This window comes from Aulonocara stuartgranti (assembly GCF_965226115.1).
Source record: "Aulonocara stuartgranti genome assembly, chromosome: 2".
Lineage (NCBI taxonomy): Eukaryota > Metazoa > Chordata > Actinopteri > Cichliformes > Cichlidae > Aulonocara > Aulonocara stuartgranti.
This window is the reverse complement of record NC_138940.1, coordinates 5,113,669-5,185,757: the sequence shown is the minus strand read 5'-3', so window position 1 is coordinate 5,185,757 and position 72,089 is coordinate 5,113,669. Positions and strand designations below refer to the sequence as shown.

General features: G+C 38.6%; 4 protein-coding genes across 4 annotated transcripts; 3 read left to right on the top strand and 1 right to left on the bottom strand.

Moving 5' to 3' along the window:
- Positions 1 to 36,243: 36,243 nt before the first annotated feature.
- On the bottom strand, positions 36,244 to 40,595 carry LOC309687225 (alcohol dehydrogenase class-3-like). Its single transcript, XM_082502033.1, has 10 exons — positions 40,506 to 40,595; positions 40,345 to 40,394; positions 40,031 to 40,132; positions 39,742 to 39,892; positions 39,563 to 39,650; positions 39,254 to 39,473; positions 38,263 to 38,523; positions 37,930 to 38,062; positions 37,056 to 37,194; positions 36,244 to 36,565 (listed from the first exon to the last, which is right to left on the bottom strand). The coding sequence occupies exons 2-10, from the start codon at positions 40,360 to 40,362 to the stop codon at positions 36,532 to 36,534; spliced, it is 1,146 nt and encodes a 381-aa protein (XP_082358159.1). The 5' UTR covers positions 40,363 to 40,394; positions 40,506 to 40,595; the 3' UTR covers positions 36,244 to 36,531.
- Positions 40,596 to 40,603: 8 nt separating this feature from the next.
- gar1 (GAR1 homolog, ribonucleoprotein) lies at positions 40,604 to 44,249 on the top strand. The gene is made up of 7 exons (XM_082502044.1): positions 40,604 to 40,694; positions 40,993 to 41,211; positions 42,888 to 43,042; positions 43,146 to 43,205; positions 43,284 to 43,398; positions 43,591 to 43,716; positions 43,819 to 44,249. Exons 2-7 carry the CDS (start codon positions 41,007 to 41,009, stop codon positions 43,827 to 43,829), a joined length of 672 nt encoding a protein of 223 aa, XP_082358170.1. The 5' UTR covers positions 40,604 to 40,694; positions 40,993 to 41,006; the 3' UTR covers positions 43,830 to 44,249.
- A 2,402-nt stretch (positions 44,250 to 46,651) lies between these two features.
- LOC309687261 (alcohol dehydrogenase class-3) lies at positions 46,652 to 50,706 on the top strand. Its single transcript, XM_082502096.1, has 9 exons — positions 46,652 to 46,749; positions 47,283 to 47,384; positions 48,103 to 48,244; positions 48,355 to 48,442; positions 48,624 to 48,843; positions 49,284 to 49,544; positions 49,725 to 49,860; positions 50,253 to 50,391; positions 50,522 to 50,706. The coding sequence occupies exons 1-9, from the start codon at positions 46,732 to 46,734 to the stop codon at positions 50,544 to 50,546; spliced, it is 1,131 nt and encodes a 376-aa protein (XP_082358222.1). The 5' UTR covers positions 46,652 to 46,731; the 3' UTR covers positions 50,547 to 50,706.
- Positions 50,707 to 51,418: 712 nt separating this feature from the next.
- On the top strand, positions 51,419 to 55,964 carry LOC309719783 (eukaryotic translation initiation factor 4E-1A-like). Its single transcript, XM_082556155.1, has 7 exons — positions 51,419 to 51,529; positions 52,303 to 52,406; positions 52,698 to 52,793; positions 53,470 to 53,533; positions 54,013 to 54,126; positions 54,420 to 54,559; positions 54,870 to 55,964. The coding sequence occupies exons 1-7, from the start codon at positions 51,434 to 51,436 to the stop codon at positions 54,982 to 54,984; spliced, it is 729 nt and encodes a 242-aa protein (XP_082412281.1). The 5' UTR covers positions 51,419 to 51,433; the 3' UTR covers positions 54,985 to 55,964.
- The last annotated feature ends 16,125 nt before the right edge of the window (positions 55,965 to 72,089 follow it).

The following is a 72,089-nucleotide window of genomic DNA, read 5'->3' as shown; positions in this document are numbered from 1 at the left end:
GTGTCCCGCTCATGTATTGACCCATGTGCCTGTTCATCTTAGCCGATATGATGCCTGACAGGAGCTTCCATGTAGTACTGAGGCAGGTTATTGGTCGGTAGTTGGAGGGGACCGGTCCCTTCTTGGGGTCCTTGGGGATCAGGACCGTCCGGCCTTCAGTTAGCCATTCCGGGTGTCTCTCGTTAACTAGCAGCTGGTTCATTTGTGCTGCCAGACGCTCGTGGAGTGCAGTCAGCTTCTTCAGCCAGTAGGCGTGAACCATGTCGGGCCCTGGTGCTGTCCAACTCTTCATACTGGAGACCCTTTCTTGGATATCTGCCACTGTGATGGTTACTGGACCCTGTTCAGGGAGGTCGCTGTGGTCTGCCCTCAGATCCACTAGCCACTGAGCATTGCCGTTATGGGTTGCATCCTTCTCCCATATGCTCTTCCAGTATTGCTCCGTCTCCAGCCTTGGTGGTGCTGTTCTCTTATTGTTCCCTTGCCACTGAGAGTACACCTTTGCTGGTTCTGTGGAGAACAGCTGGTTTATTCTCCTGCCTTCTATCTCTCTGGTGTACCTCCACAAGCGGCTGGCCAAGGTTGTGAGTCTTTGCTTGGCAGTTTCCAAGGCCTCAGGTATGGACAGCTTGCTGTATTTCTTAGGCACCTTATTTGTCGCACCTTTCTGCAACTCTGTTAGTTGGCTAACCTCCCTCCGTGCTACTTTGATCTTGCCCTCTAGCCTCCTTCTCCATGGAGGGTACTGCCCCTTGTGGCTGTTCAACTTGTAGCCAAGCATCTCACTGATCACTGCTGCCGTATTGTAGATCAGCTTGTTAGTGTCGGTAATCGTGGTTGTAGGTATTGCCCGTAGTGCTGCATTAACATCATCTAGCAGACCTTCTGAGGGTACTTCACGTAATCTTGGTAACCGGCTACGGGGGATCCAGGTTTCATATATATATATATATATATATATATATATATTCATATATATATATATATATATATATATTCATATATATATATATATATATATATATAACAATCAAGAGAATTTACAGTAATATATTATGTTGTATCATACAGAAATTGTTTGTTTTCAAAGTTAAACTCACCACCCACTGAACCTATTAGACACAGTCATTATGCAAACACAATTTCTCCAACATTTAACTATAAATGGACAGCCAGCAGCGCTACTTAAGCCCTCAGAATGTGGTTTTCATCCTGCAGAGTGATGTATCTGCAGCAGCTGTCCTCTATACTGTGCCGGCTTGGTACATGCAAACTCCTATCTTCTCAGTCATGTTCTCATGCACACACACACACACACACACAACACACACACACAACACACACACACACACACACACACACACATGAGGGAAATGTCCTCTGAGTAATGAGACATAGCTGGGCCTATGTTCAGTGTCCTGTCACTTAATGTGACATGAATCTCCTTTGCTATGTGTGATCGATCTATTTATTACCCTGTTTATGTAAAGCCAAGCAAAGTCTCCTGACACAGGATTTCATCAGGCTGAAATATCAATGGTCATCACTCACTTTTTATTGCCTTTTTCTTGTCCTTTCTGGTTTTGTGACATTTGTTCTGTGGTCTATTGAGACTAGCCTATAAGATATGGTATAACACTCAACAAATCTACAGGTATATGTGACTGCTTTCTTTTTCTTTTGAATCCTGAAGTATTTTCATAATTGGTTATTGGTATACACCAAATAAAAGATTTGGTAAAGAATAGCAAAAATATTGTGTTTACAATACAACAATTTTTATTTGTCACAGAAAAAAAAATAAGATACCTTGGTGGAACTGACCTTTGTGGAAATGCTTGGAGCAGACTAACCTGTGAGCTGGAGTGTTCTGGGACGTTATATTTTGTCTTTGAATGGCTGCAATCCAGGCCACCCGTCGCCTCTTTGTGACTTCGGAAACATGGCTCGAACAATTTCTCTTCAACGATGTAATCCGATAACAACCGATCTCTTTACCCGTCGGCTTCCCGTGGCTGTCATGCGACTGGCTATTGCAGTTAATAATACAACAGCTTCTTGCCATTTTTTGTGTTTCTTTTTATCGCTGTGTAACTGATTTCAATTGAAAGCCTGCGTGCGCTAGTACCTCTTGCCACGAGTTCCCAGAATTCATTGCGGTTTTACCCCTGAATGACGTCACATTTTCAATCTCTATTCCAAGGCAAAAATCTGTATTGGCTGCTGTGGACATGATGGGTCCATGCATGACAAATATGTCTTAACATTAAAATATGTTGTTTACCATTTTATGGTTATTGCTGCCAAATGTGCCATCACCATCCATGACACCCAGCCTCCACTATCTAATAGCAACCCTCATTAATCAAAATTAAGGTGAACGTAGAAGATGAATGTGGTTTGACCCATGAGTACTGAGTAGTCATTTAGAAACACATTAATGAGTAATAAGCCTGCTCATGGGTCACAACATCCACATGTCGATAGGCATCATTGCTTATGTAATGTCACTGCAAAGAGAAAGTTTCTGTACTAAGACACCAAGACCTCGTTGCTCCAACCTTTCCTACATGCTTTAAACTGTATGCTGGAAGAGTTTGGGGTAAACTGAAAGTCTTTTTATTTCGCTACAGGTATAGTGTACATGAATGTACCACCAAGGGCTGCTTACTGGACCTCATGTTAAATGTACTATGATTACCTTTTACATATACACACACAAGGGTGCCAGTTTCTAGGGTGTCACGCAAGAGATGAAGCTATTTTCTGGAAGTGTAGTGTGTGGAAGATATACCCACATGTGTGGACAAACAAGAAAAAGAAAGACAGTGTATATGCCTCTTGTCAACACAACACACAAACAATGTTGGCCTTCATGCATTATAATCACTGTGATCCATCTGTGTCATTTATTCTATCCATAAAACACTATGCATATTTTTTTCCAGTGTGTTCATGAAAACCATATTCTTTATCTTTACCGTGGAAGATACTGATTTTAACCCACACACATATTTCTGATTTTTCTTTCAACAAAAAAATCACATTTAAAATAAAAAAACAAATACCACTTAGACCAGGGATGGCCAACTACAGGCCTCGAGAGCTGGTGTCCTGCAGGTTTTCGATCTCACCCTGGGTCAGCACACCTGAATCAAATGATTAGTTCATTACCAGGCTTCTGGAGAACTTCAAGAAATGTTGAGAAGGTAATTTAGCCATTATATCAGCTGTGATGGATCAAGGGCACATCTAAAACCTCCAGGACACCGGCTCTCGAGGCCTGGAGTTGGCCACCCCTGACTTAGACTGATGTGGCTGAGCAGTATTTCATGTCAGTTAAACTATACAAGAAATCTATATATCTTGCAACTGAGATAATTTCAATATCTATTTGGCATTGTTAATTTTTATGGTTGCAATGTTTTAAAAACTCAGATAATGTTGTGAGACCATCACAGAGTTTAATATTGGATGATTGTCAAAAATGCAAACACCACAAACGGGTTAGGAAACAGGTTCCTTTGCTGAGTTCCTTGTAGAGATAGGAAACGAGAATCCGTCTTGTTCCCAGTATTCCTGTTCCTTGGAATTGTTAGTCAGCTTGTCTATCAGTCTCACTTATCAGTTCCAGTTGCACTTCAGCTAATTTCAGTTTGTGTATCAGAAGAGGAAAATATTAGAGCAGTCTACATCATGGATATGAACACTACTTTTATTTTTATTGCACAAAAGGACAAGACCACTGCATTCAGGACTTCAACTTCATTTTGCAGCTAACACAACTTTGGCTATTTAGAAGCATGTTACCAGTAAGCTTGCCAGACAACTGCTAACGATAAGTTAGCCACAGTTAACGCTAATACTAATGCTAAACTGGCGAAGAACCCAAAGTGATGTTAAAGCTGATTGAATGCTGGCCCCAGGCAACAGCCAGACACTGAACTTTAACAGGTAATACACTGATGAGGAGTCAGGCTGCTGCCTCCATTTTTACTTGTTCATGTTTCTACAGTAGAATCACTTTCATAGAGTCTTTGTGCTGGTTTTCATCTTTGCTTTGCGCTCTCGTCTTTGTGTTCATAGTGTGTTCATGCTAAGAGAAAGATAATATGTGTGTCCTCATTAGGATAAGGATTTCTTTTGGTATGTGGGCTCCAGCTATTTTACAGAGTAACATTAAGGCAATTTAACAAGCAGTATAAAGAATGACTTTTTCCTTGGAGCAATTGAATAATGTACTGCATTACTTTTAAGAAAAATGTTCTATGTAATATGTGTAATAATTACTTTTTTTTGCAACAACTCCAACACTGATCACAACAAACAGGGAAAATACCTCCGACATACAAAAACATTTGATCTACAGCATGCAATTAACTTGCACAAATATAATGTCTTTGATATGCTTTTTAGTGATAGTGGTCTCTCTCAAAGCGGAGCCAATGAGAATCGATAATGAACTGAATCATAATATCGATAATCAGAATCACTAGATTCCTTTTAATTCCCATCCCTAGTTCCTTATGACTAAATGGAGAACCAAGCATTTTGTTTTGTAGTGTTTACTTATTTGTGACGTTTTTTGTGAGGGTTTTTCTTTCTTAGTTAAAAGGCTTTTAAGTTTTCCTGCTTTGTCTAACACTTACAAGAACCAGTACACTATCTGTTCTTTTTACCAACAATCATCTTCAGAGGTGTGCTGGGGGGAACTTCTGTCCTAGCCACCTTCCAGACCTGTTGTGTGCTCAGTTGTGTGAGCGTCAGGGCTTTTGCTATCTTGCAGATGCCAGGCCTTCCTAAGAGGGCTTCTTGGGGCAATCCCAGTTACAAGCTCTGGTGTTAACCTGCTGGAGGACTCTTATCAGCTACATGTCATGTTCACATTTTCCCTGCAGGTCCACCAACCCTCTCACTGTCATCTCAACACTTCCCTAAGCTCCACCCTTGAAGGCCACTTTTATCTGGAGCTCTAAAGTGGCAAACATATTTGTCCAGAGCTTTCCCACAGTCTAGGCTTTTTGAAAGTGGACAAAGCAGCAGCACAGTAAAGCAGAACAAGAGTCAGTATGTCCACATGGAGCCCCCTGTTTTTACAGAGTCCATTTCAGATTAAATAATTATACTATGGTTGTAGTTACATCATCTAAATTGTCACTCCTTTCATTAATTTTATTATGGTAAAATGCAAACATTTTACACTTGCGTAAGATGGTTAATCTGTTATAGTGAACAAGCTGTTAGCTTGTTTTAAATGCAGTTATATTTTAGTAGCAATTATATCTTAAATGTATCATATATTTCAACAAATAACATCTTTTCGGGTGTGAAAATATTATTTTGATATGTGTACTGTAAAAAAATTTTCACAAAATTCCTTTTTTTGTGCCACACCAGAAACAAGTTCATGATTCAGCAACGCAGATTAGTGTCCAGGGACTTTACTGATTATACTTGATGGACATTGACAAAGTGGAATTCTAAATCCCCTGTTGACAGCCACAAACCATGATCCCCACCTACTGCAGCCTACTGAATTTGTTCATTATAGGGAACAATGAAAAAGAAGAACAGGTACAAGAAAACAAAACAAAGCATGAATGAAAAAACAGTTTAAAGCTTTATTGCTTGTGTGCACCTCAACTTTCTGAAACTTTCATTTTTGTTGATGGGGAGTTGGCTTAGTTTGACTTCATTTGGCTTTGACTTCTGTCAAGCCTTTTATGTTCTTACTGTGGATTTTGGGTCACTGTCAGGGAGACTGGAAGAGAATGTGAAGGAAATTCAAATGTGGCTCTGTAAAAGGGAGAGGAGAATACTGATTGGCCGGTTTACCATTTGGGGAAACGCAGCTGTGTCCTGAGCACTGGAGTTCAACCCAGCCTCTGGTGCCTAAGGAAACAATGTGAGTATATACTTTTATATCCATGTTAAGACCATAAATCATAAGTAACTGGTTGTTTTTCTTCCCACTTGCTAAATTTTAATTTTGTACTGTAATTTTGTATAGTACTACAGGGATACTTTGGTATTGCTATAAAAATATTTAGAGTCATTTTAGTGCAATAGCGTCCTTTCTCTATTTGTCAATATTTAAAGTAATTGGTGAAATCCTTTAGTTGGCCATTGATTGGGCACCCATCGCTGCCTTAAATTGGCACATTTCCCACCCCTTGGGGATTAAAATCTGTCAATGGACCCCACTGCTCCACATGCACACTCATACGCTTTCACATACACTGCAGTAGCATCTCAAATCTCTAGTTCTTAGAGTGCTCTGTATGATAGTGACTGGGCAAGCTTGGGGCTTGATTAGTGCAGTTAGCCCTTCTAAGGCTCTGGCTGTTTACAGTGGATTACAGGGAGGGAGGCAGGGGTTAAGTCTACCCAGGCACAATGCCCCCCCACCTGCCTCCACCCCACACCCCTACGGGAGCCACTGCAGCAGGGCTGGCAGCTCGTCTGGGCTCCACATCGCAAGGCCAGGCTGACAGGTAGTGGGATTTGGCATAGCACTTTGCATGAGAGCCAACAAGAAAAACTGAACATGGCGGATTAGCTCGGGATTATGTTGTCAGAGTTAGCCTTGATGGACAAACTGCAGAGGAATAAATTGCAATCTGTTTGAGGAGAGGGCTGCCACGCAAACAGGAGAGGCGTGGGCTTGTTTCACAGCCTGTCCAAAATGACAGGGAGGGAAGAAAATCATTAATAATTTATAAACAAAGTCCACTGCCATTACTGACATCTTCCAACTCTGGCTGGACAAGACGTCTGGTTGTCTAACCTCTAACATCAGGAGCTGGTTCATGTTAAATCTTAAAACCAAAAGTGACATGGGCACGTATGAAGATAACAAAAGGTCATACCGAGACAGGCTTCTAAGATGAACTGGCTACCACTGTGATTTGAATACTATCATTGTTTCTGATAAGGAAGTATGTGAGCAGCAGACAGGGAGATGCACATTTACCCAATGCAGTCTCCAAGTTTAATATTCATTAGCTTACAATGACAGGTTCTGCCACCTGCCGTCTTAGAACAAAGTTTTGTCCAAGTAGCTTTCACGAAACCAGAAAAAGCTACTTGAAGCAAGCCCATTATTTACTTTCTCATCAGTTAATTATAAATGCATTTAGATCAATTTGATGGGTGGGTTTGGCATGCAGTCAAATATGGTCAAAGGCAACTTTTAGAGTGTTGTTTCTGAACTGGACAGTTCTGCCAATTGTTGCTTTATTATTTTATTTATTAATTGCATTCAGCGTTCCTTGGAGAGAAGAAATTTTAAGCATTTGTGAGATTTTCATGTCATATAAGACTTACAATGACACTAAATAGCAGCGCCATCTGGAAATTAAATTGTGTCTTGTTTCACACAATACCGGTAAATGTAACAAAATTTAAAAAAAGAAGGAAAAGTGACTTTTTAATTGTTAATGTTTCATGAGAAGACAAGACCAAACTTTGCAGTTGAGGAGGTAATGAGATGATAAATGAGAAACTATCGAAATATGAATTTTTTAAAAGTCCAAAATTTCCACTAAAAACGATGGCTTTATTTAATTTCTTTTTGTTTTCATCTCACACTGGAGAAGCTCTTTGCTGGGGAATTGAATTAGCTCAATTTGACGCTGTGCAGCACCCTTTTTGTGATGAGGACTGACTGGCATGGTAAAATGTATTAATGAGCTTTATTGTATTCCACTCTTCCCTACATCATTAGGAATGCATGTCTGTATGTTAAACATATGAATATGCATCGGCATAGAGCATTTGCTCTCAGAGTTAGCAGTGAGCCAGTGTTGTGCCTTGAATAATAATCTAGCTGGGAAATGAAATTTCTTTGCCTTTGCTTCCTAATTGAAAAAAAGATAATATCAACAATTTTTTATTTTTTATTCTTAATGTCAAATTACATTTTGATTAAGCAAACTGATAACTGTGTTTGTACTAATGTTTGCTCATATGATAAAAGTACATTTTACGTTTCATTTCAAGATTTAGCTTCATTCGTTTAACCAAACTGTATATTTGTGATCACGCTGTATCATGCAATACATTAGCAAACAAGTAGAGTGAATTACAATCTTTCACTGTGTTAATGGGAAATATAGCAAGTAACAATGTAACAAGTTAAACAGCAATATGTATTAGAGATGTTTCATTCCTGTCTGTTTTACTAAAAACATCCAGTGCAGCTTTTCTACACACACAGTCAGCCTGAGGGTGAATCTAAGGTCAGCAGAGATCACTGGATAAAGGTTAACAAATTACCACTATGCCTCTCACCACGCTTGATTGATGTTGAGGGGGGGAGATGTGTGTATAGAAGTTAGGTCAAGATAAGGTAAGTTTAAAGCAATGCCATAAAATGTGCTTTACAGAATACTTGAGGCAAAAGTAAACAAAAACAAGTAAAACTGGAAAAAAGGCCAAACTTTTATTATATATATATACATACTTACATACATATATATATCTATCTATATATATATATATATATATAGATAGATAGATAGATAGATAGATAGATAGATAGATAGATAGATAGATAGATAGATAGATAGATAGATAGATAGATAGATAGATAGATAGATAGATAGATAGACACTATTGTGTATGCTCTTGCATTTAATTGCTTCATTATCTTTTTTTTTTTCAACAACAGGACACAAGAATTCAGCAGTGGTATGTGCTTACTCGACTAATCGATGGCAAATCATAACTCGCAGATGGAAAGAGGCAGATTTCTTTAGTCAAAGCTGTATTTAATTGATCCACTTGGAATGCTTTTATATCAACTCTGTGTTCCAATTTCTTTTCCAACTGTGCTCTCATCATTTTTGACCCAAATATGATGCGTGGACATCTGTACACATCAGGCAGCATGTCATAGGCATGGATGACATGAAGCAGTAAAGTGAGGGAGGAGCCAAAGTTACTAATTTACTGACAGGACAATTAGAAAGGACTAATCTCCTATCTGAGCAAACTATTCCAGATAGGATGGGCATGCAGCAGGGTGACGAACTCTCCAGGGATCCGAAGGTGGGGGTCTGTTACCCAGCGGGGCGCCACGGGAGTGTTTGTGTTGACTGATTTATCAGGGTAAAGGTGAAATTCGGATGCATCAGACTTCCTGCTGTCACAACTGAGCTGTTGTTTTGCTTATTGTGCTCATTATGACTCAAGCAATTAGACAAGATTTTGCTCCAAAAATAGCAACAGTCCTGAAAATCAGTCCAGATTTAAAATCCAGGAAGTTAAGACCCAGACATCGAAATAGTTTCCAAGATCGTCATAAACCATTCCAAAAGGAGACTAAAACAAAAGTAGCAAGTTAATCACACAGTATATGCTGCTCATCTTTTCCCAATCCCCATTGTAAATACATAGATTAGCTACATCTGTACATGCAGTTTCTGACCTGCGCTGACTTTATTCCTTGAACATTACAGATTTCATTTTCCTTTTCTTTCCTTTTTTTTCTTCCCTTTGATTTTCAAACATTATTATCTTTGCTCTCAAGTGCAAGAAGGGTAAACAGTAGCGGTGGAGAGTCATATGTCTCTTTAAATAAACCGTATTGTCTGATGATGTTTTAATGGGCAAACCTCGATCCCCTGGGCAGTGACCCTTCTGACTGCGTTTCTGCTATGTACTCTGCACAGGGTGCTGAGATGTAATTACTGTGTACATACCAGGCTTTTCTCTGGTTACTACACTGCAAAAAATATCCAACTCCTTTACTATTGCATTTTCACTTGTTTCAGGAAATTCCATTAAACCTTTAGACGCTTCATAACCACTTCTGGAATAAATCCAGAAAGATTCAAATTGGAGATAACATGAATAACCCCTACTCACTTGCAGGTCGGTTTCTTCATTTTCTCCCATAGATCATATTTTAGTTACTCACAACTGAAGTTTTGAAAATCACATCATTTATCATAACCATAACTGGATCCAAGAAAGCAGTGTTAGGATTCCTCCACTGTGTAATGCACTCAACAGATGTTAAAATAAATCAAAATTAACATGGTAGGAATAATAACAAACAAGATTATAGATAGATAGATATGTATAGATAGCCATGGAATATGAGCTTTGCAGTGTTGTGAAAGAACTTCCATCCAAATGGTACAAAAAGAGCTTGTGTAGTTTTGCAGTGTTTGTGTGATATATAGGACGTGTTCCAGTAGGCACACCACAATAGCAAAACATATGCACCAGATGCTGTTGTGGAAAACTTTTTAAGCATCTTCCAACCCATTAGCTTGGATTTGTTTTGTTTATTTATTGAATTATGTAATTATTATCTGGCTATCTGCATATAATGTGCGTCGCTTTTTAATACACACATGTAATTTGTGTCTTTTATTGTGAAGCACTATATGAAAGATGCTATTTAGTGTGAATAAACAAATATATTACCTAATTTTTACCTACTCCAAATGTCCAGGTTTGTTGTGCATCATGTCCTATCACTCTGGGACAATTCAGAATTTGACGTTAAATAGTTGAATCATATTTTTCAAGGAAATTCTTTTTTGTAGTGTCTGCCTGTACAAAATGTTCCTCCCACCTTTACCCCCCTGAAGTCCCTTTCCAGTCAAAACAGACAGGGTGTCCACAGAACAGGCAACACATAACTTTGGCTGCTATTTTAGTGATGTTTTCTTGGGAAGAAGCAGAAACATGTGCAAGACTGAGGGCATGACAAAGAGGATGGGAAACTTGAATGAAGGAATGAGCAAGAGAGCAAACAATGAGACAAAGTACCTCAACTCATATGTGAACTATTCCCACATTTTCCTTTTTCAACTAGAGCTAATGAATTTTTGCAGACACAGGAAATGCTTTGGGAATAGGTAAAATTTCATCAAACACCGGATGTGTGCTTTTGATTAGTCATTCAGACCAAAGCTAACTTTCATAAGACAATATTATAAGAGTGCTCGAGAAAATAGCTAATGAGCAGCTAAGCTAACTTTATCTTGTTCCAAAGCATACAGTCATCTAATTTTTTCAGCACTGAGACCTAATTGGATTGTGAAGAAGTGAATCAGACAAAGAACATTTGTCTTTCACAATTATCAGGAATTCATATCTTGCGCAAATTTGCTGGCTTGCATTAACATTCGATTAAATTAAGTATTGATGAGTAGCAGAAACCATTGTCACTCCAGTCTTCCAACCCTTAACACTCAAGAGATTATTCAAAATTTTCATATTACAGAAAACTTCAAAAATCCAATGAATTCAGGTCATCTTGTTACTTTTATCGGTAATTCACCAGCTTTTTGGCCTCTTGCCTCCTAGCGCCTGTCTTCTATTAGAGCTCAGTGACCACCTATTGACTCAGTGTACAGAGGAAGCAATACAGTGACGTGGTGGACAGTCTAGCGTAATTCACGAGCCGACACTGAGGAAGCAGCCTGATGAAGACGTAAAGTAATATCCCAGCCGCACATGAGGTCAGCGATCCCCCTTTTACAAGCAGCAGGGAAAGAGGTTCGAGCATCGGTCACGAGACAGGGCTGGGTCCTTTTGTTTCAACAAGAGTTCATCAGTTCAGATAATATAACAGGGTGAGGTGGCTGCTGCAGGCCATTTCTAATGTAATTAGATAATATCACATGCATGCACTAAAATTTGCAGACACAAACAATGTTCAAAAGAGAGTTACGTCATTCATTCCATGTGAACTATTTTCCTTTTTTTTAAATTATAACATAAAAAAAATTGTTCCACTTTGAAAGGAAAAGAGTTGCTAATCTGAGATTGGATGTTTCATTTATTTATTATTTTTTTACCTTTTTCTGATTTTTTTTTTTATTTCTGCAAATAGCACCATAAGAAAAATACCAGCACGTCTCTCTTTTTAAATTATTTAATGATTATATATCTGTTGTCACCGTGATATTTTGTCTAGGTGCAAAATAAAGAAAAAAACACAGTATAAATAACACTGTCTAGTCTGTACTGACATTGTCCATGCCAGGCCACCAGTTAACCTCAGATGGATGGAAATCGCCCACATATAAGGTGGTGTGAGGTGAATCACCATAACTTTGGTATTAGTCCCATAATGCAAGCTGACAGTGGGGATTTCAGAAGCAGAGGAGGCAAGGCCAGAGGGTGGGACTGGGGTCCAAAGGGTTTGTGATCATGGATCTTCTGTGAATCATGCAGCCTAGCGTGCGATCGGCACACTGCCCTCCTCTTGACTCCCTCATAAGCTCTGTTACAATAACACACTTGCCTTCACTCTGGTCCTACCCCCTCCTCTCACCACCACTAATACTCCACTTCCCTGAAAAACACGAGTGGAAGAAAAAAAAGAAACAGCCACGTACCTAAAGTTTCAAGATAAAAGCTTGATGGTATTTATTTCGGCCGCTGGCTGCCCTCTGAATTCCATACTGTTGTTAGCATAACTGTGATGACAAAGATAATCTTTGTTATTATTATTATTATTCCCCACTTTAATTAATTTCACCCTGGGGCTGAGAATGGTAATGAAGAGCAGACATTGACTGCTTCAGCACCACTTGACTTCCTTAACACTGAAAGCCCAACCAAGTATAAGTCAAGGTTAACAGTGCCACCTACAGTAGAGAGAAAAGTCCATCATGTGCTCTGATGACATGAAAGGAACAACCGTGGACAGATATGAAGTATCAGCTATCCTGTACTGAAAGGATTTTACCCATTTTAATTTAGGCTGGATTCAGGGAAAGTGGGCCTCTTTATTGCAAATAAATTGTTTAAACATGTTTAAAGGTTTTAGAGCCTTAAACTGTGAGAGGCCTCCCCTTTAGACATGAGTTGTAGGCTGAGAGGGACAAGTTGACAGCCTGTGGCTGTATATGTAGTAGTTTAAGTTAATTGTACTAAATTTCAGTCAATTATACTAATTTATACTAAAAGTAACTACTTGTCAGTAGTTTAAAACACTTTAATAAAAAAAAACCTCTAACAAAAAGTATATTTGATGTTGAACCCTGAAACCTGGGAACTAAATACACACACAAAAAGATGTTGTGATTTGAGGCTAAATAAATAAAACTAAACTGAACATACAGAGCTGTATGATGAGCTTTAATGTTGATTTAGAATTCAGAAATTATGGTGTAATATATACAATATGTAATTGTACCACTTATGTAAGTTCACAGAATAAATCATTCATAATCAACGAATAAGATTTGCATTCTGTCTGTCTCTCACAGCTTTACCCTAATCTTTTGTCCAATATTGAATAAAAAATGCTTAATGCCAAAAATGCTACAACTGACACAGAGACTAAAACATCTGAAACAAGTGCTGAAAACAACAAGAAAAGCATGGCATTGTGCATTCTTGTTTTTGATTATGGTCAGTGATGGCTTTGGTTTTTATTAGCTTTTTTGTGTTTACTGTAGTTGTTCAATTTGTAGTTTGTAAAAGAATTGTGTTTTTAATCATCTGAACTGACTGCACTTTAGTGTCATCAAGCAAATATAAATTTGCCTCTCTTTAAATTTCCCTACAGTCATGATAATGTTGCAAAGATCTAAAAAAGACTGTGGTCCAAGTGTCTCATAAGACAAATTCATCTTGATAGAGAAACCCACTCTAAGTCATTGCCTACTTTGTTACAATTTATTATTTCACAGCTGACTAATTTAGTTCATCAGTTTAAGGGACTACCCGCAGGAATCCAGAGATTGAACCATTTGCCTTGGCAAGAGAAAGACAAAAAAGAGGCAGAAGACGAACCATTGATGTTTATCCTCAGCCTTATCACTGCTGGCGATAGGCTTGTAAATATTATCCTATTCTCTTTAATCCACTGCACGACGTCGTGCTCACCCACTTACCGGAAGCTCCGACATTTACCTCGGGATTTGCCGGGGCTTGGGTTAGAGTGGCTGTGAGTGGGAAAGTGCTAATCTACAAGGCCGATTCCGGATTAGTCTGGTGAGCCAGGTGACCTGAGGCCCTGAGATCTTATTGGTCACAGGAGATGCAAGCCTGTGGTCCATGGTCGGGGGGTGAATGGCTAAAGGAAAACTAAGAAAATGAGAAAGGGATCTCACTGACTCTAAAGTCTCTTTTTTTCCCCTTTTCTCTCACTCTTCTTTTTTTTTCCTCCTTTTTTCTCTCCTTGTCTCTCTTCCGCACTCTTTCTTGCTTACTCTGTCTCTCTTCCGCACTTGATGAGAATTCCACTAATCAGCTGAGGATTAACAGGGACTCAGACAACACTACAACTAATTCCCCCTTCACCGCCACTGGGGCAGCATGAGGCCTCACAGAACACTGCTGTACATCAGCACACTAGTACAGAATAAATCATTATGCATGAATATGAATTTTTCTGCTAGGCTCAGATATAAGAGATATTCACCTGTTGATTTCAACATTGCTTTAAACACGAGCCTGGATTATGTTCAGCTACATCATTTTAGAAGAAAAAAACTGTTGAATTGTCAATGCGTTTAATAATACATTAATTAGCTGTTAAAATAACTAAACAATATGGAAAATTATGTTTTATTGCTTAATAAACAACTTTTTTTGTCATTTATTTTTGTTTCATTTTTGGGAAAATGCATTTCACATTTCTGGCCATTTTTTAATCCGCATAGCATTTTAAAAATTTGAAATGAGGATAATTAACTGCAGTTTTAGAAGCCTTTGAGCTACGAAGTAGTAGTTCCTTCCTTAAAACTGTGCAGCTGCGCTTTTGTTGAGCACAAATATGATGAAATATTCAATAAAAACATTTAACAAAGGAAAGTAAAAAAAAAAAAAATGTTACTACATATATGACTCATCTTGTCTAAAATACCAAAATTGGCAATAATGTGTTGTACAAACACAGCACAGCTCGATGTTTTAATCGTAATGTTTTCTTATATCGTTCATATTTTCTCTAAGACAAGTGTGTAAGCCTGCATGACTGCTTTGAGGGTAATCCTGTAGGCTTGGATAGGAACACGATGGTCAGCTTGGGTTTTTCAAAGTGACACTGGCATCAGGAGCTCATTCATTTTAATGTCAAGACTCATTCACTTGCTAGGTCATGCAGGCCCACCCACAAAGCAATTCTCATTACAAAAAAAGTGAAAATCAAAAGTGTAAAGTTTCACACCATAGATATGGTACATATTTTGTCACGATATTTTGAATTTGCTTAATTTTAGTAATGCAAACTGCAATTTGACCAGTCCAGAGTTCATGATAATAAATTAGAGGCACTGAAGGTAATTCGGTTGCATTTTCAGTCTGGTTAAGTACATTTTTGCAGCAGTTCCATGCTATCGCAGAGACAGGTTGGCTTCTCAGCCTCCCACAGTTTTGCAGTAATGAAGGAGCTGTCTTACCCAAACAAACAGGCTCTCTGGAGATGTACCTCAACTACCTCCTTAATCCAGGAAGTCTCCTTATCTCCCCACAAATGGCCCCGTAGTGAGCCACAGCACACTACAGTGTCATTCATCAGTTAAACCCCAGAGCGATGAGCAGGTACGATTGCTTGATGTTCGGAAAGTGAAAAGTGACCGTTCTGAATATGATAGCATAAATCAGGGCTTCACCATTAGTTTTGTCAATATCGCCTCAGCTTATTTGTCACTATATTGAATCCTTACCGAATGATGTGCTGTTACAGTTCACTGGCAGACTATTAACGATCATCTAACCAAAGTCTACCTGGTGTGATGGTGCTGTTGTGTTCTTTCTTTTCAAAACATCACATCTTGGGCAATGAAATTCATTTCAGGTTTTGCAGGTCTAATTCAGTTTAGTTAAAAAAAATTTAAAAATAAAATAAATTCATAATTATAATAAAGGTCAATCAAATGGACCAATATGAAAAAAAAATTATAAAAATAAAAAAAAATTAAATGAATAATAAATTAAATCAGTACATCCCTTTGTTCAGATCTTCTTAATGTTAAATGAAGAAAAATACAACAACTGTTGGACTGGATTGATTTGTTGAACATATCAAGAAAAGCAGTATTTTTTAATAAAGGGCCTGTAGATACTAGAACATCATGAGCCTTACTGAAACACACAATATAGCTTAGCCTCACTCACTCCCATGCAATTATTTTCTTTGCTGGTTTTGAAAATAAATTAAACAAATGAACAAAAAAGGAAAAGAAAGGAAAGAAAGATCAGATTTCTGTAAGACTGCACAGAATATAACTTCTATCTTGATATATATGAGCAGTTTTGTTTACGAGTTCCAGAATTATGTTGAGACTTAAAAATATATGGTTTACAGCCCTTAAAAAGTTAAATGTTCAAATTTAACTTTTATGACAAGTTTATGACATCTGATAGAAATACACTGAAAGGGCTTGTGAAAAGAAAAAGGAGGGCCTGGAGGTGTTGACACGGAGAAAAAGGGGGCACAAAAACAGAGGAGGGAGGACTGGAAGCAGAGTAAAGTAATTTGTGGAGGAGTGGTGATACTTGGCGCCACTCATTAGACAGCTTCATAAAGAGTTAAAAGCTTTGCTTCTTGGACTGAATACACTCCCACACAAAGCTTAATGGACCATGTCAGAAACAGAGCTGTCAAATAACAAAAAAAGGAACTTAAAAATTTATATCTATACATAAATATGCAGTATTTTAAGAAGCATTAAGAATTTAAGAAAACAATAACATACGGAACTAAACTGACAAATTACAATCGATTGCAAATAAATATGGATGAATATGGCATGATGGTTTGGTAAGATTATAATTTCATATATTTATTCAGAAATGACACAAAATAAAAAAAAAACCTTTTTTTAAGTTAAACTGCTTTTCTGTTACCAATAACAACACAGTTAAACAATTAAATGCTGAAAATAAGTAAAATATAAATAGACTAAAAATATAAAATTGGTTATGATTTAGCTAATTTGAATTCACTATAATGCCCCCAGGTTTGCTCTTTGTAATTTAGATGATTAAAAATGTCTGATTTTTGTTTTCTTTTAACAGCTGTCAAATTTACCTAGAAAGTTAAATCAATGTAATACGAGACTGACTGTTTTTATTTCAACTGACCTACATAAAAAGTAAGTATTAGGTTTAAGTCTAATCAGTCTTTTTGCTTTTGGTTTGCTAACAAGACTTTAAGGTTGCTTTGTTATTTTGTCATGTATTTACTGTATCTGCTGTATAATTTGTAAATCTTCTAATTTAATAAATTGTGCAGTTCTCTCTTATGATTGAATTGTTGTCTGTGTTAATATGTGTATGTGCTAAATAGCCGAGCAGTTTCCCATTAATATCAATTACTCTGAGGCAGGTTTTGAGCTAGTTGCCACTTGCCAGTTGCCAGAGCTTTCATCCAGCAGTGTTGATCGTTAATACTGATGTGTACATTTTTCCAACTAAAGCTCTTATAAAGAGCTAAGACCATAAGACGGTGTTTGCGAGTTTAGTGACTACGCCAACAAGGCAACAAGGAGCTGGAGAGAATTGGAAACCGAGTACGCAGCCGCTTCAGAAAGCTGAAAACAGCTGTGTTTTTACAACCGCTGAAATACAACGCTGGAAAGGATTTTTTTTTTTCCTCAGCTACCCATACTGCACCTGCCATTTCCATCACAGCCATGTGGTCACAAAGGGAGCAGTATATCTGTCAACAGGATCAAGTCCTCAATAGACCCCGCAAGCCACTCAATCCTTCAAGACACCCCCTCCACAGGCCTCAACAAAGCCTCAAAACCCCTCAACCTGGCCATGTTGGCCAAATTCATTCAGGATATCCTCCAGTTTTCTACAAGGAAGATACCTCCATCACCTGTCGAACTTGTCCAAACTACCTGGGGAGCTGTTTATTACCATTCCAGAGACCAGGTCAGAAGTTAGTAACCTGTTTCTGAGCTTACTTTGCGCAATTTTGCACACCAAAAATGTCTGTATTAGCAACATTATTTAGTGTAGGAAGAACAAGGACATGGAAAAATAAAAACTCACTAACCCTCATAAAGACACCTGTCATCGTGGCTCAGCTCTGAACTCTCCATAAGCATTAAATAGTATGGGTCCTGAGTTATCCCCACATCTGACCCAAGCGGTAGTGTGGGGTAGGCACCCTCTAGGTAAAGCCCAAAAGACGAAGAAAACGGGGATACTGGTTCAACCTGCCGGGGATTAGGAAGGGGTCACAGTGGATTGGCTGGGTTTTCCTCTCCCACCGAGGAGGGAAAACAAATATTAATCACCTCTAGCACTTCACACACAAAGGGCCCCAAGGCACAAGGGCAGGAGGGCTAGCTGAGAAGAAGACACAGGCCCCGACAACTAATGAAACTCCCTCCTTAGTGGCTTTGCCATGGTGGGTCTTGATCTCAAGACACCGTGGAGTGTAGAGTATGTGTGTTTGCAATGTTTGGAGGCAAATGTAGTTGTCCTTCTACATGCATGTGATTACTGTTATTACTGAGTTATTAACATAAAGGTAATAACTCAGTATTAAGTGCATGTTTACATCTATGACCTGTATATGTTTTACATATTCCGTGTACTTAGAAAAGTAACAGAGTGATCAAGACAGAGAAGGAAAATGAGCATGTGTGATAACATAGATAGCAGAAAATGTGTGTTTGTTTACTCTGTTCCTACTTGGCAACACGTTCCTCTTCCTCCCACACCTCCCAAAACTCCCCCGTCCTTCGTCCACAAGGCATCTCACAAGTGGTAACGACGAACCCCACCTGGCATACTGGTGATGGTGCCATCTGGTTGTGGCCAAAGCTCGCCATCGGGCCCGCAGTCAGTACCCACAAGCCAGTGTGGTGTTGTTTAATGAGCGCATATGAGCAAACATTTGACTGCCAGGTGGCGTTGCAGCCACGCCATGCAGACCAGGCGTGGTTCTGCCATTGCCGTTCAAACCCGGGGGCATCAAAGAGGGGCCTTGGATTTCTAAAGTAACTAAGACATAATCCACCCCCTTATTGGTCCCATTCATATTGAAATACATGATCAGAGGAGCTGCAGAGGCCTTAATCTTGCCAATGAGCGGTCCGGCACAGCTGCAGGGATAAAGTCAGAGTATGAGACTGCCAGTATATTAGAAAAACTCAGGCCTTGCTGATTGGATTAGGGGAGACGAAGAAGGGGGGGTGTCTCGGGGGTGAGGAAATGTCATCTTCCAGCGTTATGTGTGGCGTGGTGGTCTCAGTGTTGGCGACCAAGGATCAGGAGGTGGGGCAGACACACTTTGTCCCAGGGTTCAGTGACCCACAAAATAGAAATTGAAGGGGGTGAGATGAAGAATAACGACAAAATGGAAAGCAAAGGCAAAGGCTGAGTGTGTGTAGTCAGGCCTTGATAGCACCACCCAGCCACCCAGCGTGAGCTCGTCTGGTATTAAGTTGTAGCATGGCAGTTTTGAGGAGGAAAAGAAAAAGAGAGTCAGAAAGAGGGAGAGGACTAAACCGGGCATTAGCTGTCGACTTAAAGGTTTGTTCTGGTTCCTCTGGTAGGAAGAGCCGCCCCGTTTAAGTGTGATTGAGCATGGCTTAGATGGGGATCAATGGTTATCCTCTTGACTGTTTTGTTTTGAGGTTTCTTTTCTGTATTTACTGTGAGGAAAAGGAGAAGCCATTTTGTTTCACAGAGCATGAGCCAAATATTTCCATAGTTGTATGTCTGGCACTGGCATTGTGATTTATTCATTTAAACTGGCAAATACTTCTCAAACACACGCTTCACTATTCATTACTGTTGCACACTTAACTCCTCCTTGATTATCAACCTAAACATTGACTATAAAAACTGTGGACACTCATTTTTTCCTGGTGGTATTTTGAGAGTGCTTGTATATCACTTGAACATTCTGCTCGAGTTTATTTCTTGTTATTTGGTGAGAGTGGGCATTTGACCCTTGCCCTGTTCTGCAATCTCCTATGTAGAGATGGCTTTAATGTTTATCTAAAATAACACGCTGTATAGGCTCAGGTTTCTTTGCTTTTCTCTCTCTCTCTCTCTCTTTTTTTCTTAGCCTCACTTTCTTTTTTTTCAGGTGTTAAAATCTCCAATCTCCAGAAATCTTTGATACAAACTTGCAAAAGTGGTCATTCTTACCCTATTTTCTAAAAAATAAAATATTAATTTGTTAATTATTCTCTCTTAAGCTTTTGGCTTGGTAAGCCTGCACAGGTTTTTATGTTCTTCTGTATTAAGCACATTTATTTAGCTGGTAATGAAATATGCTATTGACATTGTCATTGCCATTAAGCAACATGTTTACCGTGCCTTTTTCAGACTTCACAATTTAAATTCTATGACCTGCCTGCAAGCTATAATGTCTGTCATTTAAATGCAAATGATATAACATTATCAATATACATTCAGGGTTTAAAGCGCATTTAAAGCACACTTTGTATACATGTAATATACAAAATATAAGCTATAAGACAAACATACACAAAGACTCTACAGTATATATGCAAAAAAACAAAATCTTATGTAATATTTTTTTTCTGCCAGGACATTTATTGCTGTGGGTGATTAGACTGATTCAGCATCATTATCTCCTTCAGACACACAGTTGGGAGCAAAAGCATAGAGTAACACGGCCTATATGCACTGGGCTGACGATGGATTTTTGGCTCATGGTACACCTGCCCAAGATATTTACACTGGATTGACACTTAGCCTGCACTTAGGAAAGTATTGCAGAGAATTGCATGACTCTATTTCACATAAATTATTATTCTAATTTGAAGATTTGAACAATTTCATGATATGATCGAATAATAATGTTTCCTAACCCGATTGCAAAATAGTGCCAAATACACTTCTACAGAGAGAGAGAGATTTCAGGTTTAGGTCTTTTAATAAATAAAAATAAAATAAAATGTTGCACTACAATCTACATAACGGGGTCTCAATACTTTCTGAATCCCCTCTGAAATTGAATTCATATAAATCAAAGTGTACTTGCGCAAATCATTTCTTATTAGCGGACCATATATTATTTAAAATCCACCAGCAATTATTATTGGATATATGTGTGCCTCGACAGACATATATATGCACAAACATGCGCATGTGCATAACCAGACACACAGGTGGGACATCTAATCTCAGTCATTCTTTGAGTTTGTAGACAGCAGACTTTCATGGAATCCCTTTGCAAATTTAACCAGCCACACTGGAAAAACTTTACCACTTCGTGTTTTCACTGTGAGAATACTATGCCAAGCACATTTCTCCATAACATGTTAAAGATAAACTTTATATCCAGGACAACATTTTAATCTGAGAGACGTATACACAAATAGCAGCTTTCAATTAAGGTTCATTGTATTTTAGGATTGAGTTTAGATTCATTTTGAATCTTTCTCTAAACTGGAAGGTTGAAGTTTAAACTCTCATTTCCTTAAATTAGATCCACATGACCACTGATGTTTTTAATGATACTGCCCTGCCCCAATACATATCTACTATATCTATTATATCTACTATCTACTAGGCATGAATATTTTCCTACATTATTACTGAACAGTATTAAATATATGATTAAATATGACATTGTTGTCATATTATATAGTATAATGCACAATAGACATGAGAGGTGTGCAGTGCAAATCAGAATTACAGATTAGTACAAATGTTTGACCAAACCTCATAATACATTTAGAACAAATTTAACATTTACCTATCAAATACAGGTATAAATCATACATTTCTCAAAATGATGACATATTTCAGCAGTATTAATTCCTTTATATGTGCATTTTTTTCCTTTTTAAACTGTATTTATTCCATTTTGCTTAATTAAAAAAATTCACCGTGAATTACGTAATTCACTGTTATTTCTATTAAATACATGGCTGCACCGGGGTTTGATCCCACCCAGGATATTTACTTAAGCACTACATTGCTGCATGCTCTCTCAAAGAAGAGTTGATCATTGTATTTTGTATTACTATAATGTTCTCTCTGGAGGTTTGGAACCTTAAAAAACCTGTCTACCTCCGTTATCTATCATATGATGTCATACATCTGCACATGTACCGTTGGTCACTCGAGTCAAAAAACAAATGTCTGCTTTGGTCCCTGTGGGCTAAATGAGCTAGCTCAATGCTATTGTTCCTTCGAGGGATCTACAGTTGATTAAGTACCCTGTTGAGAGAGTGGAGCTGTTGCCAAACAAATACTAAAATGTCCACAGCAACAATGGTTGGTCCAGTGCCAGAGATAATTATCCACTGTGTGGATTCACACACCAATGGCGGCAGAGCTGCCAAAGTGCTCGCCTGACATTGAGCATTTAGGGTTCGGTGCCTTACCCAAGAACACAAAGGGACCATGGATCAAAGTGCCAAACTACTCCTTATAATTAGGAGACAACCTGCTCTAAATACAAACTTCTTACCAAGTGTGAAATTATTTTACTTATTTCATTTATGTAGCATTGAAGTTCAGTCTTGTTTATAATAACACAGTGAAACACAATGATGTGATTCAGTTCATTAAAAGATTCTTAAACATAAAGATAGAAGTAATTAATTGACTGGCAGTTTTTTGTTTTTTGTTTGGGGTTTTTTGTAAGTAGTTAGCCGTCTTTTGGTATGACACACCACAAGTATACTGCTTCAAAAACTGAGTGTAAAGAACATGTTGATAGCCATTAACATCTACTTGTCTTATTTATAACTGCATATATATTTCCCTTCTAACGACTGCAATGGTGCCTATTCCTGCTGCTCAGGATAACAGTCTGTGCCAGTATGACAGACGGCAGCACGTAGCCCATGTGCGCCGTGGGAATTGACAGTTTGTGTCAGCTGTGTCTTCTACCTGTCGTCAATAAGCTGCCACTAACTCTCTTCCTCTTTCCCTGAGCAGGCTTGTTTTCCGTCCACTTGTATCTAAAGGCTCCTTGCTGGGTGACATACCTCTGTAATGCCAAGGAGCTCCAGAGCTATTTATCTCCATCTCTGCACCTTTTGGAATTAGTAACATCGCATTTCAATAGTGATTCCTCAATCAACAGTGGAGTGCTTGGACATCTGGCTGTAGCTGTGATACTTGTATATTCTTACATGTTGAAATAGCAGCAAGTAAATGAGGGAGTTGGTGAGTGATTGACTGAGTGTTGAATTTGTCAGGGAAGCACCATGTTTAGTCAGTGGTAAGACCTTCAGGCATACAAACTACAAACTACTACAGGAATGTAATATCAAATCTCCAAACAACTTGTAAATTAGTGAAGCTGAGCATGATCTAGGATGTACTGTCTAAATAACCTTAACAATGAGCTGGCTGCTAGATTGTCCTATGTCAGAATTTTACCTGTACTTTGGGAAGTGTACAAATTAAATATTCTCAATAAACTGCAATAGTCAATTTGCCAGCATTGATTTTTGTTCTGCAGCAGCAGAAAAACGTTGGTATGCCTCAGCCTGTGAGTGCTGACAATTTGATCTAACTAATTTCCAAATATTTGTTTGGCTCCAAGAAGTTTCAGAGTTGACCACACTTATCCTTTGGCAATAACGTGCAAAAACTGCAGCAATAAAATGCATTATCATTCACCGTTAATTGTTAAAGGAAGCTGCAGAGTTGGACGTGTTGTATTTTTAAGTAATATTCTATGAACTGCATCTTTAATAAACTCCAAAATTAATGGAACTGTTTTATTACAGTTTGAAAAAAATGTCCAGAATACCACCAACATCAGAGAGGTTAATTTTGTGAATGTGTGTTTCATCACAGTAAAATATGTTCCACCTAGTATAGCAGACATGACCACAAGATCAACCTGCAAACTGAGTTTGAATGTGGGTATCAAAATTTACATGTAACCAAAGTACTTTGGTTACATGTAATTATGTTACAAGTACAATGTAAAAAATTAAATTTAATGTAATCTGGTCAAAGAAAATGTATGTAATTAGTATACATTCATTGAGCATATTTTGTTAAGTATTTAGAGTTATTATTTTAAATAAATCAACCTTTTATTTTATACATCTCAGTCGCATTTTACTCAAACATTTTTAGTGTCAAACTTACTGATTCCTGTTTATGAGGGCAAAAATAATTTATTTGAGTGCTGGTCGCTTTCAGCCACTATCCGGCTTAGAGCTCAGTGACCCTGTCTGTAACTTTATGAAGTCTGCCACTTTATGCCTGAATTGCTGTGGTTTCTAAGCACTTCCACTTTGCAATAATACCAATTAAGATTGAAATATCTAGGATGAAAGAAATTTCACAAGCTGCCTTGTTGCAACAGTGGCATCCTACTACAATCCCACACATGAAATTCAATGAGCTCTTTAGATCAACCCATCCTTTCACAAATGTTTGTGAAGGCAATGTGAATAGCTAGGTGCTTGATTTTATACACATTGTACATTGTCCACAGTGTATTTGTAACTCCCCTTATGATGTATCTTGATCTGGTGGTATATTTCAATCAGCTTTGAATCCATCATGAAACAAACATTGCTTTACTCTGCTATGTATGGTAACCAGTAATTTACCTGAAGCCTGCTTCTCAGCTGCTGGTTAAACATTTAAACTGTGTGTCAAAAAAGTAATATAAAATCTTTAAATTGCCTGGTTTTGTCACTGTAGCTTCAGAATGATGATAAATTAAACTGAATTCTTCATTGTCTGTGGGCTCAAAAGTCAACTCCATATGACAGGAACACTGAAAGAGCTCAATTTTAAGTCTAGGCCCTCAGATTATACTAATTATACGCAATAACAGACTCAGTTCTTTGAAGGTTAAGCCTCATTAACTTCTCCGTGTAGGCACATGTAGCAGTAAAAGATCATCGGAAAACCCCTGGAAGAGTGTCAACATGTACAAATTCGGCTGTATCTACAAGTGGTATGTATTGTAAGTATTTCGGCATGCTGTACTTTCTGTAAATTATTCTGACTTCATGTTTTTTCCATTTTGTAAGTAGTTTTGTTAAAACCACTACTGTTTCTAGACCAAATTAAAATAATTTGTGCATGTATTGTTTATCCAAGATCCATTCATTCACCTGACAGTTGTTGTTGATCTACTTATCAACTTCAGCTTAGTAAATTGTGTGATTTTTAATGCAATTTTGTTAGGCCTTTTTTGTAAATGAAAAAAGACAAAAAGGTAATCTACTTGGTTTAACTTGAAACAAAGTTGAAACACACAACCCTAAATCCATCTGCTTCCTCGGTGCTGGTACAAAATTCATCTCAAAAACAAACACCTGTTTCAGAGATGCTCGCTCCCTCAGTTTTAAGCTTTATTATTGGAGAACAAACATGGTGTTTAATCGTTCATATTAGACATGATTTTGATAAACCCAAGATTTTAATGTATCTCAGTGCACTGGCTCAAAGGTCACTGCCTTCCACCTAACAGAGGAGTCATATAGTAAGAGAATGAGCCCTGTAAAGGAGACCAGAGATTTACTGTGTCTTCCTCATACCCATGCTTTGATGCCATAACATTTTATGATGTATTTTCAGCAATACTTTTTAAGCACATCTATCCCATAAGGCAGAGACATAATTCACTTATGGCTATAGCTGAGTCATAGCCTTTCAAAGCCTGATCTAAACCTGATTTGAATTGCTGACGCACACAAGAGCTCATCTACAGTGTTATAGAATAGTCCATACAGAACGGATTTAAACTGATTATTATGTTATGTATACCATTGTTATGGTATGGTAATGTTATTGTTGATAGTCGCATCATAACTGCACTATGCAAGTCAGTGTCAATTAAAACTCATATATTATACGCTAATTTTATTTCCATAATTCACTTATTATAAATGGGAAAATAATTTTGGTAGCTTCTGTGGATATTTTGTTATATTGTTATGGTTATATTTAACTTATGACTTATTATTTTTGATTTTTATTTAGATTTATTTATTTATCTAGACATATGTTGTGTTGCAAGGAAAATTAGCTAAAACTATTTATATTATACATGCAGAAGAAGAACATTCCCCACATTTTCCCACACTTAAGGTCATGAAAGTGTCTTGAAAAAATGATTATCGAAAAGAAAAAAAATGCTTACATATAGATTTAGCTAGGTGTCTTAACTTAGAAAGGAACCACTGCCACTTTTAGCCACTTCTAAATGTACATGAAACTCCCATTAAATGTGATAGAATAAAAGAAAATATCTAAAGATAAACTTTATTAGATAATTACAATTTATTGTTACTTAAAATGAATCAGAACATTTCCATATAAGGATGTAAGACAAAACACATTCATGTCTGATGCAGACAAGCAAATGCATGCAATATTTAGTTTCAGAAATGTTACACCGTAAAGAGTTTTGGCAGTGAGGCTGCTCTAATTAAGCTTAGATGTTTTGGTTCATAGTTCAAACTCACCCGTTTTTATTTGGAGAGCAGTAAGGGTTCAAACTTGTCCTCTGAGTGATGTGATTGGAGGACACTAAATCCTTGTTCTGTTAAGGCTCAAAGAAATATTGTGGATGAGAGAAAATATCTTGGCAAAAAGCATCAGTCAGAGATGCTCATGGGAAATTATTGTTTTTAAGTTAATAAGTTGTTTTACTCTTAGCTGAGTGAAAGGGGATTTTAGGGATTCAAATCAAAACAAACAAAATGTCCAAATGAACTAAAGTGCAAAGGAAGAATCCTTGGAAGGAAATCAGTTCTACACATGGTATGAGCAAAATAAAGTCCAGATGTAGTGAGCTGATTTTCTGCTTCAGCTGTGTTTATAGGCATGCAATAACTAACACAAACACACACACAAACTCTCAAAATGGCTTGTCAGGAATAAAAAATTATGAAGGAGCCCACAATTTCTTCATACTAATCAAGATAAATAACCTCTACTGTAGCAAATTGAACTCGCTCCATTTAATGCTTCTCTAATTTCTTATCTCAGCTGAGACATGGCATTAATACAAATTGTGAACACGAAGGTTTGGACCATATTTAAAAGCTTGATTGCAGCCACATGATTAATGGATTAATGTAGTAGAGTTGACAGATAGGAGCAGCTGTCATTTTAGCACCTTGACAGTCCATTTTAACTGAGTCTTGTGCACTTTTAGTATATTTACAATATAAAAAACATGTATAATAGCAATATAATAACTTTCATTAAATGTGCTACATTTCATAATAAAGTTTTATGTGTAATATGTACATTTTTTTCTACCTTACACACAAAAGACAGATTTTTCATTATATTATTAAATATATGTTTTCCTTTTCAATAATAAAATGTATAATTACAGTTAACAATGAACTCCTTTGCATGATGTCTCCCAGTTAGGGGATGTACTTTTCTCTAACCAACTACTGTTGCAACGTTGCTCCCCCTAGTGGACGTCCTTCTCTGCTGAATGAACAAGAAAACAGAAATTGTAAACAACTTATTTCACACAAGCAAGACTAGTCATATTTCTTGATGATGTTGTTGAATTTACTTTGAACATGTCTGCAAAGCTACAGGTTTCAACTTGGGCAACAAAAATTAATCACAGGAGACAAATCTCTCCCTTAATATCTCCAAATATTGAGCACATCTCAAAGAGCAATGCTGTAACTGATCATTAGGCAACACTCTCGGGTTAGGGCTCCCTTTGAAAACAGCCCAGTTAGCAAACAGAATGCTGATCCCTCTGTCACTGTGCTCTTCAACCATTAAACCGCCTTTCTTTATGAGTCCAGAGATGAGGTTTGGGTGCTAACAGAGCAGGACGCAGAAGGAGCAAGGGCCATAAAATCACTTGGCTTCCCATATCTCCATAAAGTCATATTTTTCATGCTTCACACAAAGTTACGTTCTATTTGCCCAGAAATGAGATATACCGACTCATAGAGATAGACTGTTAACTTCATTAACCATGAAATTGGATGCTTTGTTCATGTCTTTTAGGTGTTCTGTACTTTTTGAACTGTATTATGTGATACTGGCATTTAAAACACATTTTGAAAACTTAAAGAAGGCACAATTAATCATTTTGATTAATCTAAATGTTCTAAAACAAACATTTTATGGTGGTTGTGGGTGTTCCAAGAGCCCATGCAATAGTCTAACTTGTCAGGGCAGGGCAGAGCTCTGGGGTGGGTAAATCTACCTCCAGTACCCTGGGGATGTGGGATTACCCTGGGCCATTTGGCTGTTTCCAAACAGGTGAGGAGTCAGGTTAGACAAGACGGACTTTGTTGGGGTGTCCAGGGCTTAGTGGATATTACTTTAAAAGCAACTTGGTGGGTGTTCCCTTTGGCATCTCCCTGCCTCTCTGGGTTGTTTGTTTGTCAGTCATTAGAGATGGAGCATTTTGTGTGGGTAGTAGGTCTTAATCCAAGTGATAGTGATTATAGGGGCAGTCAATAGAAGCTAATTGTGTGCACTGCAGAGTTAATAACACAAACATAATCAGTCAGCTTTTAAACGATGAAGTAATTTTGTATTGTGCTGAAGGACTTTCCTTGCTGATTGCTAATGAATTAACATAGTATGAAAACTACTTCTGCGCCTTCTGTTAAAATATAATAATTTCTATGTACAAATGCAATGACCTTTGACTAGGGTGCGTATTCAAAGTCTTTAAATTGAATTGTTACTCGACCAAACTGTCAAGCATAAACCCTACCTTGACTGGGGACTTTGTGTGCCTTAATAAAGTCCTAATAACTGGGAAGCATTGTTTATTTTCTGTTACACTGGCCCTGGGGCCAAACAAATTTAAACCCACTGGCACTGTGGCTTTACCTCAAAGCCTCACATATCCGCTAAATACCATTGGAGATCTGAGACTTTTCCTCGACCGTCCCTTTCACTAATGTTTCTGGTGACCTGACTAGGCCTCCCTGGCACTAGTTTCATTTCCTAATAGTGGATCAGCTATGCTTTTTCTGTTAAACATAATAGAGTTCATTCTGCAGGGAGATTTGTTATTGGTTGCCGAGACGCTGTGCCGCTGATTCTTTTACTTGTTATCATTTGTTGCTTTACATGTAATGTTTGCAATTTAGGATTTGTAGCTTGTTTTGCTGTTACTTTTAGTATCCTGGTTAAGAGCAGACATTTAATGCTGAGAAATACAAGAGGAATATCTCTGAAATATCAATGTAAAGCTAGCGTTCTGTCAAAATAGAAATACATAAGCGCTTGAATAATAGACAAAGAATATTTTGATTAACAAGCTAAATTCAAGTAAACATGGCAATCTGGTCTTTTTTTGTTGTACTAACTCTTTAAAAAGTTCTGTGTATTTGCAGTGGCAAACAAATGTTTTAAAAAGATTTGATAGTATTAGCTTGGAGTATTTATAATGTGGATGTGTGGATCTGGGTTTTTGTAGATAAGCACATCACCACCTAGTGGAGCTTATTGTTTTTACAGCTACAGCAGATGCATTTCTGTCTCAAATAAAAGGCAGCCAATAGAATGAATGAAAAAAGAAAACCGCTAAATCATATTTTGTAGAAAATGTCAGGCCATGTATGTCACTTTATTACATCTCTGTATGTTGGGCATTTCAATGTAGATCTAAACATCCCATCCTATAATCGCTGACTGTCACTGATATCCATATCAAGGCCAGATTTTCCACGTTTGCTCAGAGAACATCCCTTTCAAGCAAATGTGTTTGCTCTTACACTCAAGACATGTGAGCTGAGGAATGAAATATCAAACAGGACAACTGTTTAATGGGATGCACGCATGCTCGCGCAGCCACACGGGCGCACACACACACACAGTTATGCATGCAAAAACAAAGCAAATGAATCTTCTGAGTTTACACTTGCAGACACTTCATACCTCAGTGTCCTTAATGATAATTAGTCCTCTATGATGCCCACCGAGTGATCAATGACTGTTCTGTGGGTTTTGCATGAATAATTTGTAAAGGAGAGAGTATGACAAAGAGATTGAGAGAAGCAGTAGCTGTGTCCTGTTGTGTTCTGGGACAGGGGAAGGCTAGATTACCCATGTGCCAGGGGAATCTAATGCAATTACGAGTGTTTGCTTACACCATGTGTCCTCTTCCGTCTGCGCAGCGGCATCGGGACTGCACCCGCCGCCATCCTCCCATTCAGCTCTCTTGTTTGTTTTCAGTATTTACGCCACCACAATTCCCTGCTCCTTCACCACCCCCTCCTCATTTGCCCCTGTTTTCAATATCACTAATTAAAGTAAACCAATAAGGTTGGGGGAGGGCAGAAAATAAGATTTGTTTGAAGACCAGATTGAACTCTACCGGCAACTCAGAAGTCAAAAGAGACATTGTGGGGGTTGTTGTTGGTGGTGTGTGTGTGTGTGTGTGTGTGTGTGTGTGTTTTGCTGGCAAAATATACATTATTTATAATGCAAGAAAGGAAGCCACAAAGGGAGAAAGGAGGTTTGTTTAAGAGATTAACATTGGCCTGCTTATTAGCTTTAGCACTCATTCCCAGTCATTTGCCTGTTCTCCCATGCCATCCACAATGGAGCCAGATTATTGATTAAAATCAACTTTTACATTTTAGTCTTAATTTGAGTCTCCAATAACGCTTCGCATTAATGTATCTGTACGTAGAGCAGTAGAGGTAGGAGATTGAAATGTTGCCCATTGTACTATATCAAGCCCTGGCTTGGCTGTCGATACCGTGGGACATGGATGACTTAAATATTTTGTGTATTAGCTCCAAGGATGATATTAAGTTAATCTGTCTATGCTCCCATTTGTTCTTTGAGATTTAAGAAATATAAGCAAACATGAAGCACACAGAGACTCCAGCTAAGATGAGGGCCGATTGAGAGACTTTTGGTAAAGAGAGGGAGCTGATCGCAGTGAACTGTTGGCTTTCTCAGTGTGAGGCTGTAAGAACACTGTCCATGTTCAAACCTCCCCGGTTAGGATTACATATTTGATGGTTAATCCTTTGCTTAAGTTTAAATCTGTGTGTCTTGCTGACAGCAAAGTTGACCTTACAATGTGAACCTTCTTAAAAACTAACTTCCCAGAGGCATACAAGATTTAATTCAAGATCACTAGGAAGAGATCACATTTACAAGCGATATGCAGTGAAAAACTGCGTCTACATGCAAGTCTGTGTTTTCAGTAGCAAGTCTTTACTTGCTAGCCTATTAATGAGGAAGAAAAAAACTTGCTGCAAGACCTACACTGTTAGTCTCTAACCCCTTCATTGAACAGCATTATTATCATGCCACTATAAATTTTGTTCCTGTTGCCCACATGCTAGAGTACTCTTACAGAAACTCTCGATATTAAAAAACTCCAAAAATCAATCTATTTATTCCTGCTAAACTGCAACCATTGATAGGTGATACAACTAACATTGTTCATCTCACTAAAGTGCATTACGCAAGCTTTGGGTCGTGACGTTCATCTGAATGTTACACGGCCATATAATTTACAATATAATAAAATAATATTGTATCTGCTTTTGAACACCATTTCTTACTGTCTTAAATGTATTATTCAAATATTGTCTGTGCCCTGCTTCATTACTGCTATAATATAAAGTATAATACAAAAAATAAAAGTTAAACTCTCTTAAGTCTCGAGGCATTAGTTTCCGGTTGCTTTAGCACTACATACATTTCTGTGTACATCGGTGAGATGGATTTATCTAAAACTGCTGAATCTGTTTGTCAGCTATGCAGACTCCTAAAGACACAAAACAAAGTGTCTTTATAATTTAGACTTCCAGGTACGTACATATTTAAATACACGTATATGTGAATTCAGCATTACTCAGTTGAATTGCTGCTGCCCACGTGTAATTGAAACTGTGGGATGGTTGAGTATGAGTAATCTAACCCAGCCACCTATAATGGATCATTTCAGGTTTCTTTTCTGTTCACCACAATTACTATCCAAAGAAAAGTGTATCAACTGTGTGTGTTTTTTGGGATTGGCCCAGTCTTTTTGTGGACAGGCAGTAAAAAAAGGAAGCGTGATCCGGGTGCCTCAATTTGGAACAATGGTGAGTTGTTGTGAGGAAAAGTGGAAAAACAGAATGATGTACTTCACTGTGGTGGTAGAGCAAGGTTAACTATGGCCAACCGCACTCATCTTGACTTTTCTTGTCTTACCACAACCTTGAAACTCCTATGAAGCAATGTTCAACTTGGGAGCCATCAGAGCCAGAATATTTTTCAAGGCCAAAAACAACGAGTGCTTGTCTACCACTAAAGTCAATTTATTTCACGTGATTTTTTTTTTTATCCTAATATTTTATCTCATCATATTCTTGGGAAAAGGTGAACAAAGTTCTTTTAAATAAACTGCAAAAAATGTTATAAAAATGTAACTCGCTTTAAAGGCATATTACTACAGCATATTGACCATTTTAAATTGTTCCATGTAGATACACAACCACTTATTTCATATCAATTATGTTCTTACAGTCACATAAATAAAACGTTCACAAACCCTCCCAGGAATTACCTCAGCCACATGAGGCTGTGGGAAACAAGGGAGAGGTAAACTGAGCAGGTTTGGAAGAAAGGTAAATCTCCAAGTACTTTCTTCATGCTTGTGAACTTCTCCAGGATTACCGGGTAAACACACAGGGTCTCAGAGAAATATTTCCCCTACCTCCATGCCATAACCACATCAAAATACTCTGTTGACTCAAAGTTAGCATACTAAAACAAAGAATAAGTGGCAGATGGGATAGGGCTGTGTTCAAGTCTGTCATGGATAAGTCCTATCAAGCCCACAGGGTCAGAAGTTATTCCACTGTTTTGGGGCACTACATTTAAGTCAAGTGACAGTGAGTCACGGGTAAGAGCATGAACACAAATTATGATTCTCTACTTTTGCCATGGTATCGAATTAATATATAATAAAAAATGTATCCTCAGAGTCTTTAATACTAGGTCATAAGAGCTATAAAAAGCTAGACTCAAACTACCCCAGAGTATGACTCCTTCCCATGCCTGTTGGTGATGTGCTGGGTGACCACTATGGGAGAGACTAAACAAAGGAGTGCCATGATAGCACCTTAGAGCTAATCTCTCAATTACTACTTTACTGCTGCTGTCAGACAAAACACAACAAAAGCTTAGACCTGTCACGCATGTATCTCTGTATGTGTGTGTTTGTGTGTCTCTTTGGTAATAGCCATGTGTGGTCTGCCTAATCCTGCTCTTTGTTGCAACTTAACTATTAAACAGTGTCACAGGTTATAAAACACAAACATATGGTCATGCATGGCTCAATAAGGGGTGCATGATAAAGTTCTTATTAGGGTTAAAGGTTTTGTATAACACTAATGCCGCTGAGAAATGTAACTATAGATTTTAATATTGTACGAGGAGCACAGAAAAATGTAATAGTCTTGTATATACTTTTGTTAGCCATGTCATATGTCTTTTGCTTTTAGAGTGCTGTTGCATGGAAAACATTACTATAACAACACTAGTATCTGAATCCATTTCAGTCACTTTATAATGCCAAATGCACTGTTATCAAGTCTTCAACACATGGCAGCCATAATTTCTAAAAATAAATGATAATACCTAGATAAAGTAGGCTTTTCACTTAAAAAACAACACACAATGCCGTGCCAGATATGTTACTGCACAGTTCACTAATGCAGCAGAAAACCAGTTGTCCTTCCACTACACTAAGTACCACATTGTGCTGTCCTCCAGTGAATCTGAGTATATTCCACTAACACAGCAGCTAAAGCTAACCGTGTCAGTGAAAGACCGGGAATGTCACAGGCAATGCCTGGCATTAGCCGTATAATGGCCAGGATTTGCTGATAAAACAGGGGCCTCACACTGGCAGTCTTTAGTGACTTAAGTGGGCCGTTCTTCCATAGCCTTGAGGCTATACAGTATATCTACATGGTCTCAGGTTTAGTTCTCACAGATATGGATATTGTAATTTCTTGACTGATCAATTTTAGTTTTACTTTTTTGATTTTCCAGTGACACGAAACAAGTGTGCAAGAGGTTTATGAGAACACAGTGATATCAGCATCGTATAGAACTGAAGCCCTGCAATGTCGCACTGCAAAAAGAACATATAAAGACTAATTAAAAGTAGTTAACACTGAATATTTGCAACACTGCGTTTGCCACTGAAACACATCAAAATATATTGTGTGTAGAATGGATATAATACAGAATGATTGCTTCTGTATGTTCACTGAATACATCATCAATGTCCTTAAGAAATGAAAAAATGGAAAAGTGAAACACTTCTAGAAAATGTATTTGTCATAGAATAAAATATCTCAACATTTTGTCAGACTTAATTGTTAGCCAGTGAAAAACAAATAAACCTGTCACTTTTCTTGTTTGATATGAATTCTCACTGTGTGACTGAAGCAGCCATAATGTGAAACGGGAACGAAAAACAGATAAAGCCAAATATAAATTAGATGTGTATTAAATTATTTCAGAATATCTAGTAAAAGAATAAATATTACTAAGAGTAGATGCATTGCGTTGCTGTATTGTGTAACCATGTTGCTGAAACTGACCCTTTTTTTCGTCTTTAATTGTTTTAGTTTTGTTATTTATTTATTCTCCTTAATGTGGCAGAGAAAGAAAAATATTAAAAATTAAAATTAAAAAAAACTTTTTTAAAGTAATGTCTTTTACTTTTTGAATATACATAAATGTAATCATAAAAATGCATACAGCTTGATTCCAGGTAGCAGGAATGTGAAAATGATGGGGTGAAACAGCTAAACATCGGCTGCTGCTTTCAGCGAATCTCATCGAGTCAATGCCACTCCACAAGACAAATAATATTCAACCGCGTCCTTCTATTTCCATTACTAATTCTTTTGTGTTCAGAGAAACCTTTTCCATATGACATGAAATAACAAACAAAGACCAATATAGCATATTCTTTTTTAAACCCACATAGACTGTTTTCTGCCTACTATTCTTATATTCTTAGCATATATAATGTGCCATCATCCTGTCACACAGGAATATAGCTTAATAAATATGAGGAAATCCCTTGATCCCACTCTAAATGTTGTGAAAAGGCAAGGCAGCATGTTTTGATTTTTTTCCAGACATACCTTTATTTGTGCCATGGCATTTACCTCAAGTATCGTGTCTAAAAGTCTCAGGAAAGTAATGATACCAAGAGAAAACGAAAAGAAAATCAACAGAGGGGGGAAAAAACATGTAAATATCAGGGTTGGTATCTCTTATCACTATTCAACTCCATGCTCCTTCATGCTAAAAGGTTGTATCCAAGAAATATCTGCAGAAAAGCTGTACAGATGAGTGAAAAATATGACGAGATGGACAGTTAAGGCTTTTCAAATGCATACAGTGCTGAGGTTGTAATTCAGATAACATGTCCTCCCTGTGTTGGTGCACAATGCTGTGACAATTCCAGAGGTTACAAGGATCAAAAACAAAGAGGGGAAAAAAGAGGTGGGAGACTTACGGTCGTCACTTTGGATAGTTTTCCCATGGATGAGGCAGATATTTGGACACATGTCCGCAAGAAAGCCTTATAAATCTGTGAGCATGTCCAACATTTATAGATGACAGTGCCCAGTCACATAACCACCTGTCAAAACTTGTCTTCCTATTTCTTTTGATCTTCCCCTCTTATCTCCTTCTACTGCAGCATTATGTGCATTATTATGTGTTCTATTTCTCGACAACATTCTCTACTTTGAGGGTTTTTTAGTAACAGAAGGTGACCTAAATTGTATAATCTGTGATTGATAGCATACAGGCAGAGGAGAAGGAAAGGAAGGAAGAGCACCAATTTATTTTCCATTTTAAATAAAGATGGAAAAGTGAGGTAAGTGCCAAGGGTATTCATCTGATCTGAATGGAACTTCAATAAAACAAATTCCTTCGGCAGCTATTTCAGCTCTTCACTGGGAGGCATTCCCCAAACAACCTTTTGTCTTCTGTCCTGACAGCCCACAACTGTTATTCTAGCCCTTCTCTGTGACTCCCATTTAAATCAATATATAATATTACCAAGGACGAAATTTGGTAAGCCTGACCACATGAAGCAGATGCTTCTTCATGGTTTATGACAGATTCAGCTACTTGGTTCCTGTGTCTTTTAGAGCACCTTCTATACAAGGGTATTTAATTACAACTATTGCTGTACATTGATATCTGGATTAGAATGACCATCGTTGCAGCTTCCAAGCATGACAAAAAAAAAATTGCCCTGATGTTCCTGCAGATGCTGTATATTTATAAATTACAACCAATTTACAAAAAAAAAAAGAAGTAAACATTTTTGTGTGATGGATCATGATAAACAAAAACAATAATCTCAGAAATCCACATGAATAAATCATTCTTTGCACACTGAAAACCTGTTTTTATTGAGATGATGCCTTTAGTGGACCTAAACATCAAAGCTTTTACACGACTGCCATCTAGTGGCAGATGGTGGCATGTCATTTCCTACAAAGCCGAGCATGGAAAATATTGTAATTGTCAAACTAACACAAAAATGACAAAAACAATGCAAAATGTTATAAAAGTGACAGAATACTTCATTTTATGAGCAGACATTAAAGGTTTATCCTTTGTTTAAGAATCTTGAAGGCTGACGACAGTGCGGATGCTAAGAAAATAAAAAGAAGAAGATGAATTAATATCGAAGTTTCAATTCCCAACAGAACCAAAACATCCATCCTACAATAGAATTGCAATGTTTATACAATTAATCAATCCAGTGGACATTACTACAAACATTATCCATTTTTTTAAGCCACAAGTCACTGTTCTAGCTTAATCAATGTGAATATTTGGATGTTTTAAGGTCTCAAGGTAATCAAATACTTAATCAATAGAAATATTAAGGACACACTATACCAAATAGTATTTAAATTTTAATGTCCTGGGAAATAAGTTTCTGAAATTATTTCTAAAGATCAATCAAATTGAATCTAGTGATTTGTTTAACCAAACAGAACATGTTAGACAGACGTTAATGATTTGAAAATACTTTTCTTACATACACAATTTTGTCCCTATATAGCAATTCAGCCCCAATATTTATGGCTAAGTAGACTTTTTCGTTGTTGTTTATGTACACATATGAAAGGTCTCACCTTTTACCACTTTTTAAAAGGTCAAAGGCCTTATTGATTTGAACCAGCGGGAGCTTCTCCGTAATAAACTCATCCAGTTTCAACTTGTGATTCATGTAGTCATCCACCAGTTTAGGCACATCCTTCACACTCTTCCACCCTTTAGAAAAAGTTAACAAGCTCAATTTGTAAACATGTTTTCATGTAATATGAATTGCATTGTTGTGAGACCGTCCTGTGGACACATTCACAGCCAGTTCAGTGCACATCAGATGTGAGTTTGATGTGCTCATAGTACATGAAACATATGTAAATGTGTTGTTACAAACTGTAAAAGTGATTATATAGTTTATGTAGGATATACCTAACTGTCTGTTCTCACTGAACTTCTTCTTATATACGTTTTGAACTCAGGAACCAAAAACTGATGGGTATTTTGACAGAAATTTAGACGATTCATCGATTGTTTAATTTGTTAACTGAGCACAACTCAAGACTTTTTACAGATTCTATTTTTTGGGGTTATTCTTTGAGTTATTAAATTGTACTTCAATAATATTTAGGTTCAGGAATGTTGATCAGAGAAAACAAGCAATGATTGTTTTTAATGCTTTACCTAAAAAAATTACAAAATAAAATTCTAATGCCAAAGCATTTGTAATATAATTTTTAACACATTTTAAATATTAATAATCCAACAGTAAGGTTTTTTACTCCAATATAACATTCGATTTTGCACTGAAGGGCAACATTAGGGACAGTTTTTCAGGATGATACACTCAATTTTATGTTCATCACTCAATTCCACAATTACACCAGTTACCATAAACCTGTTGATGCGTTATGAAATGCTGTTAAATAATCTAATATGTATGGTAATTTTTTTTTACTTCACCTCCAAAATAAGTGCCCTTTAAGGTACGTCCCATGAGAAGCTTTTCAACTGAAATGCTCATTACTTCTGTCTCTGTCCATCCAGCAATGACGCAAGTACCCCAGGCATCTCTTGTGGACTCAAATGCAGCATTCTAGGGTGACAGAAGCAGTTGCTTAGCTAATTATCATTTTGTATTTGTATCATTATAGAACTGTTTCACTTGTGTCACTTTTGCAAAAGAGATCAAATCTAGGTTAACAAGGAAGACATTGTACAGTGTATTCCAATTATAGTCACAAGACTTAATTTGCATTGAACAATCGCACGCCAAATTTCAAATGAGGCACCCACCATGATAGCTGGACTTCCAACACACTCTAGCGCATAGTCCACACCTCCACCTGTCTTCTCCACCACAACCTCTTGGATAGGCTTGCTGTAATCTCTTGGGTTTATGCAGTCTGTCGCTCCAAACTGTCGGGCTTTCTCAAACTTGTCAGGGTTGATGTCAACCCCGATGATCCTTCTCGCCATGGCAACTTTGCAACCCATGACAGCAGCCAGCCCGACAGCTCCAAGCCCAAAAACGGCACACGAGGAATCTTTTTCAACCTGAACGCACAAAAGTTGGAAGCCAGTCAACTAACAATTCTTAAAGATCATTTCAGCATTTTCACAGATAGTTTTTACAGTAAATATAACATTTAGAGTACATTCCTTTAAACGCATACATGAGATATTATCAGGTCTGTGAATCTTGATTAAAGTTATGTCTAAATAAATAACGCATGCAAGGATTTCCACTCATTTTTAGTTGGTTTCTTTTTAGTAAATGAGTACAAAAGTGTCCTGATTTTGTCATTTTGTCATTTTATTTATGTGTGTGTGGACCTACTTTTGGCTGCTCCCTTATTCACAAAGGGTCACCTCAGTGACTTTGGCAATTTTTAAAAGCAGATTTCTTTCCACATGCAGCCAAAACAGGAACATTTATTTCACATGTTATACAAATGTGTAAACAATTGCACTACTTTGCATTATTTGAATTTGTATAAAGTAACAAATTAAAGTAGTTGACATGTACACCTTATCCTGAAAACTTAGAGGCACTCATGCCATTTCTGCCATCTAGTGTTGATATTAAATGACTACAGTCTTGCAGCATATTGTAAGACAGAAAACTTCCAAATACAAATATCACTAATTTTTCCTTTTTTTTGGTTAAAATATGCTTGGCTGTTTATATATTGTCATGTTTATCAATATATCTTTTCAAATTTGTTGCTTCGTCACATCTGTTCTAAGAGTATTAGTTTGAACCTTTAGAGTTCAGTTTTCTAACCTTGCCTGCATTAATAGCAGCTCCATAACCCGTGGAGACACCACATCCAAGCAGACAGACTTTGTCTAGCGGTGCATCGCTTCTTATCTTTGCAACCGAGGTGTCGGGGACCACAGTGTATTGAGAGAAAGAACTGACTCCAAGGAACTGGTAAACCTGCTGTCCCTTGCAAGATATCCTGCTAGTCCCATCAGCCAAAACTCCAGCTTGCATATTTGTCCTAAAAACCACAAAGAACAGTATTTACGTGAACACATTTTAAGTAATAGAGTAAACGTGGTTGTCTCAAAAATGGGGAAATAAAATCACCAGTTTTTCTTGCAATGATTTGTTTTTGGACTTAGACAGCGTTCACATTCCCCACAGTATGGCAGAAAAAGAGGAATAACTTTGTCCCCTGCGAAAACAGCAAAACAATTATGTAAGTCTGAGAAGAAAAAAAAGAGAAATAAGACAAATGTCATCTGACTGGTTGTGGCGCACTTTACCCGGGGAGAATCTGGTGACTTCTGGGCCAGTGCTCTCCACTATGCCAGCTGCCTCGTGACCAAGTACCAAAGGGAATGGTCTGAATTTCATCCCTTTTCCAGTCTCAAACAGGTATTCCCAGTCTGTGTGGCACACACCTGTGGCAACAACCTGTACAAGCCAAATGATGTGACAGTTTTAGGAAGTGGAAGTGTCTGTGGTTAACAGTCACACTAACAGGAAATTAGATTAATCATATGCAAATCATATGTATTGTCATATTGCTGACAAATTTGAGCTGTGCCCAACCTTAATTCGGACTTCATGAGCTTTAGGTGGTGCCACCTCCACTTCTTCAATACAAAGAGGCTTCCTGGGCTCCCACGCAACAGCTGCCTTGCATGTGATCACCTAAAGGGGAAAAAACCCCAAAACAAAACAAACAAGTTTGCAAGGATGAGTGACTGTGTTTGGGCGCTGTTACAGATGGAAACAAACAACGAACACTCTCCATGACAGAAAACTTTCGAATGAAAAGCAGAACCCCCAAAAAGCAGCAGTAGCTGTTTATAAGACAAACAGTAAAAAAGAAAAAAAAAGCTTAAAAACAACTTTTTTCTTACCTTTCCAACTGTTGCCATTGTTGACAGATGCTGTCTTCATATAAAACAGCCTGTATTTAAACAAAATAATTTAAATAAAGGAATAATTAAATCTTCACTTATCACCAAAACAGCTGCGAGTTACATTATATCAACATTTGAGTGGGTAAGGTTGAACTGACCGAGTCAAACAGCAGACAGGTTGCACCCTCTTCTAATTCTAGTTTTTCTTCAATGGTTTAGCTCTGTCAGCGCATTTACGACACTTTCCGAGACTGCCCGGTGCCTTTACGGCACGTTACGGTCACACGTGTTGTAGTCGCATGGAATTTCGGCAGGGCGGTCTGAAGTCTAGCCACTCGGTCAAATTTGTGAGTAATTTTCTTTGTTTGTGCAAAAACAGTGTTGCGCACTTTTTCGGTGTGTATGTTTTTAAACGACTACGTATCGTGTTGGTTTATGTTAGAAAAAACAGATGAATTTTCGTACTTTGAATGACTGAGTAATGCTAACGTGAGCTAACGACTTCAGCTAGCATAAGAAAGAGCTTCCAAGTCGGCATAGTTTGCCTGAATCATGGGCAGGCTAATTCATTCATAAGTGTTTAGCTTCAAGCATGAAATCACGTGAGCTGTGTCGTCTTTGTGTTTTCGTTATTTCTTATTACAGAGCATTTGAGGAAAATGTCGTTCAGAGGAGGAGGAGGACGAGGTGGTGGCGGATTTGGACGAGGTGGAGGAGGATACGGTGGAGGCAGAGGTGGTGGAGGATTTGGACGAGGTGGAGGAGGATACGGTGGAGGCAGAGGTGGTGGAGGATTTGGACGGGGTGGTGGAAGAGGGGGTTTCAACAGACAGCAAGACTATGGACCTCCTGAATATGTTGTTGGTAAGCCCAGTTCTAACAAAACGCTAAACCGAGTGCTTCTTTATACACATGTGAAGCTAAACTTTTACCACAGCTTCGCGTGAGTTCTCAGCCATTGAGATACAAGTAAACAGTCTTGATGTTGCCAAAACACTGACTCTGTAATATTACCATTACACAGTTATGGAGAAATGGTGTGGATGAGTAGGCTGTGAGAATTTTGTCATCATCAAAGATGGAGACTATCCAAGGATGTGGAAAACAAGACTTGTCCTGTTGCCTGTCTTCTGTCTCTTCTTTTCTATGTTTGCTGAAAAGTATTGCTGAACTAGTCTGTGCAGTCACAAAAACAAACAAAAAGAACAGGCAGGCATGCAGATGTCCACGCACACCATCTTGCTTGAATCTATGTAAAGCCCATGTAACATATGTAAGATGACATTATCAAGCCAGCATTTACTGTGTTAATTACTTTGTGGTAGAGTCCTGGCAGTTTACATGCGGTGCCAGTCACGATAGAAACAAACAAAAATACCAGAAAGTTTTTTTTTCCCCCTTCTGGGTTGCCACTCTATGCTTTGTCATTTTTATAATTGTTCCTCTAGTTTTTCCACATCTTTGTACATTACCCTAGTGTCCATTCCAATAGTTTTGGCAATCTCCCTCCAGGAATTTGCTGCCGATTGTGAGTCCGTATTATGGTTTCTATTCCTTTAACAGATCCTTACATTGTTATTCTGTCATTGACAAATTCTAGCACTGCATCAAAAAAGTAGCCAGAAATGCATAGGAGAAATCAAAGGTATTCAACAGGCCATTCACGGTTGTAGTGGGCAGTGTTGATGTGACATGTAATTAAGTTTCTGGGGAGGTGCATGTCAGTTTATGAGGGTAGGTTGCATTATAGGGTTTCTCAGTGTCTGCGGCTATGTACATTGCCCACTGAAGCATACGTTTCCAGTCAGTGTTAGCAGGCAACTCTAAAACAACGGTGGACCTTTGGGTGTGTGTGAATGGTGAACTTCAGTAGATATTCTATGTGACGAGAGTATGAAATTAATACACCGTGTGTCACCTACATGAGGTATTCAAGATCCAGTTCATGTTAATTAACTTTAACTACATGTTTCCAAATTGTCCCAAAAACACCAGAAAACCAAAAAGATGTTATATAATATTAGTAATAGTAGTGGTGATAGTAGTAGTAACAATAGTAATAATGAGCAATATGTAAGTGTTTAAATGCAAACTGCATTACAGACAATCTTTTATATATTTAATGATCATCCCACAAAATGTGAATATGACATGCTGTACCAGGAGTTAGGGTGCATGGAATATATTTTTAAGTCCACATTGTAATATTGTTAAAGATGTATCTGTGTTTCTACTCATTGGGCTGTTCAAAAACAATTTTTTTCCAACTTATTTGAACTTTGTTTTTATATGTTTATATTCTAGTGCCTCAAAGTCTCTGTTTTAGCATATATTCTGGGTCACTTCCTTTAACCCCCATTTATTCCCTCGGCCTCCAAAGAATTTCAGACTTACAGAAACCTTGTGCTGGATGCCCATAAAGTGAACTGCAGAGCAGTCAAGCATATGCTGACGTATTATAACCAGACAGAAATTTAAATTGGGTGTCAGTCATGGTATTGCACGTCTTAAACTTTAACTGTGTTTCATTGTCTTCACAGCAGTGGGAGAGTTCATGCATCCATGTGAAGATGACATTGTCTGCAAGTGCACAACAGAGGAAAACAAGGTTCCCTATTTCAATGCCCCAGTGTACTTGGAAAACAAGGAGCAGATTGGAAAAGTCGATGAGATATTTGGCCAACTCAGAGACTTTGTATCCTTTCTATTGTCTTTGTTTTTCTCTAAACCTTTGATTAAGTAGGGGATCTGTTTGACATTGTCAGTGTTCTTGTTGCTTCCTTAACCCACCTTTGCAGTATTTCTCAGTAAAACTTTCTGAAAATATGAAGGCATCTTCATTCAAGAAACTACAAAAGGTACCAAAAATGTCTCACTAAACTTTTCTAGTGACTAATTTAATATCTTAGATTTCTAACCAAAATGTTGTCTTTTAGTTTTATATAGATCCGATGAAGCTACTACCACTGCAGAGATTCCTCCCGAGGCCACCAGGAGAAAAGGGGCCTCCAAGAGGAGGCAGAGGTGGAGGAAGGGGTGGTGGTCGTGGAGGTAAGATGGCATTCTCATTTTAATTTAATCTTCTGGCTACGTGTTTAGAATATATAACAAAACAGACATTTTTGTTTTTCTTTAGGAATTCTGCTCAGTTTTTGCTCAGTATTTACTTTTGTAGATTGAAAATGGAAAAAGCCTAATGCATGCAAGAGTAGTTTGATTAATTTTACTTTCTTTTTGTCTCAGGTGGTTTTCGAGGAGGCAGAGGTGGAGGTGGCCGTGGTGGAGGAGGAGGCCGTGGTGGAGGAGGAGGCCGTGGTGGAGGAGGCTTCAGAGGAAGAGGAGGTGGCGGTGGTGGACGTGGATTCAGAGGTTGGCAGGTTTTCTATCGTCTTACAATGTTTTGGTTATTTTCCCTGATGTGACACATGGTTTATTATGTCTGAACTTTGTTGATCTTTTGTTTTCTTATAGGTGGGAGATGATCTGACTCTGATGGTTCATTGTGACCATCACATCCTTATGGTCACTCTCGCAGCTAAAAGGTTATGATCTGTGTCAGATCCTGGCCTGTTGGACTCATATGAAGATTGTCTCTATTTGTAGAGTTGATTTTCCTGTTCTATTTTAATTTTTTTTTTTACCAGTTTTAGAAGATTGCTGGATCTTCAAGATTTGTATTTAAAATGTATTCTTGTAGCTGGAACCTTTTTGAGTCATTTGTGGGGATTATTGTATATTTGTGAGAAGAATGACAGGCGTTCGAACGTATTCACAAACCTCCATGTCCAAATGTCTTCATGTGCAGGATGTCAGACGTGTTTTCAGCTAAAAACATTGGTAGTTTGTAATATAAAGAGTTACCATTGCAATCAAATGCCTCAATTAAAAAATGTGCTTTGTAATTGTGTGGCTGTTTCTTTATCATTCAGCAGTTTTATCCACATAGAAATTAAAAGAAAAGAAACAAAAAAAACCAGGCACAACTATGTTTTTACTTACTTTGGGCATCTCCTTGCTTATAAGTCACCTAAAAATATGCTCTATTTAACTCAAGTTACAAACCAGTGGAGGTTATGTTTCAAAACCCCTTTAAATTAAGGCTGAGAGAATCCTTCTGCTCATACTGGGTTCCTTGTAATGGCAAGAAGACGTATCTCTTGTCCTGCATGAGTAGGACTGGATGACTTGTGACTTGGGGACAGTTTTGTCAGTTCTTTTTATAAGACTGAAGTGGGAAACTCAAAAGAGGAAGTGATCGATATCATGTTCTTTTGACTTGTTTTGAATGCACTGAGTGACAAAAACAAACGTGTCTTATTCATTGATGTGTTATGGGCTTAGTCTGTGGTTTCTGTTTGGCATGCTTTTAAAAAGCAAAAATATACTTAAAACGATGCAGGTGACGGTTTCACGAGATTGAGGCTGGACCATCTGGCTTGTCCATACTTGCGCAGCACATTGAGGTAGTGCACTTTTATAAATATCTGGGTGTCCCACTGGATGAGAAGTTCTACTGGTCACTGAACACTGATGCTCTACACGAAGGCACAGAGCCAGCTGGTGGGCAAGCCAACTGTGCTTGGCAGGAGGCTGGACACTTAAGACTGTGGTTGTGAGGGATACATTGAACAAAATGAAAGCTATAATGGACAACAGCAGACACCCGCTCCACAGCCTCCTGACTGGGCAGAGGAGCAGCAGTGGCATACTGCTGCAGATCTGAGTGGTTCAGGAGGCCCTTTGTCCTCACTGCTAGTTTAACTGGCAGTTTTTTTAACTGGTGAAAGAAGTTTTCTTAGTTGTTTTTTTTCCCACACTGTAGTAGGATTCTTCTTTCCTTCTGATTTTTGCAGGTAAAAAAATCAATAACTGAAACTCACATTTTTATATCTTTCTTATATGAGTCTGGCATGTTACAAAAGCCAACTCAGCTTGTTCAGTGTGAATCTTGTTTCCTGTATCTGGGCACAGTGTGTTGATCTATGTCTCAGACTAAACCCTGTGAGTTTCTCAGTGTAACAGAGTAACAGCTGGACAGCATTCAATCAACCCTGGGTTCTGGATGAATCAAACCTAAACAACCGAGCCTAAATAAGGACTAAAAGCAATTCTAATAAATTATTTTATTTTATTTTTTTTTTAAAAAGGTGCAAAATGAATAATAAAGGTGCTAAATTGAAAACAACACCAATGAAGTAATTATTCATATAGTGCTGAAACAAATGGTTTGTGACTCTGACTTTTAGATTTATATTGAGGCTTAAAAGCAGATTTGGAAGAGTGTGCTGTACTTTGAAACAAGCTTCAACATATCAAAGATAATTTCCTTATCTAGCTTTTTTTTTTTATCCTAACATCATCAACATTATTTACATGAAGGAGGTGCTGCTGGCAGTATCTCACCAATCAGAAACAAGGACAAGACTACTGGAAGTAGAGTGACTGATTTTAAAAAGGAAACTCTGATATTAGGAAAATATGACGAGGTTAAACACAGAATACAGACTGAAAACACCAGAGTGTGTACGGTATGTGAGGAAATTTAGAGTCTGGTAGGGAGGTCAGCTGTGTAAGGTTGGCATTTAGGCATTATATATATATATATATATATATATATATATATATATATATATATATTTTTTTTTTTTTTTTTTTTTAATATTTGTATGACAGGTCTATCATAAGTGAATTTGATAGCTTATAATTGTTATTCCAAATTAAATTTTAGATGTGTGTGAAACAGTATTTCAGCTGCATGCCTGGTGCTGCTTAACTGCCATAAGTGAGTGAAAATGAAATATAAAAACAGAATTCAAAACACAAATTGCATTGTAATCCTGCTCACTCTTTAAAGACACCTGAAGCATGTTTGGTCAAGAACATCATTTATTATTGATGTTGACTGGCACCGTTAACAATTGTCTAGTTTAACACGAAGTACTAAGATGTTCAAGTTCAGAGTTAGTACTTATTCCAACTGTACAAATATATCAGTAAACTTTTAAAGATAAACATAACATATTCTCCAGCATCCAAAAAGCAAAAGTCCCCACTGTCAATGATGACATTCAACAATGACTGAAGTTATTTCTGAAAAGTGTTTAAAAAATAAAAGATTGCAGCCTACATGTTTTCATTTATTAATTCGTTTTATTCACAAGTATTTTTTTAAATATTTTTTTTAAAATTATTATCAGTAGTAACATAAGTAGTACCAGCAGCATGCAACTATTTGAAATTCTTAAGCGCCCTTTTTTGGCCTATTTTCTTCATTGCTCCCAAATGCGTCATGCGTACGCTAGTCGTTCTCGTATCTGATTGGTCCGAAGGTTAACTCCTTTACGGCTGCTCAGTGGCCCGTCTTCTTCTCTAGAAACAACGAGCATGGAGACAGCTGGTGAAGTGAGTACTGTTCACAAAGACTGTGTAAGAAATATATGAAAAAACAAACAAAACAAACAAAGTTTCCGTTTGTGCATTAGTCGTAAAGTTGCCTTAAAGTTCAAGTTTATTGTAAACCTGGCAAGTTCTGTAAGCTAGCATGCACGCATTAATTTGCTCTGAATGAAGTACAAAGAATCACTGTTCGATTACTTAACAGGGAACTTTGGTGGGTCAGCGGCAAATGGTTTTTTGCAAGTAGCTGCAGCACTTAAAAGCCATAGTGATAATAGTGATGGCATGGTTTAAAAAGCATCAAGACTGACGGCGCTATTGGGGGTTATGTAGGCTGAATACTATTAAAGCAAACATCAGGAAGAATCTTAGAGATGCATAATCTTTGACAGAGTGCAAAGGCTAACTACGCTGGGTGCAACTAGCTCGATCTGCCACAGGGACTGTAAAGCTGGAGCCAACCCACAGCTGCAGCTACTCACTTGACTTGGAAAAACATGCACATGTAGACATGGAAAAATACTGTCCTTTGCCTTCAGGTAATCAAGTGCAAGGCAGCTGTTGCCTGGGAGCCAGGGAAACCTCTTTCTATTGAAGAGGTGGAGGTAGCCCCACCTAAGGCCCATGAAGTTCGCATTAAGGTAACTCAGATCATCAGACTCGTTCATAAATCTAAAGCCTGACTTGACTGCAACTGAATAAAAACACAAAACAAAACTATGTTCATTTTAGATTCATTCAGTATTTGTGTATTCTTTTAAGATATGTTGCTATAGTCATGTGATAAATAGCTTTCATAGGACTCTAGGCAATCATTTGAAAAACTACCTTTACTATTCCCATAGGAATTAAGAGGGTAAGTAGCAGCCGGGTGCTGCTAATCAAATGCACTTAATTAAAGGATCATCAGCAAGTGTAGCTTCCATTATTAAAGCAGATTTTTTTGGCAGTTTGCTTGTCTGAAGTATTTATACAGTGCTAGAAGTTTGGACATGGCTTTTCAGAATGGGTGGAAAGAAAAGAATGAAGCTGTTGCAATCATTGAAAGTCCAGACCGCATCCTTAAGAGAGCTTAAGAGCTGTGCACAAACAAGGAAGAGTCCCATGAAAGTGTTATTTGATAAGCAGAAAAATAAACACTTTGTTTTTGCTCTTTATTCTTTCAATCCCATCAACCCCAGGCTTTTGCTTTTAAGGTTTGAAACCACATGTTAAATTAGTCAGTGTTTTTTTTTTTTTTTTTCATAAATAAGGTTTAAGTTCAATTCAACATAATGTTTTAAATTTAGTACTAATATTATACTCTTCCATCCAGCAGCCATGCCTGACGTGAACTTTAAGTGACACTGTGTCTTTCAGATCTTTGCTACAGGCGTGTGTCATACAGATGCCTACACGCTGAGTGGCAGTGACCCTGAGGGGCTTTTCCCTGTCATCTTGGGACACGAGGGTGCTGGAACAGTTGAAAGTGTTGGCGAAGGTGTTACCAAGTTCAAGCCAGGTAAACAACTGCCAAACAAAACATTAAAACTTTAATATTTTACTTCTTGGTATACTTAGGAATAAATATTTGTTGCATGTGGGTTGTTTTTGTCTTGTTCTTTTTCTAAGGTGATACTGTCATCCCGTTGTATGTGCCTCAGTGTGGTGAATGCAAATTCTGCAAAAACCCCAAGACTAACCTTTGCCAGAAAATTAGGTAATGTATGAAGGCCTATTTCCGTAACCTTGAGGTGCTGAAGTCTACTTTTGTGATAACAATTTCATTAAAGAAAGATGCCCCACCACAGGGCAACAAAAGCTCAGTCAGAACAGATTATGTTTTCTTTGCACATTTCATCATGCTAATCTGCACATTTCCTTCCCCCTTCACCCTGCAGAGTAACCCAGGGTCAGGGTCTGCTTCCTGATAAGACATCACGCTTTACTTGCAAGGGAAAGCAAGTGTATCACTTCATGGGGACCAGCACCTTTTCTGAGTACACTGTAGTGGCTGACATCTCTCTGGCCAAGGTGAATGAGAAGGCTCCGCTGGATAAAGTGTGCCTTCTCGGATGTGGCATTTCTACAGGATATGGTGCTGCTCTTAATACTGCCAAGGTGGGAATGACATGACGCTGCTCATCAGCAAAGACATCGTGCAAAACATTAGATTTCATTGGAATATTCACAATCTTTTTACATGTTTGTCGCAGTCTCACCTATAGAGTAATAAGAAAATAGTTGATAGATTCTTTTTTCTTAGTTTGCAGTTTCACACAAATAGTTTTTGATGTGCTAGCAGGTCCTTCAATTTTAAATGATGTATTCAGGTATTTACAGAAAGAATAATAAAGGAGGCAACTGTTAAGATCCATGTTTCAATTATTGTGTGTTTTTTACACACACACACACACACACACTTAAAAAACATAAGAACAGCAATAGGTAGGCCAAATCTATTTTAGAGTTCATACTTGGATTATTGTTTATATGGTTATTTCTCATGTAGGCACAACACTTAAACTTTCACATTTGTATTCTACCTCATGCTCACTCAGGTTGACCCTGGTTCCACATGTGCTGTGTTTGGCCTTGGAGCTGTGGGCTTGGCCGTTATAATGGGCTGCAAGGCTGCCGGAGCAACCGGGATCATCGGTGTGGACATCAACCCTGATAAGTTTGAAAAAGCCAAGGAGTTTGGAGCCACTGAATTTGTAAACCCAAAGGACCACAGCAAGCCAATCCAGGAGGTTCTGGTGGAGATGACTGATGGGGGTGTGGACTACTCATTTGAGTGCATTGGAAATGTGCAAATTATGGTGAGACTCAGGCCCACCAGCATGCATGATCCTCATGCATGCTAGAAAGATGTGTGAAAAAACAGTGCACATTAGAATTCAATTTTTATAGCACTGTGGTGTAACTTTGTAAGTAGTGTACAAGGTAAGTTTAAAAAAACAACAACATTATTGTTGTTTGGGTTTTTTTGTGTGTGTCAGAGAGCTGCTCTGGAGGCATGCCACAAAGGTTGGGGTGAAAGTGTCATCATTGGTGTAGCTGGAGCTGGACAGGAGATCTCCACCAGACCATTCCAGCTGGTGACAGGTCGCGTGTGGAGAGGCACAGCCTTTGGAGGTAACGGCCTGAGTTAAAGAATTTATTTTAAAGTGCTTAATATTGTCTGGCTGCAGCTTTCGTCTTTATTTTGTGTATTTTTTATAAGCATAACCTTTTATTAAGTGGAGTCAGATAGGACACATTGTTTTGTAATGAAAACACAATCTATAATGGTATTTTATGAGCCTTATTGTTGTTGGCTAATGTGAAAACTGGAATGCATATGCTGTTTTTAAACCCATAGATTCAGCATATTAAGTTTTGTAGCTTCTTTTAGTTGTATTAAGACCTATTATTTATCTATTTTATCTATGTAATTGGTGCTTTGCCTCAACACTTTCAGTAAAATGGTTCAGTCATGCCTTACTGATATTGGCAGTTGTAAAACTGGTTTTGTTGTTCACCCTCAGGGTGGAAGAGTGTGGAGAGTGTTCCTAAACTGGTGGAAGATTACATGAGTAAGAAGCTGAAGGTGGATGAGTTTGTAACCCACACACTGCCCTTTGAGAAGATCAATGAGGGATTTGACCTCATGCATGCTGGAAAGAGGTGTGGAAAAACAGTGCACATTAGAAATTCAATTTATAGAAGTGGCTCTGTAGTGAATGTATTTTGTTGTTGAACTGCAGTGCCTTGCATCCTTAGCCTAACTTTCTTTTTTTTCCCCTTCTCATTGCAGTATCCGCACAGTGTTGACTTTCTGAAGTGCCTGAAAGAAACATCCTTCACATCCAGCTTTTAAAGAGTCTCCTGCCATAGTTAAAGCACTTGTTTTGATAGTGTACTTTTGACTGTTAGATGTTTTTACTAACAGTAAGATATGTTTGACTGATCCATTTCAATTAAAACCTCTGTAAAACCAAAGGTTTCTGCTTTTCTGTTGGTTGTTGGCTGCTCTTGAGCAGTGTCTTTCAGTGACATTTAGTTGGTTAATATCAAGATGGCAATATTTAATCATTAATTTACATAAAGGCACCAATATTTGTTATATTTTGGAAGCACCTGTTAGATAATACCACAGTGAAATAAATTAATAATTAAGAATGTTGCTTACATACTGCAATATGGTCTCACAGGTCACTCACTCATATTTCCAGTTCTTGTGTATCATATAATGGACAATGGACGTCATACTTTTTCCTATACAGGTACAAAATGAATTTAAAAAATTGCCTTTGCGATATTCTAATGTCTTGTGCATCAGGGTCTGTATAAACTGACAGGCTGTTTGGGTCAGAGGCATGCATAGTCGAAACACAAGAACATATAAATATATATATACACATACACACACTGATTTTCCTAAATGCAACAACACATTTTAGGAATAATTGTCCATATCAAACTGTTATTTAGAAAAACATCGACAAGTTCCCACTGCTACAGTGAAATATTCAGTCTTAACCATAAGATGATTCTGTTTTCGCGTAATGTACATAATTATTATGAATACAGTTTATTCAGTGCGTTCGTATCACTTCAGAGTTTATTTCCACTAACCACTGTCCACGCTATCAAACCTGAAGGAGGATGACGTTTTTCCCCCTCACACGTTGAACCAATATTTAATTTTGTACGTATTTGCTTGCGCATGCGTGTTGTGCTTACCATACGACCCAATCCAAGCTATTTTAACACACGGCGAAAAACTCAAAGTGATTTCCAGAAGATGGCGACCGCACTGGTGGTGAGTCCCTTTGCTAGAATAGGTTATATGTGGTTCTTTATCTTTCAAACAGCACGTTTATGGAGTATTTAATTAACCAGCGGTAAAAGACAACTAGGCGACAGTTTAGTCTAAATAATCGAGAGTCTGAGAAATCTTGTAAACTTTACTTCTGACAGGTAACAGAACTCGCTAGCCAAGCAACTTAGCGTAGTAAATTATAGCCAGTTGTTTTTAAAATCTTAATATCAGCAATATTGCTTGTAAGACCATTTACAGTAACTGTTTTTAAAGCATCGTTTACGCCGGGTTAACACTGCGTTGACTGGGTATATGCCCCGGTCGGTGCCCTGAGTTGAACTCAGATACTTGTATGAATGAGAGGACACCGGTAACGACTCTCGTGGGTTCCAGCTAACGTTAGCTGGAAACCAAATGTTGGTCAGTGTGGGGAAATGTGTTTAAGAATGAGCTAGACATCTTCTCTATAATGCAATTTAAAGTGGCAAACGATAATAAATGCTACCCTTTGAGAAAACCTATTTCTTTTCTCAAGTTTGCTACAAGTCTGTAGATTCAAGCCATTTTACGTCAGCATGGTTCCACGGGGAGGTGGAGCACTCAACAGGGCTAAAGAGGCCCTGAACATGTAGACACGATAGCATAATGTGGCATGGGTTGAAACGATAAAATATCGTAAGACGTTAAATTACTAAACCTCTCAGACACCGTGTGCACACACTTGGTTATAATCATTAAAATACCAAAACAACTTGCACTTCTTTTTCTTCTAGGTGTCAAATTCCGTTCCTGCAAATGGTGAAACTGAGAAATGTGAAACAGCTGTTCAGAAGGTTGTGAATCCTGAAACGTACATCAAACACCCACTACAAAACAGGTAAGCATTTAGCCACGTCTGTCTTTTCTTGTAGAAGTATAAATCGATACAGCTTATAACATTCATGTATCATTCTACCTTATGTATAACAGTTGCAAAAATACTGAAGACAGTTAAACTGTTATATTCCAGTAGTGTGAGTCTCCTTAAATGAATTTTGCTGTTATATAGTATGTGTGAGGTGGTAAAAGTTTGCAAATTTTTCTTCACTACCAACCTGACAAATGTAGACAGTATGTGGTCATACTCTGTAGTAAGACGTTTGTTTGTTTGTTTGTTTGTTTTTCCCAGGTGGGCTCTTTGGTTTTTCAAGAATGACAAAAGCAAAACGTGGCAAGCCAACCTTCGTCTCATCTCCAAATTTGACACTGTGGAGGACTTCTGGGCGTACGTTTTTGTTACTTGTTGAGTTCATGCCACTCAGTATCATAGACTTAAATGCAAAGCTAGAATTATAGTATGGATGGGTTTCTGGTTTTTGTTTTTGTTTTTTTTGAGCAAAAATGTTGATGATAATTCCTGTTTGTGTTGGTGTGTTTCAATGAAATTCAAATTGGCCTATTCGTTGAGGAGAGGTTGCATGTATTCATATGCTATGCTCATTATACTAAGCTTGGAAAAAAGCATGCCCATCCTTAAACTATAGATCCTATAGTGTAGTCTCTGGGCCAATGGTGACCCTTAGAAGTTATGAACCACTGTAAATTTTATTTGTCGCAGAGTTGACGCCTTATTGTGATGGCATCTCTCTCCTTAAGAGAGAGAGAGAAGTATTTCCTGTGTTGTCTTCTGTTCCAGACATCACAACAGACTAAACCTTCCTAACACTGCCAAATCCAGCTTGTCACAAAATATGAGCCTCACAGTTGAAAAAACAAAATAGACTCTCTACAACTTAACTAACAGTGTTTGATGTTTATGTTTGTCCTGCGCAGCCTTCAGTCATATGCTGAGTCTATGAAATAGGAATTTATTTTTTTTTTGTGTGTTGTGCCAAGACGAGCTGTGGGTTGCTGGTGATGCATGAAATTAATTTTCTTTAAAAAAATGCTTTCTTTCTTAGATTATACAATCACATTCAGCTGTCAAGTAACTTGATGTCTGGCTGTGACTACTCTTTATTTAAGGTAAGAAGTGCTTTTGTCCCTTTCAGGACTTGCAGTATCCCCATGTAAAATGACATTTTTCTGGTATTTCCTATTCTCTGGTTCACAAAAGTTCTTTTAGTAAACACTGAAAGTGGACCCCACCTATCGAATAATCAGAATGGAAAGGAGCATCTTCTGCATTAGGCTGACAAATGGCGTAGTCCGTGTGCATTGACTGGTTTATTTCAGCTTTTCAGTTTATTGAAATGCTTCATCCGGTCTTTCAACAGAAAAACCTTCCAAAATTTAAAATCCCACAATAGAGTATTTATTTATTTTTTTGTCTTTTTTCCTCTCCCCGCTGTCATAGATGAGGGTAGTTGTGAGCATACAAGTGTCTCAGTAATTCAGCTTCATGTGACTTTAGTTAATAAATTAGTTGTCTGTTAATGTATTAATTTCTTGATGACTTGTTTGCAACAGTGATGTATGTGGTGTGGGCTTGTGTTTGAATACAGGATGGGATTGAGCCCATGTGGGAAGATGAAAGGAACCGGCGAGGCGGCCGCTGGCTGATAACTCTGTCCAAGCAGCAACGTAAAGTAGACCTGGATCGGTTCTGGTTGGAGACGGTATGTTGCGCCCTCTTGTATTTTTGTTTGCTCTAACAGAGTCATCATTCTTTTCATTTATTGGCCTTGTACACTGTGTATGTTTTGACACATGGCAATAGGAATGTACAGTGTAAATGGGTGTAGATAAAAGGATGAGTTCCATGTAGCAGTCTTTTTTTTTATAATAGCAAACCACAACTGTGACAAGCCAGTGAATGCTAAGTACACAACTTTTCAGGTACTAACTGCATGTAAAACAAAAACATGTGTCCACAATAACAAATCTTTTAAAAATTCATATTTTCCTGCAGCTCCTGTGTCTTGTTGGAGAAGCTTTTGACGACTACAGTGACGATGTTTGTGGAGCTGTCATTAATGTTAGAGCCAAAGGTGATAAGATGGCTATATGGACTACAGACTATGAAAATAAAGAGGCCATCACACACATAGGGTAAGTTGAAAATGCCACAATTAAAGATGAGGGAAAAAAATCTGAGCACATTAGATGCTGTTGTGCAAGTTTTTGTTCTTTTGTCTTTTCTCTCTTCTGTCTAGAAGTATGATTCAGAATGATCTGTAGTATCATATAGTATTAGTCTTGGAGTAAGAAGCCTGTTACAGGAAGATATAACAAATGTGTGGGTTTTTTTTTTTTTTTTGTTTTTTTGTTTTTTTTGTTTTTTTTGGGTTTGTTTGTTTGTTTTTTAAATGACTGAGTTTGTCTCATAGCTACTATGTAAAATGTCTTTGCTTTTTTTTAGGCGTGTGTATAAAGAAAGGCTAGGCGTCCCACCAAAAGTGATCATTGGTTACCAGTCACATGCAGACACGGCCACAAAGAGTGGCTCAACAACCAAGAACAAGTTTGTTGCCTGAGGATCCAAGGATTATCAACCAAGTCTTCCTGTGTTTCCAAATACTTTTTTTTTTTCTTTTTTTTTTTTAAAGTGAATGTAACTTCGATCTTTTGGAAAACATTGGGGGAAAAGGGATAAAATTGTTGTTTTTTTTTTTTTGTTTTTTTTTTTTTGGTCACTTATCACATGTTTGGGACACTTAAGGACACTGTGTGATAAAGATGCCTTTTTCCCCCATTTGGTTCTCAATAATTTGGTGTATTTTTAACTTTTTTTTTTTTCGTTAAAGTACTCAACATTAAAGGCATATGCAATAAAAACATGTAGTTTAATAAACTGGTACTGTACTCCTGTAGCAAATTTCCAGTAACGGCATAGGGATTTAAAATGTTTACATTGGAATTAAAATTAAACAAATCCAAGTTATGCGTTGACTTCAGAGGCTACTCACTGTAGAAGCAAGGCAATACTGACATCGTTGCCGTTGACCCACTTTGGGTGTCACTAAAGTCACGGTGGGGTTTTTCTTTCTTTTCTTTTTTTTTTTTTTTTTTTTTTTTTTTTGAAACGCCACCCAAGCATGTTGTGCAATATATTTGTAATTTTTTTTTTTTTTTTTTGAGGGGGGGGGGGGTTCATGTGAGTGTCTAAAGAGTTAAAACTTCACATCTCTGTAAGGACATCAACATCAGTGTTCCATGATAGATAAAATTTATTTTCTTTGGCCAAAGTATGTGTTCGGTGCATGTGTTTTCCAAAACATGCGTGTTATACAGCATTTGTTTCTTGAAGTGAACAGCCGGGCTGTTCACTTTCTTTGCACGGTATTTGTTTCTAGAACATGGTTAAGCTTTGTTAAAGAATGCAAACAGTTATTTCCATTCCACATTTTTGTGACAAAATGAATATTGTTGGATGAAACGGTGCCTTTAATGTAAATCCCTGCCTGGTATTTCTGAAATGTACAGAGCGGCAATGTAAATAAACTTGTACAGTGGCTTTTTTTTTTTCTGTTTTTTGTCAACATGGTGTGCTATAAACTTGTCAGAAAATGTTTTAAAGCCTCTACCAAAGCACTCAACAGTGGGTTAGGAGAAGTTACTTTTTTTTCCCTGCATTGCAAATGTCTATTATGAAAGAAACTGATTTCAGGGGGAAAAAAAAAAGGTTTGATTCTTGTGTCCAAACTTAACTTTGCTGCTTCATGATGTTCTTTTTCTGGCATGGTGTTCATTCATTGAGGAAAGCCTTGTGCTTTATTTTTTTATTTATTTTAATATTTATTTTTTTAGAGACGCACTGCTAAAATGCTTTCAGCCTTAAATAGTGTTTTATGAGGGTTTTTCTTTAATCCTATGATACCCTGTTCACCATTTAAAATAAATAAATAAATAATAATAATAATAAATAAAATAATAATAATCACATTACTTTTCTGAGATCCTCAGACTCGGTATCCTAGCATTAGGATAAGACATTGTAAAAACAAGGTTTGATATTTGTTCTTCAATAATTAAAGGTTTACACGAAGCAGCTGTAAGTGATGATCATCATAAAGTTGCCCCTGTTTCTTTCTCGAGCATTGTAGGGTTTGTGTTCCAATTTTGTTTGCTGGTTTTATAACTACAGTCTATTGAGGAAGATTAAGCGGTTTCAGTGGGAACCGCTGCATCACTAATTTATGGTCCGTGCCTTTATTAGGCTGCACAAATTGCAGTTTAAGGGGGTTTTAAGTAATCTATGACATCAATTGACTGATACTTTAGAGCAACAGCAGCTTAGGCCCTCCTGTCCATTTGAAATAAGCATCCTTGTAATTGACACAATCTATCTGGTCACGTTTTCACACGTGACAACTTGGAGGAAATTAGAAGAGAGCTACAGGAAAGTCTCTTGAGGTCATAAGAAAAAGCTTTACCTCATCAAAAGTATTCCTTGTTGAAAGCTTTGGAGCATTTTCATTTTGCTCCCTGGTAGATATTCAAAACATTATTTGTTGATGTTGAACAAGTGAAGGTAATTGAACACATTAAATCTCTCTGCTTTAATGCAGACCAGAGTGACTAGTAAATGTTCTGCAGTTAAAAGGCACTGTTAAATGTTAGCTGTGTTCTACAAAGCCCTTGACATTATGCTTCTTTTCCACTCATTCACATGCTTACACCAATAGTAACAGAGCTGCCATGAGTGCTGCTCACCACTGGGAGAAACTGCAGGATCATGGTCTTGCTCAGTGGTACTTGAGCACATGAAAGGGGCAGGGTATCAAACTGCTAACACTGCAATTAGTGGTTAGCTTGTTCTACAGCCTTTATATTTCATATATTTGCAATGCAGACAAAATACATATGGCCCCATGAATCATGTCTAACCTCATACCTCAACCTTTGGATGGTGTCACCTTGGACTCTACTGCTACTCCAGTACTGCCATTTTGGACCAGGTTATGTCCTTAAGCTTACACACTAAACAAACTACTACTACTGCTTTCCCCAAGTCTGTGCAGGGCTGACAAAATATTGTTTGTATTTGACTGACACTAAAAAAAACTAGTGCATGGATTTACTTCCAGGGTGGACACACAGAGTAATTTCATACTGTCAAATTGTCCTAAAAACTCCTTGCAGCAAGAGTTCTGACAAGGCACTCAAAAAATAGATATCTCTTCTCCAGTATTAGCTTCAGTGGCTTCAATTTTAATCCAGAATGGAATTTAAAATCATCTTCATATACAAAGTGCTGAATGATTAGGCCCCGTCATATCTTAAAGAGTTCATATTACCTCATTATCCCCATTTGGGAGACAGACAGCCTCTCTACTTTTAAGATTAGACTTAAAACGTCCCTTTTTGATAAAGCTTATAATTAGGGTTGGAACCTGATTAAATTCTTGTGATGTTACAGGCTCAAGCTTCTGGCAGACCTCCTATGATACACGGAGCAGTTCTCCACGTCCCTCTTTTCATGTCCTATTTGTTTTCATACCACATCAACTTTTGTCTGCTCTCTTCCTTAGTTAACTATAGGCATAGCCTAGTCACCTGACGTTCCCCTCACCCTTCAACCAGTTGCACTAGATGTCTGCTACTCCTTGAGTCGGCTTCTACCTGAAGTTTCTTCTTTAAAGGAAGTTCTTTCTCCCCACTGTTGCCAAGCCATTGCAATTTATCTCCAATATATTAAACTATTGTAAACTCCATTCTTATACTCATGGCAAGCTGTGAGTGTGCCACAATAAGCTCTGGTTTTATTGTGTAGTTTTGAAAGAAAATGGTGGATTGGTTGAAGATCTTGTCATAAGACATTGAGTCAAAAGTTTTATAGGTGACTTTGCATTAGTTTAAATGATATCCAACTGCATTTCCCCATCTTGGATAGATTCAGATAGCAATGTCAGCCTTTGCAACTATACCAAAAGATTGCTCAATTTACTAATATCCCACTCTTTAATGTAATGCTGCAGTTATCATAAATACTAATCAATATGACTGCCTATCTAACTGTTTTTATAGCCAGTTATGTCAGGTCATATAAATGCATTTTTAGGTGCACTAAATGGAGCTTATGCGTATGTTCAATAAAAAGAATCTGTATTCATTCATCTGCCTGGATTCCTGGGTGTTCAGGCTGCTAATCTATTCTTTACATCACTTCCGCTTCCCCACACTGTCAGACTTGTTGTCTGATCCAATCAATTTCTTGCCCACCTTCTGCAAGTCAATCCACCTCTCTTCTGTGTGCTTTAAATCTCAGTGCTCTTCTGTCATTCTGTAAGACTCTCATTAGTGCAACCCACCTAGAGATCTTCCTTCACCTGCTTCATCTCTGACATCACCAGCATTTTGACTCCGGCAGTCCTGTCCTATTTCCTACCATCATTAGACTCCACTCTGCAATGTAGATATCAATGAACCATTTTGACTTCCTCCAAATGATTCCTTCTTCTCAGATGCTGTTCTTGTATTACTGATCAGTGAGATCATTTTCCTTTTTAGTGTATAAAGGTGTGTCTTTCTTTGCTTGCGCCTCCATCGCACAATCCAAAGACAAGCATGTTACATTGATTGTTGATTCTGTAGGTGTGGCTGTGAATGCTGTCTTGCTTATAATGTTTGCCTGTGATAGACTTGTGAATAAATACTGAGTTTACCACACTCAGTGTCACTGCCTCTGACTCAGTGCCAGCAGGGATAGGATGGATGGATGGATGGGATTTAATTGTCTCTTTGGATAGGCAAAACTATGATACAGCATCCAATAAAATCTCAAATAAGATATATTTCTTTATTTTATCAAACATGTCCCATTGTTTTTAACTTATTATTATATATCTGTTGCCACCGGGATGTCTGCCTTTCCTTTATTTTAATAATTTCAAAGCAAATAAGATGCCTGACGCTGCATTATGATCATCTGTTAGCATATTTAGTGCGAGTTTGTGCAACCTGCTTTTCTTCATATGCCTTTTTAGCTGATTAGCACTTCTTGTGCTCCTCTTGTTTACACAGCTGACACCTGAGGTCTGTGGATTTCATGTCTCTGATGCCTTGACAGATGGAATTGCTAATCTGATCTGACACCTAAAATTGACAGTCACAACATTAATGTGCTTCCCATGAAAATCAGGTGCAAATTAAACAGGAGTAACGTATATTTCCCTTCTTTTTTTTCGATTTGTATTTTTAAATTTTGAGGATCCTGTTATGATTCTTAGAAAATGCTGGAAATATTATTCATGTCTTATCTATCTATCTATCTATCTATCTATCTATCTATCTATCTATCTATCTATCTATCTATCTATCTATCTATCTATCTATCTATCTATCTATCTATCTATCTATCTATCTATCTATCTATCTATCTATCTATCTCATTGTTGCTATGAGTGTAATTAATGATGAGCAGTTATGTTGCCATGTGAGTAAGGCAGAAAGGTTCTTTTCGTTTACTAAACTGTCCACCAGGAGGCAGTATAGCTACACACTTGACTTCAGCTTTCACTCTTGAATCCCCCATAAATGTTTTGGTAGATGAAATTGGGATTCCACTGAGTGAGTCTCTGTTGCACACACCAGGGAAAGAAGATATCTGTAAATAGCAGGTGGGTGCCTTATTTATTTATATATCCCCCCCAACCAAGAAACCCCAACTCCCTCTGCCCCCCACCCCCTAGTTGCTTTAGGCAACTGTCAGCCTCCTGTTCACCAGCCCACCTCATATGCACAAGTGCAGCTATAAACACAGTGACATGACACCCCGTTGGATGAAGCTGCAGCATAAAAGGTTGCAGATAGTTCCTTGCATCTGCAGGAGGTGCTGATTCCCTCTGTGTTTCATGATAGATGTGTCACTGAACTACTCGTTCACTGTACCTCACCAGCGGCTGCTTTTGAGGACTCTGAGCTAGTCTCACTAGGTAGGTTATTATCCATGGTGCTGCTGACAGAGTCCTAGAGTCAATAATAATCTTGTCATCTTTCTGTGTGAACCAGAGGGAGGGATCCACTCATTTGCCAAGTAGTATATAGAGGGCTTCATATCACGCAGACACATATAAGTGTGCACAATTGCACACAAATGCACAAGCCCTAGAGTTCTGACTGCATAAGACTCAGGTCCTGTGCTTTCAGATCAGACTCACGTGCAGGCTGCTTGGTGTTTCTGTCTTAGAAGTAGTACACGAGAGACATATATTAAGCCCCTGGTGTTGATAAAAAAGGGAAATATTTGAGTTGACTGCAGTACATTATAAGTATTTGTGTCTCCTTCATGTATTTTTTTGCATATATGACACACATACATTTTAATATTAGACAAAGTGAGTAGATACAAACTAATTACAAAATGCAGTTTTTAAATGATTATTTAATTTATTAAAGGAAGACAGAATCCAAACCTAATATTAATGTGGAAAAGTAATTACCCTGTAAACCTGATAATAGGCTGTGCCACCCTTGGCAGCAAGAACTACAGTCAAGCATTTAGAATAACTGGCCACAGTTCTTGTGGTAGAATTGTGACCCACTCTTCTTTGGGTAGTTGTTTTAAGTTGTTGTTTTGCTCAAGCAGCACTGGAGCATTTTGAGCATGAAAAAATTAAAAAATCCAGATGGGGACAAATACATTTTCAGGACACTTTATACGTCAAAATATAAAGTTTGTCACATAAAAAAAGTGTTAATATTATCATTTCACATTACACACATTACGTCACACGAAGGTAAATGTATATGTGTCTGTTTGCTATACCTGTGAACAGTGCTTCTACATTCTGTGTTTCATCCATTGCCCTTAATTAATTCAGAATAAACGTTTTTTAAAGCTGTAATATGAATAATTTCTATATATCTTAAATTGTTGCAAAGAGAAAGGCTGTGGGGCTAACACCAGCACAAACTAGTTTCGCTCATAACTGCTTCAAACAGATCTGTTTCCAAGTATAGAGAAGCTATTTTACTACCCAAACACAAATCAACTTGTGGAAGTACAACCAGGATTATTCAAATGATCCATTTTCATTCAAATACTGATCATTGTACCACTTGATTGTTTCCAAAGCAAAAATGTCTGCCACAGTAGTTTCATTATTCTTCGTGTAACAACAGTGAATCAGCAGCTGATCACAGAGTCTGAATATTTTTAGACGTAACCCTAATGTGTTAGAACAAGGGGAAAAAAATGTCACGTTCTGTCACATATTTCTCAGCCTTTTCTGTGAACAGACTGCAAAATGGCTAACACTAATGTTAATAATAAGCTGCCTGGACCCTTCAGCAGAAGGATAGATCATGTGTATCTGTGCCTGCAAAATGGCATTACTCAATGAAGTGAACAGCCACAGTAAGCTAATTTATTTAGCAGTTCACTGACTTGCAGTGCTAGAATACAGTATGATTGTCCTTAGCAGCTACAGTTGATGTAATCTGCATGCAGACAATAGCTTATATGCCAATAAGCAAAGCAAACAAAGTGAACGTTAGCTTTTTATGAATTTCTTGAACTCAAACTGACATGAAAATCCAATTTGAACAATGGAAATATACTAAAAATGGTAAAAAAAAAAAAAAAATGGAGATGGCAAAACATTTACAATGCAATACAATGTAATGTGAAGTAAATATATTACTGATCTGAAACTATGTACCCTCATGACTTCCTTCTGGATCCACAAAAATCCAAATAAATATTTAAGGCTTTCATTCTTATACCCCATACCTGAAATTATAAATGAACAATTCCTTTTTTGGTCAGAGGACTAGTTCTGTTACCACTGCTTCACCAGGTGTTGTTGTATTGATTTAAATTGCATTCGTGCCCTGAACAAAAAAGCAGCACCAGAATCAGCAGGCTGCTGACAAACATCATGCCGCAGAGAAATAAAGAGAAATAAAAATCACTTACTTGTGAAGAGTGAAGTGAAAAATACTATGAGTCACCCTTGAAAACACCAGCAGTCAGAAAACATGGATTCTGACTAATCAAAGGCTCTTTTATTAAGCCTCTGAACCCTTTCTTGAAGATTTTAATCATTTCAAAAGAATCGCAAATCATCCTTAATTTTAGGAATCAACTTAAATTTTCTATTCAGATCACCAAATTTGGTTCACCAGAACTTCTTTTTTTTTAATCCATTCAGTTGGTTTTTGTCTTGCTTTGTATTTTCTTCTTGAAAATTATAAACTGTGTTGAAATGTGATAGCACTGATTTTTGTATGTCTGCTGGAAAACTCTTTCACTGTGCAAAACCCAGTAATAAGCAGTAACACTACTGATTAGAGTCTCCGAGGGAAGGAATTAACCTATGTAAAATGGATAAAAAGTAGTTAGGGAAAATAATCCTCAGGTCTTTATTATACAGGAAAAGTAAACAAAGTCTTTTCCACATCATAAGCAATGCTCCCATCCATGCTGATTTGACCTTGAGCGAAACAACAAACTCCTACCTGCTTCGGGCAGTTTTATGCACTGACCCAGTTGGTGAAACAGTAATGTGTTTGTGTGTAACACAGCAGGCAACTAGCTCTTTTTAAAAAAGCACTTATTCCCTTTCGTCAGTTTCTGTACATATATTCAGTTTGGCAGTTATTTAGCTAAATGAGCTTCAGCAGTAATCACTAGTGTCACAACTCCAGAATCAAATCTATGTTAAATTCGTTCCCCAAAGCTTTGGGTATCATCCATCTCTTAGCTTCCTTCTGTGGACAGGTTTGGTTTTATGACCTAGTTTTTCTTTCTTTCTTTCTTTTTATCTGCAACACATTTACATCAGGTAATATCGTGGCAGGATGAGCTGCTGCTTCTTATGCAGAGTTTGATCCCGACTCTGCGGTCAGCTCATCGTGGCTAAATGGTGTTTCCCTGGCAACATATTCCCTATAAGAAATGCTGATGAACGCAGTGGAGTGAGTGGATTGGAGATCTGGGAAATCATTCACTGGTTGCAAGAGCTTGTGATGAGGATAACATATCACTAATATTTGGGACATAACTGAAACACTTTCAAAGCACTCATAGTGCCTGTTTAAAAAACAGGAACATATATAATATATATATTCCTTTGGACATGCTTTTGCCACTTATTTTCCGTGTAGTTCTTGTACCTGATGGTTTCAAAGCAATGTATTTTTGTTTGTTGAGCCACTGTCACAAAAACACATCACTTGTTCCCATTTCTTTAGATGAATCTAGAAAAACCTAAAGTATAAATGCTATTTTTGCACCAACAGGGTGATTCCCAATAAACTTGGTATATCTCAGCATGGCGTACAATGATTTTGAGGAGAAAAAAAGCAGTGGCAGGATTAACAAAAAAAACTATCAACAGCAAATGAACAGTATCTGAAAAACATTTCAAACAGTCCAGTGAAGATGTGACACAGGAGCTGAGAGATGCATCTGGCCCTTGATCCATCTACTGTTCACTGAAGAAATGGTCTCAGTGGAAAGGTGGCTGTCAAGAAGCGGTTCTTAGGGAAGAAAACAGGCAAAAGGGCTGAGATATGCCAAGTTACACAAGAACTGGGCTGGAAATTAGATGCAAAAGGTCTTCTGAAGTGATGAATCCAAATTTGAAATTTGTTCAAATTGTGGTTAGTTTGTATGGAGGAAGTCAGATGGAGGAGGTACATCAGTGAGAGCCTCCAGCCATCTGCACAGTGGTGGCTCTGTCATGGTTTGTATTTCAGTCAGTGGTGTTGGGGATCTTGTCAGGCAGCCAACATCCAAAGAAAAGCCTTGGAATGTGCTTCAAGAAGCCCAGACAACTATTCCCAAAGACTAATTAAAGGAATTACAAGAAAGCTAGGCAAAGCGAGTTCAGACTCTGTTGTAGAATAAAGGTGGTCATAACAAATGTATGACTTTTAAGTTTATTAGAAGTGTACAACCTTTGTTTTTGCCTTATATACTTGTACAGATGTACTGGTCGATATATAGATCTGCACTTATTACCACTTTTACTAGAACAGTTTAAAGATGGCTCCAAGTTTTTGTACAGTGCTGGATATTTGGTCACGCTGTATTGACTCATCCTTTTCTGCTCGAAATATGTTAGGTTAAATCAGATACTGATATGCCACTTCATTTGAGGCATTTGCTTTTTTGTGACGGATAACTGGGGCGTGATATTGTTTGCGAAACAAACAAAAACCCGCTCGCTCTCTTCTTCGGGACAAAGGTTAATGCAACAAATCTGGCATGGTCTATATTTGTAAGTATACAAAACTGCCTCTAATCCAAATCTCCAGCATTTAGGGAAGTGCCTGTGATTTCCAATGTGTGTACATCGATTTGTTAGCTGTGTAATCCTCGATTGTGACAATGGTCAGCGAGATTAGGGGCTAGAGCCACAGCGTCAGCCCTTTTAGGCGGGTAATGGGCAAAAAAGCGTGTTAATTGCCCTTGACTGTTGAAAGTAAATTAATTATTGATCGCTCTCTCGACTCCTCTTCTGTACTTACATACCCTTACAAATCCTTTTATCTCCGGCTCAGAGTAAGAACATTTCCTCTTTTCCCATCATTATGCAGGGTGGTGAGCAAGAGGACCACTAGCCTACCTCTTCAACCAAAGCCATCTTGAATTTTGTTCCCGCTTGTAGTTGTGTAGCATGCTGAGCAGTCCTGTCAGAAAATCTCACCTCAAAAGACGCTTACCTTCTTCTCTGATCTCTTGCCACCTCTCTCACTCACACCTCCTCTCTCTTTTCCTCCTCCTCTCTAATTTTCTAATAGTGTCTCCTTCATGTTTTTGCTTCTTCCAGCTCACACGCACACATACTTACAGCCCACATACTACGCACATGTCCCCATATACCAGCAGTGGTTGCAAATAAATAAGTGAAAATGAATAAAAACCCGGTTTGAGGTCTAAAGTCTGCTTAAATTGATGACAGTGAACATAAAGGCGTGGAGGCAGTACAGACAACAGCATCATTATTCTACCTATTGATTTTCTCCGACTGCTACTGAAAGGAATAAGCCACCTTGGACTTGAAATGAGATATAAACAAAGTCCAACATGATACAGCTGCATAATTTTTTTTTCTGCAGCAGTAGATGTGAAAGCCCACGCTTAGCTTAGATGCTTGGCTACAAGTTGAACAGCCACAAGGGGCAGTACCCTCCATGGAGAAGGAGGCTAGAGGGCAAGATCAAAGTAGCACGGAGGGAGGTTAGCCAACTAACGGAGTAGCAGAAAGGTGCGACAAAGAAGGTGCATAAGAAATACAGCAAGCTGTCCATACCTGAGGCCTTGGAAACTGACAAGCAAAGACTCACAGCCTTGGCCAGCCGCTTGAGGAGGTACACCAGAGAGATAGAAGGCAGGAGAATAAACCAGCTGTTCTCCACAGAACCAGCAAAGGTGTACTCTCAGTGGCAAGGGAACAATAATAAGAGAACAGCACCACCAAGGCTGGAGACGGAGCAATACTGGAAGAGCATATGGGAGAAGGACGCAACCCATAACGGCAATGCTCAGTGGCTAGTGGATCTGAGGGCAGATCATAGCGACCTCCCTGAACAGGGTCCAGTAACCATCACAGTGGCAGATATCCAAGAAAGGGTCTCCAGTATGAAGAATTGGACAGCACCAGGGCCCGACATGGTTCACGCCTACTGGCTAAAGAAGCTGACTGCACTCCACGAGCGTCTGGCAGCACAAATGAACCAGCTGCTAACCGAAGGTCGGACGGTCCTGATCCCCAAGGACCCCAAGAAGGGACCGGTCCCCTCCAACTACCGACCAATAACCTGCCTCAGTACTACATGGACGCTCCTGTCAGGCATCATATCGGCTAAGATGAACAGGCACATGGGTCAATACATGAGCGGGACACAGAAAGGAATTGGCAAGAATACCAGAGGCGCAAAACACCAGCTACTGGTAGACAGAACAGTCAGCCGAGACTGCAAGACCAGACTGACCAACCTGTGCACTGCCTGGATTGATTACAAGAAGGCCTATGACTCAATGCCCCACAGCTGGATACTGGAATGCCTAGAATTGTACAAGATCAATGGGACCCTAAGAGCCTTCATCAGGAACTCAATGGGGATGTGGCGCACAACACTAGAGGCCAACTCCAAGCCCATAGCACAAGTCACCATCAAGTGCGGGATCTACCAAGGAGATGCTCTGTCCCCACTGCTGTTCTGCATAGGCCTGAACCCCCTCAGTGAGATCATTAACATGACTGGCTACGGATACCGACTACGGAACGGAGCAGTTGTCAGCCACCTCCTGTACATGGATGACATCAAGCTGTATGCCAAGAGTGAACGAGACATCGATTCGGACTGGAGAAGTGTAGTCGGATGGTAACAAAGAGAGGGAAGGTAGTCAGAACTGATTGGGGATTGAACTACCAGAAGGCAATCTTGCAGACATAGAGGACAGTTACAAGTACCTGGGGATCCCGCAGGCGAATGGGAACCATGAAGAGGCCGCTAGAAAAGCTGCAACCACCAAGTACCTGCAGAGGGTCAGGCAAGTCCTGAGGAGTCAGCTGAATGGTAAGAACAAGATCCGCGCCATCAACACGTACGCCCTGCCCGTGATCAGGTACCCTGCTGGGGTAATAGGCTGGCCAAAGGAGGAGATAGAAGCCACTGACATAAAGACAAGAAAGCTCCTTACCATGCATGGAGGGTTTCACCCGCAGTCCAGCACCCTGAGGCTGTACGCTAAGCAGAAGGAAGGGGGCCGGGGACTGGTGAGTGTCAGCACCTGTTACGTTTCGGTGTTGTCAGTGTTTTGTTTTTGCGTGACTGTCATGTGTTTCCTGTTTTACTTTGAAGGTCTGTTGTTATCTTAGTGTGTTCAGTTTACGTTTCCTTGTCTCGTCAGGTCTAATTTGCCCCAGCTGTGTTTCCCTCCTGTGGTCCATTCCCTGATTGCTCCTTCTATGTATTTAAGCCCTGTGTGTCAGTTGGTCATGGTTGCGATCTCCCCCGTGTTGTAAATAGATTTGTCGATACTTTAGTTTTGGGATTTTGGTGGAGAGCTGTAGTTTTTTTCTCGTGTGTTTTTTTTCTTATTTTTATTTTCATACGTTGCACGCCGGTTGCCTAGGCCGGGGTGTAACAGCACCACAGTCCAGGATGAGACAACGAACATCCAAGAATACATTGGGAAGACGGCCCCAACTGACCGAGTGCTCAGTGAATACCTCAGGCAGCAGAAACCCAAGAAAGAGGAGGGAGACGAGGAACCATCATGGAAGGACAGGCCCCTGCACGGTATGTACCACCGGCAGATAGAGGAGGTGGCTGATATCCAGAAATCCTACCAGTGGCTGGACAAAGCTGGACTGAAAGACAGCACAGAGGCACTAATCATGGCAGCACAAGAACAAGCTCTGAGTACAAGATCCATAGAGGCTGGGGTCAATCACACCAGGCAAGACCCCAGGTGCAGGCTGTGTAAAGATGCCCCAGAGACAATCCAGCACATAACAGCAGGGTGTAAGATGCTAGCAGGCAAGGCATACATGGAACGCCACAACCAAGTGGCCGGCATAGTGTACAGGAACATCTGTGCCGAGTATAACCTGGAAGTCCCAAGGTCAAAATGGGAGATGCCCCCAAGGGTGGTGGAGAATGACCGAGCTAAGATCCTGTGGGACTTCCAGATACAGACGGACAAAATGGTGGTGGCTAACCAACCGGACATAGTGGTGGTAGACAAACAGAAGAAGACAGCCGTAGTGATCGATGTAGCGGTCCCGAATGACAGCAACATCAGGAAGAAGGAACACGAGAAGCTGGAGAAATACCAAGGGCTCAGAGAAGAGCTCGAGAGGATGTGGAGGGTGAAGGTAACGGTGGTCCCCGTGGTAATCGGAGCACTAGGTGCGGTGACTCCCAAGCTAGGCGAGTGGCTCCAGCAGATCCCGGGAACAACAGCGGAGATCTCTGTCCAGAAGAGCGCAGTCCTGGGAACAGCTAAGATACTGCGCAGGACCCTCAAGCTCCCAGGCCTCTGGTGGAGGACCCGAGCTTGAAGGATAAAACCGCCCGCAGGGGCGTGCTGGGTGTTTTATATATATATATAAAAACATTCGTTATATATGTATAACGAATGTTGAAATGTAACAAATTGGAGGGAGAAATGTGTCAAACCACCAGAGAAAGGTGTGAGAACAGCTTCAAATCACCTTGGTTTTGGGTCTACAAGTTTATAATAATGGATTGGATTTATATAGCGCTTTTCAAGGCACCCAAAGCGCTTTACAATGCCACTATTCATTCACTCTCGCATTCACACACTGGTGGAGGCAAGCTACAGTTGTAGCCACAGCTGCCCTGGGGCAGACTGACAGAAGCGAGGCTGCCATATCGCGCCATCGGCCCCTCTGGCCAACACCAGTAGGCGGTAGGGTAAAGTGTCTTGCCCAAGGACACAACGACCAGGACAGAGCCCAGGGATCGAACCGGTGACCTTCCGGTTACAGATACGCTTCCCAACCCCCTGAGCCACAGTCGCCCTAAGTTGAGTGAAGTTTAGAACTTCACTCAACAAATAGAAGGCCATACTTGTGAAAGTTCTACCCACCTTTGCAATGGCCATGATGAACATTGTGTTCAGGGTCATTAAGCCATGAAGTGACCTATGGATTTGGGCTTTATCACATGAAATAGACCGCTACGGTCATGAAAGACATGTTTCATGACAAAATAAAGATGACTGGTCTGAACAAGTTTGCAATGATTTGCAGTGACACTTCTGTAAAAAGGGACAAGTGAATACAAACCATACTCACTGCAGGTGTGCAGGTTCAGACTCTTCCTTTATCACGTGTCTGAATGTGTGTTTGCGGATGCGTGAAAGATGCTGTTATGAAATATACCAATATTTTATCAGCGACCAAAATGCATCTCAAATGAAATCAGAGCAGCGTGACAGTGGAAGTAGCATAGTTAGATATTATGTGACAAGATTTTCATCACTATACATACTATACATTACTAAGTAGGTAATTTTAATGCTTTAGTTTGTTAATTATTTAAATAAAAACAAAAGCACAAAGGAAATAAGCATAAATTAAAATGTGGGTCTTAAGTGAAGGTCTCAAGGATCAAAGGAGTATTGTGAGATCGTAGCTGTGGCTAGAACAGGTTATCTTCTAGTTAAAAGTTGGTGGTTTAATCCCTGTTTCTCCAGTCTGTTTGCCAAAATATCCTTGGTGGTTTATCTTTAATACAGGAATTGTTATCCTGACTTTGTGTACCAATATAACACTGTGAGACCTGGTCTGTTTCTCCTTGGTTTGGTCCTTGGTAAGTTAATTGTTCTAGGGTTAAACTACTTATTTAATGCACAGATATTTTAAGGGTGTTTTTGCAACTGCTGTTTTTAGTCCATTTAAATTGAACCCTAGTTCCTTTTCCCAGTTGGTGCAGTTCATTTGTGCAGGTATGAACACATTAATTGCACTTGTGTGTAGATCTAAACAACTTCACGGAAACGCGTTGGAGGAGGTACGGTTTCAAATGAACACCAGAGGAGTTCATTTAAATAAATGTGATCCGAACTAACTACCACCTGCACGTTACAACTTGGAGCTAAAAGAACATTGCGTAGCTATGTATGCTATTCTCCAACTCTCAATGTGGAAAGCTTATAGATGTACAAAGGTCTGTGCGGGCTAGCAGCTAGCCCTAAAAATGAACTTAAATTCTCAATGATCTCCATTGGTCCAGAACAGAGTACTTTTTTTCTACATTTACTTTTGTTGCTTTGACCCCAGACACCTCTGGCCAATGAGTGGACTGAACAATCTCATGTGGTTTGTAATTATGCAGTTTGGCTTGCTTGGTGAAAACTCTCTGTTACGACTGTGCGTAAATCCCCCCTAATATTGGTATGATCCGAGCTCAGACACTAAGCGACTGAGCGAGGGGGCGGGGCAGCTGCTGCCTGCAAGTGCGCTGTTGGAGAAACGCAGCGAGGCAGACAGAGGAGAACTGAAGTTCGACCAGGTACCAAAGAAAATCATTCGTACTGTACAAATCATGTAAATATGACGATGTATCACAAAAGATTGATGTCAAACTGATCACTTGACCCATATTACGTTACTCGTTCTTCAAGAGAATCAACAAAAGGCAAAATGAAAAGCCGAACAACAACAATGCTGTTTCTTTAGAGCAGGGGTAGGCAACTCCAGGCCTCGAGTGCCGGTGTCCTGCAGGTTTTAGCTCTTACCCTGGGCCAACACAACTGGATCAAATGATTAGTTCGTTACCAGTCCTCTGGAGAACTTCAAGACATGTTGAGGAGGTAATTTAGCAATTTGAATCAAGGACACATTTAAAACCTGCAGGACACCAGCACTCGGTGTCACGGTCTGGGGGGCAGACCGTGGGGGATGTTGGAGAAAGGACCCAAACGCTGGACTTAATGAAATGAACAGTGGGTTTATTTACAGTGAGGTAAATGTACACCACACATTGAATCTCCAAAAGTGCTCCCTCGACTCCCGTGACGTGTCTTCTCCCAAGTGCTGGTATCCCGTGCTCTCTGCCCCTGTGCCTTCACACACCCCGTGTGTCTTGCAGTCCTGTGTTCCACTCTCCTGAGGAAAAAACACAGACACAGCCGTTATGGCACCAACTCCAGCAGGCATACACTGACCAGCACTACAAACACTGACATGGAGTCTAACTCAACGATCCTGCGCCGGAGGAAGCTCCATCGCTCTGTTAAGTAGCTCCCCCGACGATCCTGATCAGAAGCAGGTGTGTGGTAAGCTAGGCGTGACCAGCAGCTGGCAGGGCCACACCCATCAGGCCTGCAGGTGGCTGTCCTTCATCCTCCAGCCTCACACACATACACACACCAGCATTGAACACAAGAACACAGTGCAGCAAACATACATCCAATACACTAATAACAATAAAGGTCCACACTGTTCACGAACCCCGAGTCCCCGGAACCGGGTCCGTGACACTCGGGGCCTGGAGTCGCCTACCCCTGCTTTAGAGAGTCTTAGCTTACATGTGTGTTTATTTCATATTTTCAGTTGTTTCCCTCCAGGGCTAAATAACTCAGTTTCAGTAATGCACTGATACACGAGAATGGACATAACGAGCTTCTTTCAAAGAAAAAACTCAGGTAGATGTTATTTTATATATTATGCTTTGTATGTTGTTCAGTATATTTTTATGCAAAACAAGAGGAATTTCAATACACAGCATTATATTTAAACCAGATATTTACATACACTTTATGGAAAACACAAGAACATTTTTTTTTACTGTACAACATCAATTTAGAGTAAACTTGTTTTGTTTTGGATAAATAAATATTGAAACATCTTTTGAATTAGTTATATCTCAGAATAAAGAGAGAGAGCTGTCTATTTTTTTATCACTTTGATCAAATTTAGGAGTACATGTACACTAAGGTTATTGTTAATTAATAAGAAAACGCCAGACGATTCCATTCTGAGCTGAAGAAGTTTCTGATAGGTTAGTAGAGTCCATGTGAGTAAATTGGTGGCACAGCTGTGGATGCATATAAGGCAAAACACAGAGCCTGTTTCTTTGAAATGGGAAAATCAAGAGATATCAACCAAAACACCAGGAAAAGAATTGTGTGGCTCAATTTTGAATACAA

Coding starts and splice junctions, on each gene's coding strand:
- LOC309687225 (XM_082502033.1), bottom strand. Junction 37,195..37,929: donor AAAGGGCACTTATTTTGGAG/GTGAAGTAAAAA, acceptor CTTTTTCTAAAG/GGTGGAAGAGTGTGAAGGAT. Junction 36,566..37,055: donor CTTTTAAAAAGTGGTAAAAG/GTGAGACCTTTC, acceptor TTATTTTCTTAG/CATCCGCACTGTCGTCAGCC.
- gar1 (XM_082502044.1), top strand. CDS start 41,007: ATGTCGTTCAGAGGAGGAGGAGGACGAGGTGGTGGCGGATTTGGACGA. Junction 43,043..43,145: donor TTGGCCAACTCAGAGACTTT/GTATCCTTTCTA, acceptor CCACCTTTGCAG/TATTTCTCAGTAAAACTTTC. Junction 43,206..43,283: donor CATTCAAGAAACTACAAAAG/GTACCAAAAATG, acceptor GTTGTCTTTTAG/TTTTATATAGATCCGATGAA.
- LOC309687261 (XM_082502096.1), top strand. Junction 48,443..48,623: donor AACCTTTGCCAGAAAATTAG/GTAATGTATGAA, acceptor TTCACCCTGCAG/AGTAACCCAGGGTCAGGGTC. Junction 49,545..49,724: donor TTGGAAATGTGCAAATTATG/GTGAGACTCAGG, acceptor TGTGTGTGTCAG/AGAGCTGCTCTGGAGGCATG.
- LOC309719783 (XM_082556155.1), top strand. CDS start 51,434: ATGCGTGTTGTGCTTACCATACGACCCAATCCAAGCTATTTTAACACA. Junction 51,530..52,302: donor AGATGGCGACCGCACTGGTG/GTGAGTCCCTTT, acceptor TTTTTCTTCTAG/GTGTCAAATTCCGTTCCTGC. Junction 53,534..54,012: donor GTGACTACTCTTTATTTAAG/GTAAGAAGTGCT, acceptor GTTTGAATACAG/GATGGGATTGAGCCCATGTG.